Source organism: Natator depressus, chromosome 1, assembly GCF_965152275.1.
Source record: "Natator depressus isolate rNatDep1 chromosome 1, rNatDep2.hap1, whole genome shotgun sequence".
Lineage (NCBI taxonomy): Eukaryota > Metazoa > Chordata > Testudines > Cheloniidae > Natator > Natator depressus.
In genome coordinates, this window is record NC_134234.1 from 170,824,460 (window position 1) to 170,896,548 (window position 72,089).

Consider the following 72,089-nt stretch of genomic DNA (forward strand, 5'->3'; position numbering starts at 1 on the left):
TCCCACGTTGATGTCAGTGAAATGTCCCTTGCAGCACCACTGAAAAGTACCCCTTGCAGTTTATGTATGGGCTGCCCTGGTGGTCCAGTCCCAAGATAGGCACATGCATTCAGTCTATAGCCCCACCACAGTTCGGGAATCCCATGTCAGCAAAGCCATCTAGTATGACCTGCACTTTTCCCAGAGTCACTACCTTTGATAGCAAAAAGAAAAGGAGTATTTGTGGCACCTTAGAGACTAACCAATTTATTTGAGCATAAGCTTTCGTGAGCTACAGATGAAGTGAGCTGTAGCTTACGAAAGCTTATGCTCAAATAAATTGGTTAGTCTCTAAGGTGCCACAAGTACTCCTTTTCTTTTTGCGAATACAGGCTAACATGGCTGTTACTCTGATACCTTTGATAGCAGTGGCTCAAATCTACCCCCACAGTAGATTTGCCCACTCCAAATTGATTACCAACTGACCGGTAGCTGTCTGGCATTGCAAGCTACCACAGGGCTATTGCCACTCACTTGTGAACTGTGAGGGCTGCTCTCATCTTGATATTCTTGCGCTTCAGGGAAGGGGAAAGCAAGTCACAAAGTTCCATGAAAGTGCCCTTACGCATGTGAAAGTTTCAGAGCCCTGGGAATCATCCGAGAGCTGCAACACTATGCGGTCCCACCACTCTGTGCTTGTTTCCTGGGCCCAGAATCAGCATTCCACGGCATGAGCCTGACCCAGTAAGACCATGATCTCCAAATTGCTGGGGACCGCAGTTTTAGAGAAATCTGTGCTCCTGCTCATCACCGCGCTGCCGTTGCCTCCTCGCCTGGTTTTTCAGGTGCTGGTTCTGCATAAACTGCACGATAATGTGCAAGGTGTTTACATAACTGCTGTGGTGAGCTGAACGGGCTCCATGCTTGCCGTGCTATGGCATCTGCTCGGACAATCCGGGGAAAAGGGCGCAAAATGATTGTCTGCTGTTGCTTTCATGGAGGGAGGGAGGGTTGCCTGATGACATTTACCCATAACCACCCACGATAAATTTTTGGCCCCATCAGGCATTGGGAGCTCAGCCCAGAATTCCAAAGGGCAGCGGGGACTGCGGGAACTGTGGGATAGCTACCCACAGTGCACCACTTGGAATATTGATGCTTGCCACGGTACTGTGGACGCACACCGCCAAATTAATGTGCTTAGTGTGGATGCATGCATTCAACTTTATACAATCTGTTCCCAAAAATTGACTTCTCTAAAATCGGAGTACTTTCGTAGTGTAGACATGGCCTTAAACTGTTAAAATGTGACTTGAGGTACAAGGCTGGGAGCTGGGGAGATTTGGACTGGCACCTTTCTCTGTGTGATTCATGAGTGGCTCTGGGAGCATTCATGCAATCTAGCTATTTGGGGGCTCCACCTGCTATTGTGCTGAATGATCACAGCACCGGGAGGGGTATGCTGCTTGTCACTAGCAAAGTATTGTGAGAGACACCCTAGGCTGGAGAGTTAAGGGGGCACAGAGGTCCCACAATCCCAGGCTGCACCCCAGGGATCCTGTCACAGAGAGAACACTAGGAAATCAAGCTGTGAAATATAATAGATGAAGAAGAATTATAATGAAAAAGAGAACACTGAAGGGAATAAATTAGTGAAAGGGAAATAATTTTCTGGTGGTTTCCTGGTTTTTTTTAACTCTACTGCCAGGTCCATGTATGTTTCTCTTCCAAATTCCAGGCTATGCCTTTATCCCTCTTGTAGGCTCTTTTCTCTGCTTTATGTTCCCCCTCCTCTTCTGCAGCACTGTGCAATAGGCCGAAGCAAATCTGCTCCCAACCTGCCATTCTGCTTCCACCTGGCATCCTGAACTCTCCATTCCTCTTCAGCGGGAGTCCATGCTACTTTCCTGCATCCATAGCATATTTGATAGCTCACCTTTATTTAGTAACTGTCTTCCAGTTCTCCAAAGTTCCAACACTCCAGTCATCCACATCCAGGAACATAGTAAGTGACATAGCAAATCAGAGCAGTGGCCTATCTGTGATACTCAGAAGTCTGTATCTTTGTGACATTTCAGGGTGCAACCCAGACCAGTAAGGGGTGTGTCAACTTCTGCCCCATACCTCTGTGCATCTGTTGTAACAACCAGGCAAGGTACTAACAAACTTACAACAGGACTTTATTTTTAAAGTGGAAACCTCTTTACCAAGCTGCTGCTGCACCCTCGGTAGCTCTCACTCCGCCTCCTCAACTCCCCCACTCCTTTCTGTTTCATGTCCTTTCAGACTCCCAACAGCCAGTTCTCCCAGTTCTAATATTCACACAAGTTATTAAGTTTGCTGCTCCTGTCAGGAAACAGCAACTAATTAGTTTAACTGGGTTTTGACAAACACTCTTATTTCAATCAGAGCACTGTTTGTTTAATAAACTTTTAATATTAGCTAGCAGAATCACAGGTTTATATGATACCAAGCATAAGAAGTAAAGATAGAAAGGGTTACAAGCAAACAGAAGTAAAAAATATGCTTCTAAGATTAAAACCTGATTTAACATACTAGACTCTATTGTTCAAAGAAGTGTTTCTCACCATGTCTCTTTTCCAGCATGGCTGACCAGACTCTCTGGCTAGGACCCTTCACATGTCTCAAAGTGCTCAGTTCCGTTGTGTCTTCAGGTGAAGGATGCCAAAACGGCTTTCTGTCCTTGCTTCTATTTTCCAAAGATCAATGACCTTGCTTCAGGGGGCAGAAAGCCCTCATGGGTGCTTAGGTTGCTATATCTTTCAAGGAAGCTGATACCATATACATTTTTGCAATCTCCTTCCCCCATTGTGATAGTGAAGAGGGTATACCCCCCCCACTCATGAGGTTGATGGCTTTGGTTACTTTTTATGTTAGTGTACCTTCATTGTTTCTTCCTGATGACCAGGCTGGTCAGACAAGCAAATACATATTCCTTGGTTAGGGCAGACTGGGCTTATGCACTGCTTGCCATAAAATTATTAAAAACATAATTCTAGCACAGAGTTATAATTCTTTCTACCATGTAATTATTTTTGGGAGCAGTGTGTTACGAGTTTGTATATGATACCTTTCATGATGCATTTAGATACAGATTATGACAACACTATGTTAGGTGTTGTGAGCATGTCAGGCCTGACAAGAGTTGCTGGCTTAGAGCAGTGAATAAGCAATGGGTTTCTGTGTCACAATCTGGCAATAAGCACAGTCAATGCTTTAGAGAAAGGTGGAAGAATCCCCAAACTGGACAAAATTGGAATAAACAGCTCAAAAGAAAAAGTTTCTTAAAAAACTTTAGGCAGTTAGTGAAGGGCTTATGAGACATGAGGGATTTCTATCCTAGTTTTAATTTTAATTTTATTTTATTTTGCCTCATTCGTTTTTGCTGTTTCTTAAACTTTGAATGCCTCATCTTATTATAACTGCATTAGCGTTACTTTTTTTGCATTTGATATCTGTGTGTAAGCTGCCTGGACATGGACAGCCTACTTAGTGGGTGGAGAAGGACCTTCCCTAGTTGTTATGGTGGCAGTTTGGAGCAATGGTCAGTGTAGATCCAGGAATCAAGTACTGATCTGAAGCTGGAGTCAAGGTTGAGGAGCCAAGCCACAAGGTCAGAATCAGAGTCAGGATTGGGAACACCAGCCCGAAGAGTAAGCCAAAGTTAGGGTTGAGAAGTCAAGCCTAGGTCAGAGTCGGAGTTAGATTCAGGTCATGAAAGCAGGTGTGACTCAAGGCATGAGCTGGGCTGGTGCAGGAAGCAAGAGCAGGGCAAGTGCTTGTGCAGGCATAGTGCTCACTGAGCAGCTGCTATGCTGCTCCCACTGCATGACTCAAGCAGAAGGCTGCTGGCTCCCCTGCCCAATCAGGAGGTGCAATCATTTGGAGAAGGCTCCCTGGGCCCAGCTAAGCTTGCTGGGTTGTCCAGTGACCAGGCTGGGAGCCAGTTCATAGAATCATAGAAGATCAGGGTTGGAAGAGACCTCAGGATGTCATCTAGTACAACCCCCTGCTCAAAGCAGGACCAATCCCCAACTCCCAGATCCCTAAATGCCCCCCTCAGGGATTGAACTCAGAACCCTGGGTTTAGCAGACCAATGCTCAAACCACTGAGCTATCTCTCCCACCCCCCAAGGAGGGATAGCACTCCTGACACTGTGGGTTACATACAAAATTGAGAATGGGAAGTGAGAGCTTACTTGCAGCATGATTTCAATTTTTTTGTTTTGTTTTTACTAAATGTTTAATTTCCAGTTGGAAAACAGAATCACAGTGGGGGGAACCTACTATCTCACTGTTTCTCAATATTTTTCTAGTTCGACAACACTGAGGTGGTGTGAGGAAGTAAGAGAAATGTCACTTTTCACGTCTTCTTACTGTTTTCCAACTGGAAAAAGTTGGAAAATCTTCAAAGTATGATAGATTGTTTTTTCTTGCTTCCTTAGCTTTTTGAAACTTCCCACAGGAAAATCAGATATTTCTGAAAGGAGAACATTTTGAAAGGAAATTTTCCCCTGAACATTCCCACAGGAACAAATATACTTTACAACCAGTTGTATACAACTTAGAATAGAACCTACTTTGCACTCTTCTTGTATTTAAAAAGAGCTGAATTGTTTTATCTCAAACTTTTTCAAAATATTCATTTCTGAGCAGAGACTAAACGTAGAACATTTCAGTCCCTAAAGCAAGAATATCAGGGAATTATAGATGTCTGTAAATGGGACTAGAATGGACCTGCTTATACAACCTTAACTATAGCAGTCACTTGCACTCCCATTATTATAATCTAAATCAAGTAATGTATATGTTTCTGTTAAAAAGGTGGCAGTGCAAAATTTTACACTTTACCTCAGCACTAATACTAGTAGGTATTTTGGAAAAGTTAAATAGACTAAATGTAGGAGAAAGATAAATTAAGTGCAAACAAGCAATCTTCTTAAAGAAGAAAACTTTCACTTAGTCACTGGAAAGATAGAAATTAACTGCCATTCCATGGAGGTTTACAAAACAGTTATTTATTGTCACAGTTTTTGTAAACTGAGCTTTGGTTGGTTGGGGGTTTTTTGTTGGTTTTTGTTGGGTTTTTTTTTTTGTATGTCTTCTTTGTTTCAGAAGATAAGCATAATGATTTGCTCTTCTGGGACTGTAAAGACAAAAACCATAATATCTGGCAAAATGAAAAAGACATGTTTATCTCTTTCTCTCATTGTCTCTCTATTTGGATGTTTCCCTCTATGTCTGGTATTGAGTGGAGACATGCATAATGAGACATGCAGTGCTGATCCACTGTTACATAGCACCTATGTAGTTCTCTCAAGATTTTGACCCATACATTTTCAATCTCTATTCAGACTGTCTTTGAAAACTAATCCTGAGATGGTCGTCTAAATAGAGGTCCTGGATGTCTCCTTGCAGAGTGGTGGTGGAGGCTGTCTCTCTTGGCTGTCTTTCACTCATTCTCTGGTTACCTGGTGTCCACAAAGGGGAAGACAATCCAGTTTCAAGAACCTATAGTCTCTCTAGATTACTGTTCTTTTTCAAGTTTCTTGGTCTAGAGCTAGTGTTCTTGAGGCCTCCTGAAATCAGTCTTCCTTGACCAAAGCACTTGAACCGGCCATTTTGCTGTAAGGTGTACTTTGCTCTGGGACATCTAAAATGCTGATTTGCTCAACAGTGGAGTTTCCCTTTCATACTCCAGAATCCATGTAGAAAAGCATTAACGAGTGGTATCCCATGATTCAGCATCTGAGACAAATTTGGAATGTCTGTCTCCCCCAGTCAGCGAAGCAGCAGGATAGCAAACAGATGTACAAATATGTGGTTATGCAGTACTGCGTTCAAAAAATGGTGCTCTGTTGGTCATTTTAAGAGGTTTTGTGTGACAGATTTACCTGTTGACCAGGGAATGGAGGTACCTGATAATATATAAATCGATGAAAGTGAAAGTAGATAGCAAGCCTCGGAAGTCAGTCTTCAACTTTGGTACAACTTCAAGTAAGCCTCCTTAGTGCTATAACTTTATTCTCAATCCCTTTGTCAGTCTCTAGCTTCATCACACAAAACATGGCTCCAGCTCATAGGCATCTGACCTTAGAGTTCTAAAGAAGGAAGTAGATCCTGAAGTCTATGCTCTGTGTTGCTTATTATTTATTCTTAGGTTTTAAGGAGACCTACAGTTTATGCATCTATTCTTTGTACTTTAAATTCAAAATAAATATTACAGTTAATATTCTCACCCATCACATACATTCATACCCCAGTCATCAGGCTTCTGATTTTAAAATTGTGCCTGAATTACTACAAGCCCCTAGAAAGCATTACAAATAAGCTATTCTATTTGTGTTCTGGCTCAGTGATATAGATTTTTTCATCTTAATGGCTCTTTCTGCCATTATCTATCTCTGCGTACTCTATTGACCCACTGGAAATACAACTGAAATGTAAGGCTACCAAGCCCCTTCGTTCCCATGGGATATATCAGTCCACTGAAGTTGTCACTAGATAAGCTATACTAAAGATTAAGGGCATGGGTACATTGGCATGTTTCCTCTAGTTGCTTTTAATCCTAAATTTTGTTCTACCCAATAGTTGATGAAATGCTAAAAAATATTTTTGTAAAAACAAAGATAAAAGCAGACTTGCCAGATCTCTCCTGGAATGAGTTTTCTCTTTTAAAAGATTGTTTCTTATATATGGTACCTAGAGAATGTGAGTAATTGTGTAAAGCAATCAGGAGAAAGTGCTATAAAACAGATGAAGTGGATATTTATCTTATCTCAGCAGCATGTAGATTAAATAAAAAAATAATACAACATTAATTAATTAAAATCAATGCCATGATTTTATTTAATTATTATTTAATTACATGAAAGCCAGGAAAATCAAACCCTCATCAACCTTAACTCTGCTTCCTTGTGCACATGCATTACAATTGGAGACAAGTTGCCAAATTGATCCATGGACCACTGGTGGTCCATGAAGCATTTTCACATGGTATGCAGACCGCTTCTTTCACATGGGTGAAACATCAGTCTTGAAGCAGAGATGCTTCCTTCTCTTATTAGTCCAGACCAGGGCTTTTTTGGTAAGAATTTGGCTAACAAACTCAAAATAACACACACCACTTTACACATGATTATTGTGCCAAGTGTAAGGACAACCCTGAACTTGCCAAGGAATATCAAGATCAACTCCTTCCACAACTATATAGTTAGATGTCTCAGGGCATTTTTCTAAGTATTGAAAGTGTTCTTGACCTGTGGGGATTCTATTCCCTGCATCTCACAGGACTCACTTGGCCATATCACCTAAGAGCCATGGGCAGATCTAAAATACCTGTAGTTAGTTTTGCAGGGGAAGCCACTCACTACTTCCCAACTATCTGTATATTGTGACCTGCCAACCACTGTATTCCTACTATAGGAGTGATGAAATCAAAACCTTGCCTAGCTATCTGAAATGAAGAGACCATTGAGGCTGATTGCCTGGGGAAAGCAGCATCCGGCAGCCTGCAATACAGTGCCAGGAGAAAATGGAGTCTTAGAAGGTGTAATACAATTAAATGGAAAGTTTGAATAAGGGACCAGCAGCTGCCAGACAACCTGTTACTATTTTGAAGAGCTCGGCCAAGTTCTTGTGACCTGCCCAGACACAACTCCACTTGATCCTATGGACAGAAAGGAACCAGAACTGGATTTTACTACTTTCCATAATGCTTTCCTCCAAAGCGAATCAAATGCTTTTGAGAAGTTGATGAAAACAGCAAACATATTTAATTCCCATTTTCACTTTTTTTCGCCATTAACTGTCAGGCTGCGACTATCAGATATTGCAGCTCTGGCCTGGTCTGAAGTTGCACGGTTCCTCACCTACTACCCCTCTAATACTAGCATTAATCTGTTAAATATTACTTTCAGCTAAATTTTCTGGCATTTTTTGTCAGTTCACTGGTAATTATTCTTACTACTTTCATCATTGGCCTGATTGCATTTCCATACAACTTAACCTTTTATATATTGTTTTCATATCTTATTTTCTTGTTTATCTGTTGATAAAATCCGTCCTTTTCTTCCTCTTCTGATGCTTCTGTTGGTGTGTTACAGAAGCTCACAATTATGCATAGTTTACATTTGTTAGTCTCTAAGGTGCCACAAGTACTCCTTTTTGCGGATACTGACTAGCACGGCTGCTACTCTGAAACCTGAGGAATGTAAGTACAACTGCTGTTGTTCTATGTGAAACAGGTGAGGAGCAGAATCAGAGTCCTGAAAGCATTATAGAAGACAAAAGAACAGAAGACAGGTTTCAGAGTAGCAGCCGTGTTAGTCTGTATTCGCAAAAAGAAAAGGAGTACTTGTGGCACCTTAGAGACTAACAAATTTATTTGAGCATAAGATTTCGTGAGCGTCAGCTCACTTCATCAGATACATTCAGTGGAAAATACAGTGAGGAGATTTATATACACACAGAACATGAAAAAATGGGTGTTATAATACACACTGTAAGGAGAGTGATCACTTAAGATGAGCTATTACCAGCAGGAGAGCTGGGGGAAGAAAACCTTTTGTAGTGATAATCAAGGTGGGCCATTTCCAGCAGTTAACAGGAGCGTCCGAGGAGCAGTGCGGGGTGGGGGGAAATAAACATGGGGAAATAATTTTATTTTGTGTAATGACCCATCCACTCCCAGTCTCTATTCAAGCCTAAATTAATTGTATCCAGTTTGCAAATTAATTCCAGTTCAGCAGTCTCTCGTTGGAGTCTGTTTTTGAAGTCTTTTTGTTGTAATATTGCGACTTTTAGGTCTGAGATCGAGTGACCAGAGAGATTGAAGTGTTCTCCAACTGGTTTATGAATGTTATAATTCTTGACATCTGATTTGTGTCCATTTATTCTTTTATGTAGAGACTGTCCAGTTTGACCAATGTACATGGCAGAGGGGCATTGCTGGCACATGATGGCATATATCACATTGGTAGATGTGCAGGTGAACGAGCCTCTGATAGCGTGGCTGATGTGATTAGGCCCTATGATGGTGTCCCCTGAATAGATATGTGGACACAGTTGGCAACGGGCTTTGTTGCAAGGATAGGTTCCTGGGTTAGTGGTTCTGTTGTGTGGTGTGTGGTTGCTGGTGAGTATTTGCTTCAGGTTGGGGGGCTGTCTGTAGGCAAGGACTGGCCTGTCTCCCAACATTTGTGAGAGTGATGCGTCATCCTTCAGGATAGGTTGCAGATCCTTGATGATGCGTTGGAGAGGTTTTAGTTGGGGGCTGAAGATGATGGCTAGTGGCGTTCTGTTATTTTCTTTGTTGGGCCTGTCCTGTAGTAGGTGACTTCTGGGTACTCTTCTGGCTCTGTCAATTTGTTTCTTCACTTCAGCAGGTGGGTATTGTAGTTGTAAGTATGCTTGATAGATATCTTGTAGGTGTTTGTCTCTGTCTGAGGGGTTGGAACAAATGCATAGAGCTTGGCTGTAGACGATGGATCATGTGATGTGGTCTGGGTGAAAGCTGGAGGCATGTAGGTAGGAATAGCCGTCAGTGGGTTTCCGGTATAGGGTGGTGTTTATGTGACCATTGCTTATTAGCACTGTAGTGTCCAGGAAGTGGATCTCTTGTGTGGACTGGTCCAGGCTGAGATTGATGGTGGGATGGGAATTGTTGAAATCATGGTGGAATTCCTCAAGGGCTTCTTTTCCTTGGGTCCAGATGATGAAGATGTCATCAATGTAGCGCAAGTAGAGTAGGGGCATTAGGGAACGATAGCTGAGGAAGCGTTGTTCTAAGTCAGCCATAAAAATGTTGGCATACTGTGGGGCCATGCGGGTACCCATAGCAGTGCCGCTGATTTGAAGGTATACATTGTCCCCAAATGTGAAATAGTTATGGGTGAGGACAAAGTCACAAAGTTCAGCCACCAGGTTTGCCGTGACATTATTGGGGATACTGTTCCTGATGGCTTGTAGTCCATCTTTGTGTGGAATGTTGGTGTAGAGGGCTTCTACATCCATAGTGGCCAGGATGGTGTTTTCAGGAAGATCACCGATGGATTGTAGTTTCCTCAGGAAGTCAGTGGTGTCTCGAAGATAGCTGGGAGTGCTGGTAGCGTAGGGCCTGAGGACGGAGTCTACATAGCCAGACAATCCTGCTTTCAGGGTGTCAATGCCTGAGATGATGGGCGTCCAGGATTTCCAGGTTTATGGATCTTGGGTAGTAGATAGAATGTCCCAGGTCGGGGTTCCAGGGGTGTGTCTGTGCGGATTTGTTCTTGTGCTTTTTCAGGGAGTTTCTTGAGCAAATGCTGTAGTTTCTTTTGGTAACCCTCAGTGGGATCAGAGGGTAATGGCTTGTAGAAATTGGTGCTAGAGAGCTGCCGAGCAGCCTCTTGTTCATATTCCGACCTATTCATGATGACGACAGCACCTCCTTTATCAGCCTTTTTGATTATGGTGTCAGAGTTGTTTCTGAGGCTGTGGATGGCATTGTGTTCTGCACAGCTGAGGTTCTGGGGCAAGTGATGCTGCTTTTGTACAATTTCAGCCCATGCACGTCGGCGGAAGCACTCTATGTAGAAGTCCAGTCTGTTGTTTCGACCTTCAGGAGGAGTCCACCTAGAATCCTTCTGTTTGTAGTGTGGGTAGGAAGGTCTCTGTGGATTAGTATGCTGTTCAGAGGTGTGTTGGAAATATTCCTTGAGTCGGAGACGTTGAAAATAGGATTCTAGGTCACCACAGACCTGTATCATGTTCGTGGGGGTGGAGGGACAGAAGGAGAGGCCCCGAGATAGGACAGATTCTTCTGCTGGGCTAAGAGTATAGTTGGATAGATTGACAATATTGCTGGGTGGGTTGAGGGAACCATTGCTGTGGCCCCTTGTGGCATGTAGTAGTTTAGATAGTTTAGTGTCCTTTTTCTTTTGTAGAGAAGCAAAGTGTGTGTTGTAAATGGCTGGTCTAGTTTTTGTAAAGTCCAGCCACGAGGAAGTTTGTGTGGAAGGTTGTTTTTTTATGAGAGTATCCAGTTTTGAGAGCTCATTCTTAATCTTTCCCTGTTTGCTGTGGAGGATGTTGATCAGGTGGCTCCGCAGTTTCTTTGAGAGCATGTGGCACAAGCTGTCACCATAGTCTGTGTGGTATGTAGATTGTAATGGATTTTTTACCTTCAGTCCTTTTGGTACGATTTCCATCTGTTTGCATTTGGAAAGGAAGATGATGTCTGTCTGTCTGTATCTGTATGAGTTTTTTCATGAAGTTGATAGATTTCCACTCCATATGGCTAAATGAGAGAGAGTGAACATGAAGTTTTGAATTTCAGAAACAATAGAAGAATTCATACTGTATACAGGTGATGAGTTACTGTAATAAACTACATTTTTAATTACCAGAGCTAACAACAATCACATCAAACTGGGTCAAATGACCCTATTGTTTCCAGTAGGGGAGGAGCTCTCAGGCCTATGTACTACGCTGAAGATGACTTAACCTTTACGATTTCTACACTGCTATTTTGGGAACCCAACTAGAAAAATTAAATCATACTATTGTAAAGATGCATTGGGTGTATATAATGTGAATAATAATTCTGCAATATGGCATACTGTAGTCAACAAATGCTAACAAAGTCGTTCTTCAAAAGGACATGATTGCTTAATAATACAGTACATGGTAAGGCTTTTTTATGCTTTTATGCTTGAATAAATATAAATGAGATAACACTTTATTTTAATGATACACTGATTAATACTAAATTACAATGAAACTCCTATGTAAGTGCATATGACATTTCCATTAATAGCAATTTAATTTGTTATTATTACAGTTATTATAATGAACACCAAATCAAATTAGTAGTGATAGAACACTTAATTTATATTGCTTGCTGTACCAAGAAATATATATATATATGTATACACACACTAAAATATAAAAAATGAAATGGTTGTATGATCATATATTTTAACACTTTATATTTAAGGGGTCACTTACAATTTTATGAACAAGTTTTCATTTTAGGAGCTGGTAAATATACAGTATTATGTGAAAATCTGGTATGATTATGCTAAAATCTAAGTTTATGATAAACTTGGATTAGTTTAGAAATATAAGAACTTGTCTGAATCTTTTGTAGAAACCTCATGCTGAGGATATGCCTAGAGTAGAAATATAAGTCGACCTATCTATTACTGTGATTTTGCATGTCCACACTACCCTCTTTGGGTCAGTGGTGTGCATCCTTACCACTCATGCATCCACTGACATAAGAGGGACAGTATGGGGAGCTGAGAGCAAGGTCTCTCATCTCTGCTGGGAGCTCCCTGCCAGGAGTCTGGCTGCCCACAAGTTCCTGGGCTTCTAGTGGACTGACCCCCCACTGCACTCTCCGTTCCCTGCAGGGAGCTGGGGGAAGTAGCCAGGGGCTTCTTGCCCCGGGGAACGGGATGCAGCTGGCCCAGCTTCTTGGCCCTACGCACCCTCGGATTGGGGAGGGGGGCCGCCCGCACTTCTCAACCTGGCTCCCAGCTGGGAATGTGGTCTGAAGCTGCCTGGACTTCTTGCCCTGGCTCCCAGCTGGGAGTAGGGTCCAGCTGCCCAGCTCTCCAGGTGAGCAGGGGGCAGCTGGGCTCTAGCTGCCTAGCTTTCTTGTTAATTTCATGGCTCCTGCCATGAAATTGACAAGACAACTGATGTAAGGGACACAGAATCTACACAGAGGGCTGGTCTCCACTAGGTTGTTAGATCGACATTCCCCACATTGGTTTGAATTTATAATGTGCTTGTCTACACTATGGAGCCCTTCCCGCTAACCTAAAGGGCTTTTAAAATAGAGGCTTGTACTCCACCTCAAGGAGAGGAGTAGTGCTACATTTGACCTTCACAGGTCGAATTAGGGATAGTGTAGACACAGCACAGTGTATTTCAACTTGTTTGGCTTTTGGAAGGTGTCCCCAAAGTGCTCCGCTCTGGACAGCACTTTCCACTCCACTGCACTTCAACCAGGTACACAGGAAAAGCCCTGGGAACTTTTGAATTTCATTTGCTTTTTGATCAGCCTGGAGAGCTCACCACCGCAGCTGCCCATGGCTGCCCAGGTATGCAAACGTACTCCAGCACGGAGAATATAGGAGACACTGGATCTGATTGCTGTGTAGGGAGAAGAGTCTGTGCAGGCAGAGCTCCAAACCAGCAATACTATGGCATCTGCACAAGTAACCCAGGCTTAGGCGTGAAAATGATTGTTTGCCATTGCTTTCAGGGTGGGAGGGAGGGATGTGCCAAGTGCATCATGGGAGGCTGACAATATGTACCCAAAACACCTCACAAAAATGGTTTGTCCCATCAGGCATTGGGATAGTAACCCAGAATTCCAGTAGGGAGCAGGAACTGTGGGATGTGATGTCCACAGTGCATCACTCCGTGAGTTGATGCTACCTATGGTAGTGTGGATGTGCTCTGCCGACGGAATGGACATAGTGGGGACATACACCATCAATTTTGTAAAATTGGAGGCTATAGGTCGACTTTAATAAATTCAAACTAATTTTGTCGTGTAGACAAGCCCAGACACTGTCTCTCTAACTACACCAACATAAGTCTTATGCCTCTCATGGATGTAGGATTATTATGTCGGTGTAAGAGAGCACTTACATCGACAGGAGGATGGCTGTAATGTAGACACCGACATAATTAGTTTGACATAAGCTGCCTTATGTTCATCTGTGTAGTGTCAACCAGCCCTAAATAGAAACAAAATCTGTTTTAAGTAGTTAAAAAGGAACAATTTTTACTATTATTTGCCATGTTGTATAGTTATCCATTACCTAGTGACTAATGGGACCAGGCGCAGAAGTGGCTGATTAATGTAAGAGAGCCTGCTCTTCTAGAATTCTGAGACCCATCTGGATGAAACAATTTGGAAACTACCTGAAGTAAGCATTCACTCTGGGATATCTATCCAAATCAAGCAGAGTCTCCAAACCTTTGACAGTTTACTCATTACTAATGTAAATGAGTATTAATAACTGGACCTTTGCTACTAGTGATCTGCTGCCAATATGTGAAAAAGGGACTTTCACCCAAATTTTCACCATTTGCCTGAAATAAATCCTGAATGCCGAGGTACGTGTGCTTGTAGAGAGGAAGGGTGGCTCTTTGTGTTTGTTTCCCCTCCTGGTGAATCTGTTGTTTTCCTATTTATGGGCCAGTTCGTGCTTCACAGGCACTGGAGCCCAATGGAGGAAGTGCAGAGCTGTATCGACCCAGGAGGAGGCACTAAAGAGGAAAAATTGCTTCAGGGGTTCTCTCATTGTGCCACCCCCATGGAAGGGTGCCTCATGCTCTCCACCAGCATGTTCCCTTTAGCAATAGTTTGCTTAGCATCCTCCAAATGTTAAATTGTAAGAAGGAAAGTAACTATAACTATGTCCATACAGCATAATTTTCAAAATAATTTTACAACTATATTAAAATGTCCTTGATTCAAAACAGACTACACATGACGTGCTTCTGGGCATGCTACTAACATGTTAATTAAAGAGGCTGAGTTAATTCATTATGGGTTTTTTTTTGGTAATTATATATTTTACTAGTAGGTAGTTTTCACTTGTGACTTTAAATGAATTATTAGGACACCAAGAGCTTTATTTATAGGCATCTGTAATTGCTATTTACATCCACATAAACGAATGACCATTTACAAACGTGTCTTGGGGAGACTTTCAAAGATGGTTCTGCTGAACATGGTTTCAGTTAAACCCTACTTACATTTGAAATTTTACAGTATTTGAGCAGCATGCAAAATGTATGATTGCTTTGACTATGTAGTAATGTTGTTAAGTCATGTGTAAGGGGAAAAGACAAAACAATGTTTAGCCATGTTACAGAACTGTAATATACTACACTCCTTCTCCCACATGGTAATATTAAAATTGACAATGGGGCCTTAATTGTAAGGTTCCTAGGGGTTTTAGGCAGAACTATGAGGTTTTAGGTGGAACTATTGTTCCTGGAGCAACCCCATTGTTGCAGCACTTGCTTTTAGCCTGAGAAGTAAATACAGGAAGGTCTGGTAAGTGTGCACATCAAATTAATTCAGTTACATTTGTCTGAATGTTCACTACGCCACTTTTATTTGTAGTTCTCAGTTGAGGATTCCAAAAATGGAAGGTTCATATATTTGGAAGATTTGGATTTGTTTGGCAGTAATGAACCCTCATTCAAATAAACAATTCACGGGTACCTGAATTATTGCATATACAGACATGTGGGTCTGCATTTGAATGTACCCTCATTGTTTGTTAAATCATTGTAAATCCAGAGCATTTCTGTTGACTTCAGTGGAGCTATTCTGACTGGACTTATATCCATGTGATAAACAGCAGAAGATTGGCCAATATTTCTCCCCATTTTGGGGATCATCCCCATGCTACAGTTCATAGTCAGTCTAATCATTTTCAAGAGGTGGAACTGATCACACCCAATGATTCCATTCTACACAATTTAGATCCCATTCTACACAAATCTGACCAGGTTTGCATTGGAGCATGTATGGGGGCATTGTGCAAACAGGTTAACTAAATATAGTTTAAATTGCATAAAACTGTAAAGTGAGAGGGTGTTTATTCTAAAGAAAAGGGGTAAATGTGGGCTACTGTGGGCTGGGCCTGAGAGAATACACATAGGTGCTGACTCCATGGGTGCTCCGGGGCTCAAGCACCCACTGAAGAAAAATAGGGGGTGCTCAGCACCCACAGCCCACCAGTAGGTGGCAGGAGCACATACTGGGCACACAGTGAAACTGGAAGGTGGAAAGCACCCACCAGCCAAAACAAAAGTCAGCCCTTGTGGTAGGAGACAACACGACACATTCACTAAGGGTAATATTCTGATTCTTTTATATTCTGGACCACCTTACTAAAGGACTTGTGGAGTAAACTATTTTGCAGGGGGGGAAATAGGATAAAATTCTGGCCCTAAAACTTTTAGAGAGAGAATGCACTATGAGCATGGAGCCTAGAATAAGGGACTATTAAAGTATCCATAATTGGGGGGTGTCATAAATATAAAGGGAAGGGTAAACACCTTTAAATCCCTCCTGGCCAGAGGAAAAACCCTTTCATCTGTAAAGGGTTAAGAAGCTAAGATAACCTCGCTGCCACCATGTCAAGGTTCCTTTCCCACTCTGAACTCTAGGGTACAGATGTGGGGACCTTCATGAAAGACTCCCTAAACTTATTCTTACCAGCTTAGGTTAAAACTTCCCCAAGGTACAAAATATTTTACCTTTTGTCCTTGAACCTTTATGCTGCCACCACCAAAGTGTCTAACAAAAATAACAGCGGAAGTGCCCACTTGGAAACGTCTCCCCCCAAAAAATATCCCCCCAAGCACTACACCTCCTTTTCTGGCGAAGGCTTGATAAAAATCCTCACCAATTTGCATCAGTGAACACAGACCCAAACCCTTGGATCTTAAGAACAAGGAAAAAACAATCAGGTTCTTAAAAGAGAATATTAATTAAAGAAAAAGTAAAAGAAAAACCTCTGTAAAATCAGGATGGTAAATACCTTACAGGGTAATCAGATTCAAAACATAGAGAATCCCTCTAGGCAAAACCTTAAATTACAAAAAGACACAAAAACAGGAATATACATCCCATTCAGTACAACTTATTTTATCAGTTTTAAATAAAACAGAATCTAACTAGATTGCTTACTAAATCTTTACAGGAGTTCTGACCTGCATTCTTGCTCTAGTCCCGGCAAAAGCGTCCCACAGACAGAGAGGACCCTTCGTTTCCCCCCCCTCGAGCTTTGAAAGTATCTTGTCTCCTCATTGGTCATTTTGGTCAGGTGCCAGTGAGGTTATCTTAGCTTCTTAATCTTTTGCAGGTGAAAGGGTTTTTCCTCTGGCCAGGAGGGATTTAAAGGTGTTTACCCTTCCCTTTATGACAGGGGGCTTTTGTACACTTGAGGGCTTTGTGATGGTGCCATTTGTTACACGTTCCCCAAATGGTATTTTACCCTGTTGGAAATTATTTTCCTAATAAGTTTATTAAGGTTTACCATAACTCAGTTTCCACATAAACATTCCTTTATTAATTCAAAGGCCAGGTGGTGATCATTACACTCAATGCACAAACATAAAGCTATACACCTATATTGTATACCCAACAACAATTCAATTATAAGTACTGGCCAAAACATTCACAACCGACTCAGGCCTGGGTGGTACCTTGCCATCACAGTGTTCTCCAGAGGGATAAGGAAAGGCTCTAACAAAGAATCACTGAAAAACCTTGGTTTTTTTAAACACTATTACAAATGGGTGATGTCAGTTATTGGACCTTAGCTAAGGCCAGATGAAAGAGCTAAGGTTGAACTGGGCCTCTTTCTTCAACATTTTCTTGTTTCCTTGCCGTATTTCTCATTAACTACCAAATACATGTCTCCTTATATTAAGCTAAATAAACCAATTATTTACTGTACTTGGTGCTCAAGTAACTACATTTTCTTTAAAAAAAGAAAAGGAGGACTTGTGGCACCTTAGAGACTAACCAATTTATTTGAGCATGAGCTTTCGTGAGCTACAGCTCACTTCATCGGATGCATACTGTAGAAACTGCAGAAGACATTATGTACACACAGAGACCATGAAACAATACCTCCTCCCACCCCACTCTCCTGCTGGTAATAGCTTATCTAAAGTGATCATCAAGTTGGGCCAAATACAGTACAGTACAAATACAGGTGTACTGGAAATGGCCCACCTTGATTTTCATACACATTGTAAGGAGAGTGGTCACTTTGGATAGGCTATTACCAGCAGGAGAGTGAGTTTGTGTGTGTGGTTTTTGGAGGGGGGTGAGGGGGTGAGAGAACCTGGATTTGTGCAGGAAATGGCCCACCTTGATTATCATACACATTGTGAAGAGAGGGGTCACTTTGGATGGGCTATTACCAGCAGGAGAGTGAGTTTGTGTGTGAGGGGGCGGAGGGTGAGAAAACCTGGATTTGTGCTGGAGATGGCCCAACTTGATGATCACTTTAGATAAGCTATTACCAGCAGGAGAGTGAGGTGGGAGGAGGTATTGTTTCATGGTCTCTGTGTGTATATAATGTCTTCTGCAGTTTCCACAGTATGCATCCGATGAAGTGAGCTGTAGCTCACGAAAGCTCATGCTCAAATAAATTGGTTAGTCTCTAAGGTGCCACAAGTCCTCCTTTTCTTTTTGTGAATACAGACTAACACGGCTGTTACTCTGAAACCTACATTTTCTTTGTTTCTATTACCACTATCTTATTCAAGGTGTGGGTTGAGGTATTTTTTAGGGTTATTACAAGTTTAACACAAAACTTTTGTTTCTCTTGATCTCATGCTTTGGACCTACCACTCCTGCCAAAATCCTAATTCAATTTAAAACCGTAGCCTGCTTAGGCCTAATGTGGGGCTATATTCCTGCACATCCTCTTATCCTGAATGTGAAACTTGGGCTATTAAAGCAGATGAGTGTCTGCCACTCATTTCTAACTTAAAAGAAGTTAAAACATCATGTAAAGGATTAGCCAGTAGGCAATGCTCAGCAGCTTGCACCTTACCTGAAAAGGGATGTTTCTTTTGTGAATCACTCAGTTGGCACCGTTTCTGATTTTAAAATACTCTAAAAAGCTTCAGTCAAAAGATATCAAACATCAGTTGCACTATCTGTAATCATTTCGGATTCTGTGAAGCAGTGGGAAAACGTGTTCATCTCACCTTCCTACAATCTGCAGAGATTTTGATTGGACGGATTCCAATTGAAGCGATATACAGTGGGGTTTCTTTTGTTTTGTTTCGTTTCGTTTTTAAAGCTCAGCTAGCCAGTAAAAGCAGTGTCTGTTCAGCACTAGACCATCAACTAAAGGCAGGTCTGATCTGGAGGGTCAGAGTTCCCAGAGGAAGGTGGTACTCAATTGATCATATCTCTAGTTAAACATCCTTCCGTTCAAGCAGCGTATCCTAGTGAATTTTCTGCCTTAGTTTGCTTGCTTCAGTATTACCAATAGAAAATATATTGATTCATCTACAACTTATGTAGACTTTGGAGAATGCACTTAAATAATATTATTGAGAACTTACAAAACAGAGTTCTCAGGCAGAAGAAAATTATTTACAATAAGAATATAAGAACACATTTTTACAATACCAAGACAAGTACCGGTATCCCACCATAACCAGTTTCAGTTGGAATAACACAGCTGACTCATCTGTCTCCTCCAAAAGAAGGACTGGCCCATAGTTATGGAGTACTTCCCATGCTTATTGTCAAATTGTACCCAGCCACTGGGGTGGGCTTGCAAAAGGATGACTTGGCCCAGCTGGAGTTGAAACACATAAAGCAAGAACTCTTATTAAAAACAAGTGCTTATTAATGGAGATGTGGATTCTATTCCTAGTTTGCGACTATCCTGTTTTGTAATGTGGGCAAGTCATTTCACCTCCTCTGTCTCAGTTTCTTCATCTGTAAAATAGGGATAATAATGCTTTCCCCCTTGTAAATTGCTTTGAGATCTACTGATGAAAAGGACTGGACAAGAGCTATGTATTAATTCATTATTAATGATTGTTAACAACAACTGAAAACCAAAACCAAAATGGTCCCAGCATGGGGAACACATAAAGTGAGAGGTTGTGTGTGCAGTCAGCTTTAAGGAACTTTCAGTTCCCACCACAATGAGTTTAATCCTTTTTTTTGTTCATATGAGCAGTCTTTCATCACCAGACTACCACCGCCTGCATTATGAAAGGAATCTATAACAGCAACCTGCCTCATCTTTAATTGTTGTACATATAATGACAATATTGGTGGCAACTCCTTTCTATGCACAAAGTTGATACAGTTTGGGCTTTCCGAATGAAAATCTATTGCTTCTCTGAATGGCGATATTATCTATGTATTGCTAGATTATGAGAAAAGTGGTAGTGGAGTTCAAGGCACAAGTTATTTCGAACTCACACCACTCAGCTGAGTTCAAAGTGATCAAATACATCTAACCTGGGTTTTATACTTGCTGATGCTCTCTTATATGTAAACAGTAAAGGAGTGCTATGTGATGTTGACACAGTCACAAGATACACCCTTTATACTACAGGGAACTTTTCCAATGTGGACAATACTTCCTGGATTCCTGTTAAATATGTCTGAGAATTTTGGACTGATTTCCTCTTCCTAGTATGATAGATACCTCCAGAAAAGGCACCTCTACAACAGAATACCAAATCTTTGTAAGGAAGCCAAGCCTTGGGATGGAAGCCTGCTTACTCAAAAATTAAATAGGACAGCTGACAAGTGTAATCACTAAATATAGGTTAAGTGTAGCGCTGCTCTGTTTTGATTTATCTAACCAAAACAATGAAACCAGACAGCATAATACACATTCGAATGGTCTCTCTAGTAAACTTACAAAATGTCAATATACATGGTGCTTTTACTATGTACAAATGTCTAGCAGAAGAGACAGCAAATGCCCCTCTCCCCCAAATCTACAGAACAAATCATTACTTAATTTCTCCAGAGAAAGTGCACAAAAACAAAGAACATGAACACAATAGTTCAATGGATCACCAAAATAATCTGAAAGAGCACTAAATAAAATAAAGTAAATTGAAGCTACACTTTACAAACCTCATAATAAAGCAACAACTTGAAGTCAAGACTGGCATCTTTATCTCACATCCCTATTCAGCAGCCTCTATTTAAAACTTATAGCAATATAAAAACACTAAAACGAAACAACAATTAGTTGCCAGCATAAGCTGTGGAAACACCTTTTAGGGGCTTATTAGACTCAAAGCTGGTTGAATTAGGAGTGGGCAATAATTTATCTGACACATTTTATCAGTAAATATTTTCCTGATTTTACCACATCTGCGGACAGTCAAATAACATTCTCTGAATAAATTATTATATTTCTTCAATGAAGTGGATAATTTATTGTTTCCATTTTCATTATCAACACATAAGCATCACTTACTTTGATTCTGGAACAATTTCTTTAAAAGTTAGTTTGCTGCTGTGTACCGTAAGCTCCGCTTTGATGCACTGTGGAAAATAATGTTGTTTCATATAGTATCCCAAATTGTATTACAAAGTAATGAATCTTACTCCTGATACTGTATTGATCATGTAAACAGACAAAGCAGCCATGTTCTCACACAACTCTGAACATTATTGGTCAGATCTTCAGTTGTTATAATCAGTGCATGGCCAACAAAGTTAATAAAGCTGAGGCATTTTACACCATCTGAGCATTGCCATAGATCTTGTTGGGTTGTAATGTTGGCCAGATCACTAGGATCAACCATGACACTTTTTAGAAAACCCTCTGAGGGTCTTCACTTCCATTTGAAACAGAATCTTGCTTCAATTTCTTTTTCAGTGCCTGCCAAATCCCACTGAATTCAATGGGAATCTTAACAATGACTTCAGTAGCCACTTGATCAGACCCCCAAACAATGGCCCATGTAGCAATGCAACTCCCTTCCTCTCTCTTACTACTAAAAAGAAAAGGAGGACTAGTGGCACCTTAGAGACTAACCAATTTATTTGAGCATAAGCTTTCGTGAGCTACAGCTCACTTCACATCCGATGAAGTGAGCTGTAGCTCACGAAAGCTTATGCTCAAATAAATTGGTTAGTCTCTAAGGTGCCACAAGTACTCCTTTTCTTTTTGCGAATACAGACTAACACGGCTGTTACTCTGAAACCTCTCTTACTACTGCAATGCCAGCCTCGTAAGGTGAATCCAGGTGATGCACTAGAATATATTAACTTGGCTGTGAAGTGAGTGTACTCAGAGGTCAGATTGGGGTGGGGATGGGAAGAGATGTTGATTCTCAAACAAGCGCTGTCCATGTGAGACACCAATTTTAGATAAAAAGAAAAGGAGTACTTGTGGCACCTTAGAGACTAACCAATTTATTTGAGCATAAGCTTTCGTGAGCTACAGCTCACTTCATCGGATGCATACTGTGGAAAGTATAGAAGATCTTATTATATACACAAAAAACGCATGAAAAAATACCTCCTCCCACCCCACTCTTCTGCTGGTAATAGCTTATCTAAAGTGATCACTCTCCTTACAATGTGTATGATAATCAAGTTGGGCCATTTCCAGCACAAATCCAGGTTTGGGAGTGGCTTAGTCATTATGCAAGATAGCCTATTTCCCCTTGTTTTTTCCTACCCCCCGCCCAGACGTTCTTGTTAAACCCTGGATTTGTGCTGGAAATGGCCCACCTTGATTATCATGCACAATGTGGGGAGAGTGGTCACTTTGGTTGGGCTATTACCAGCAGGAGAGTGAGTTGAATACTGAAACACTGAAACTGCCTAATATTAAACATTATTAAACAAGGTTTGTTATATAGAGAGCTCAACCTGCTTAGTGCCATGGCAAACACACTATTGTAAATCTTTTAAACCTTTTATTAAAGATACAGAATAGACAGGGTGGGGGGAAGGTTAACGCATTTGAAATATGAAATATTAAATTAGGCTTTCATTTTAACATTCCATGGTCCCTTTCCCCTGAGAAAGCAGAACCTCTCCCCCCTTGTCTGATCCCTTTTAAGATGGCGTTAAAGATAGGAATACCTGTGCTTTTTGAGGGAAAAGAGAAGAAGTTAGCTGAGATGGGATGGAGTTGCCATGGTTGATGTTGTTAAAATGCAGTCTTGTTTCCTAGAAGCTAAAACAAGACAAACACACACAAATGGGGAAAAGAAAAGTACACCAAAGATAAAAAATGCAGCTTCTGTCTCTGGTGTTGCCTTTTACTTGCAGCATCACTGCTGGAAAAACACAGGCTTATCAGCTACTCTGAGACCCGGCAAACTTGTACCAGCATTGTGCTGTTTGGGCATTGCATTTAGCTGCCTTTCTGGTCACAGGCTTACAACAGTGTCGCAAAATATACAATCTTGGCTGGCTAAGCCAGACTCTTATTAGACAGAAGGAAAAAGGAAAGATAAGAGAAAAAATAAGGTAGGGAAGGAAAAGGACACATGGGGGTTGGGAGAGAGATGAATTCTCACATCCCAAGCTGTGTTTGGGATTTAGCCAAACGGAGTGTATGTGGCAGTGTCATCTATGTCCCTCTCTTGTGGCCTGGTCTGGTCAGGACATCTCTCAAGATTTAGATGAAAAAAGAGTGGAGTTGCAGGAGATAATGAGGATGGCATCCATGATGGCAAAACTCACACCTTCTCTGCCTTTCAGTCAGCCAGCATTGTGGTAGACAGATTTTCCCTCCAAAGTCCCTTCTTGAGGACCCCAAAATGAAGTGATGGGCAGAATATCCCATTCTCTCATTATTTTCTTCACCAATTAGGCCTTATTTCTGACACACAGTTTTGGTCCATGATCCCCCATTTCTCTTGTTTACCAGCCCTGACCTTAATGCAGTCCTTGAATTATATCAGTAGACCTTTTTTTGTTTGGATTAACCTATATTTATTTTTGTTTCCCTTTTGCACCTTTTCCCATCAACATTTATTGTTATAGATTATTGTGACATTTTATGAATGTATCCTTGCTTTTTACAATTGAACTCACAATTAGGGTAAATTCGTAGGTCAAATTATCACAACAGTACCCTCAGAAGACCAATAGCCATAATGAATTCTGTAAAAAACACACAAACAAACAAAAAAAAACACCTTGGCATTCATACCTTAGAAAAGGTAATTGACAGTGAGATACTTTGCATGCAGTTGTGGTATGAATAATGTTCTATGCTTTCCATTCTTACAAAAAGGTGCATATATCAAACTTGCCTACTCATGGTAAGATAATATAGACTATTTTGAGTGCCCATCTTTATATATAATGTATTGTATCTACTGTTGTTTCCATGCTCTTGTTTCAGGTGCTTTTTGGACCACTACTTTCAAGGATGTTTTGCGCTATTTTCTTAACCCTCAGATAGATGGCTCTAAGCTATGTGGAGAATTTTAGATGACAAAAATCTGTTACACTTGAGAAGCCTGATTGTACTGCTGGACGAAAGTAGAAAGAAAAAGAATGAGACCAAATGAATTTCAGGTAGTGAACATTATTGTACAATTCACTTAAGTTAAATGTGGCTATTTCTGATTAATGATGTTCTTACCATTTTCTGTACAACACAGTCAGTCTCTGTTTAACTCTACTGACCTGTAAAACAGCTTTTCTCCCAGGTCTGTTTGTGTCTGAAAACTTTCTATCCTTCTTGCCGATTCCTTTTTAGCAACAGGGAGTGGAAAGGAGGGAATGATGGAAGCGAAAACATTAAAAGATGAAAAGAAGGAATACAAGAAAGGAGCTTGTGATTTTTTTTTAATTAATGCATCTATTTAACACATTTATGAGTCGCTTGTGGATAGGCATCTAAGCATCATTCATTAAACTCAACACATAGCGTTAGTATCCAAATAAGGAATCATTCAGCCAAAATAAACGGCCACTGTGAACCAAAATGATTTGGAAAATGCCAGCATGATTGACTACTAGCAAGCTGCTCCACAATATGAAAGGGACCAAGTCCCAGATTAAGTGAATAATACGTGGAAAATAGAGTAACAGATAAGGACAGTAAGATACCAGTGAAAGTGCCCTCAACATTTTCAAAGATAATCCTGCCAATAAATGGAATTTGAATCATGTCATAAAGACCACTAGAGAGGGGCTGTGGTTGAAGAAAGCCCTTCCTCCATACATCACCAAAAATGACAAAGATAATGGATAGAGGATGATGGCTGGCCATATGGCAAAAAAGGAAATACTTGTTTCTTCAAGCTGTAGTTGTAGGCTGTTGGGGGCATTCAATCCCATGCTTTAGCTGTGTTGGCTACAGGGGCCATATGATAGGGATAAAGGGAGTCACCACATTTTCAACAGACAATGTTTGGATCATGAACAAGCAAACGTGTAGGACACACAGAGAATATGTGCATTAGGTTGAGTTGACCAATTTGTTCATGACAAAATAATTTGGATATAAATATCTAAAAGTTTGTAAATGTGCTCTGTACATTTATATTTTACACAAGATGTAATAAAATCAGGATGATGTTTGAGGGAAGGCGTACAAGTTTGACTATGGTGGACCCTCTGGACCTTGATTAACCTGTCCATGCCACTCTTGAAGCAGTGATCCTCTTTTGATTATTAGCTGTATATGGGGTTTGGGGCAAAGAGCAGTAAGGCAATTATCTGCAATCATTGGCTTTGTCTTCCAGTATTACAATGCCATGTATCTGTACCAAAAATATTGCAATGTAACAGTCAGTATGTACCAATTCTTCTCTCTTATCTTTTATTTTGAGGAGTTGCTCACCCCTACTTTCATCATGCTAGAGACAGGCAAAATTGAGATGATTTGGGAGGTTTTGGTCTCTGATTTTGGAAATAATAAGTCAAAACCAGGGATGGTCCGGCTATGAGTCTCAAAAGGTCTTTTGGAATACATGAACATCAAACAGGCTAATTTAGGTGTAGAATTAATTTCAGGCACCATTTTATGGTCTTCATTCTAAGGTAGGAAACCTTCAGAGGCAGGAGAATAAAAGAAGTCACCACTTTCTAAACAGATATTGTTTGGACCTTGAACACGCAAACATGTGCATTCTGTTGGAAGGCCAGGAAAATAGAAATGGTGGAAAACATGATTTTGAGGGATGCAGAAAACAATCGGGAAGGAAAGAGGAGAATGGTCCAGAAGTAGGCGGTATAGTCCATGCGCCCTACATGAAACTCAATCAAAATGTTCCATTCCAGTGCCAGAGTTTATGATATCAGAGTGGGTTCAAATTTGGGCAAAATGAGTTCCCTCACCTTTGACTGAAAATTATTTTTTCATAAATTTTATGTTGTTTTTTCCACTGCTTATAATGTTTTAAAAGCTTGAAAGCTGTTTCCTTACTAGGAACCTAGAAACTGCCATTCTCACTCACACATATAAACTGACATGTACATGTGTTCTTTTATGCTAGTGAATGCAAAAACTGATAAGTGATCAGCCTTGTAGATTCACCTGCAGCATGGGTATCACCAGGAAATTTTTTCCGCATACTATCCTCCTAATGTGCCACAGCTGTGACACAGTCACAGGCCAGTCACCTCTTTGGCTGAACTACCCTTTGAGAGCTAGTTGGGGAGTGGGAGAGACTTCAGGAGCAAACTGTATTTACATGAACACACCTACTCTGCCAAGATATCCAGCAGATAGAGCTGTGTTGCTCAAAGTGATCAACTTTGGCTGGTGTTGGGTTACAAATTACTTTAGTACTGAATGCAGGGGTAGTGAAATGTTATCAATGTTGTTTTTATTGTATGAATAAAGGGGAGCGGAACTGTGCTTAACATGTCCCAGATTAGGGGGTCACCCTCAGCTGAAAGGACCTTGTTAAGCCAGGGTATCGAATGGCAGACCCCTGTGAAAGTAAGTGGAATGGGGACAGGTGTCCTAGCCAGGAGATGTGGACTCTTCCCAAGGGTCCTTAGGCTGGTTTAACTTGGTCTTCACCACTGTTCAAAGATAGAGCTAAATAGGCTTCATTAGGAGCCTTTTGTTACTTCAAATACTCAATAAGAGCTGAAATCACTTATAGTAGAGTTTCTGCCCAGCCTGCTGAGAGCCAAAAATCACTAAGAGACTGACTTACAGTGGTCACAGCAGCAGAAGGTAACTGATGGATGGGTGGCGAAAGTGGTAAGCAATTGCCTGGCAAAGTGAGCAGAAGGCAAGGAACCACGGCTGGCAGGGCAGCGAGGCAGCAAGGAACCATGGCTGGCAGGGCAGCCACCAGAGAGGAGCTGCAGCTGGTGGGGAAGCCAGCCAGAGCAAGTGCTCTAATGGCGGAGCAAGCAAGGTGCTTCTTTCCCATGTGGGAGGTGAACTTACACAGATGCACCTCTGAACCCTGGGTCCTCACTGATAAAGGACAACAACTGTGATTGTGATATGGTGAGGGAGCAGAGGAAGGCACAGTAAAGGAACTTTTGGTTGTAGAACTCAAGAACTTAAGGCAGAAGACTCTGCCCCACACACTTGGGGGTTGGTGTCCTGCTCACAGTTTTATGTTTATGAATCCTGCTTGTGGCATTTCCCCTAACTAATGTCAGGTGACTTCCCTCCTTTCATGAAGTTTCTTTCCTACACTCAGACTCTGTGCTTGCAAGTGGGGAAGTATTGGCTCTCAGAGGCACCAAGGGGTGGTGTGTAATTTTCTTGGGTTATTTTTTATATAATATGATTATATGCACTCTAGAGAGATGGAGTGAGGTCATTAACTTCTACCTAAATCATGGAATACCCAATGGATGATGATAAACATCCATTTGTTATTGTCGGGTTGTTCATTTGAACAGTACTTCTAGATTTTATTTAATATAAAAAGAGCATTCAATTATTTTTTAAAAAAAGAAAAGCATAAAACTTTAAATACACTTTGCAAAGTCTAAAGGAAAAGAGTACTGCTAAGTGGTGGAGCTACTTATGCTCAGTGTCACTTATTATTCTGCCCTAAATATAGCTAAAGTGGGTGGGTGAGATTCTGTGGCCTGCATTGTGCAGGAGGTCAGACTAGATGATCATAATGGTCCCTTCTGACCATAATATCTATGAATCTATGAATCTAAACACACTTGAATGCTACATGTTATATACCATATGTGTAAAAATGTTTTACAATAACAGACTTCATATTTCTAATTCACAGGGACTTCAACAGAGGATATAATTCAGATCCAATGGATACTGCACTATATTTTGGCTGAGTTAAAGGGGAAGCTAATGGTTAAAACTTCATTGCTTTGCATATGATAGCTGAAAATGCTGCCACTGGGTCAGATTTGCTCCGAAATGTCTATGCACAATTTCTTTAGTATACATTTTTATTATTTATGCATCGCATAACAGGGAAGCATTTTTTTTTCTTTATGAAGAGTTAGGGGAAGGCTCAAGTAGGAACAAGTCTTTGGGATGGTCACACGGTATCCACTCAGTCACTCTGATCTATTTTTATTCCCTTTGTTTTTAACCTTCTAATATACTGGTGACCTCATACCTCTAATGGAGAGGAAAGAGATTAACAGAGCTCTCTAGGGCAAATCTGTGCATTGGCTACTGATGGAAAAGCCAGGGGAAGTTCATGTAGCATAGGCCTTTCCTTTGAAAGTGACCCAGGGAATGTGAACAAAGAACACTCCAGAATTCAATTCTCTCACCTCAATGAGCAGACAGCTGCTGCCACACCACATTGAACGGGCCAGCGTTTTTTTTAATTACTCAGGCCTTTCAAGATGAAACACTTTAGTAATGATAAAATAGCATATTTTCCAGTGAGAGTCCACCCCACCCCACCCCCACAGGATTTACAGTAGGTGTTTTGTCATCATTAGATTTTATATATTAAATATATTTTTTTCTTTTGTATTCATATTAAGCCATTAAAAACTCATTGTGTTCCAGTCATAGAATCATAGGTTTTTGGGACTGGAGTGGACCTCGAGAGGTCATCTAATTCAGTTCCCTGCCCTCATGGCAGGACCAAGTATCATCTAAACTAATGGTTCTCTATCTATTTACCATTGTGGGCTGCATATGCAGCCCAAAATGTGCTACCTGGCTGCAGGTTGAGAACCACAGTGCACCCCACCTAACTCACCCACTATGACCATTGCCCGCCACCCAGAGACCCCAACACAAAGTAAGGCCAGGAGCAGAAAGCAGGTCGTGCAATGGGGACCCAGACCCTGGACCTCACAGTATGAGGCCAGGGGGCAGCCAGGTCTCAGACTCCAGGCCCCAACGCAACCTTGGACCCTAATGTGTGCTGGGACGGGTGTCAGCCGGCAGCCAGGACCCTGGACACTGCTGTGTTAAGGTGAGGAGCAGCCCACCAGCTGCCTGGAACCCAGAGCCCACTGGCTGCCTGGCCCCTGCCAGCTGCCCGGACCCTGGAGACCACTTCCTTGTAACAAACTTGTATGTACTTGAAAACTGCTTTCATGTCCCCTTTTAGTCTTTTCTTCACACTAAACTAACACAATTTTTTCAATCTTCCCTCATAGGTCATGTTTTCTAGACCTTTAATAATTTTTGTTGCTCTTCTCTTTCTCCAATGTGTCCACATCTTTCCTGAAATGTGATGCTCACCACTGGACACAATACTCCAGTTGAGGCCTAATCAGTGTGGAGTAGAGCGGAAGAATTACTTCTCATGTTTTACTTGCTTATACATCCCAGAATGATGTTTTCTTTTTTTGCAACAGTGTTACACTGTTGACTCATATTTAGCTTGTGATCCACTGTGATCCCCAGATCCCTTTCCACAGTTCTCCTTCCTAGGCAGTCATTTCCAATTTTGTATGTGTGCAACCGATTGCTCCTTACTAAGTGGAGAACTTTGAATTTGTCCTTATTGAAGTTCACCCTATTTACTTCAAACCATTTCTCCAGTTTGTCCAGATCATTTTGAATTTTAATCCTATCTGCCAAAGCACTTTGAACCCCTCCCAGCTTGGTATCATCCACAAACTTTATAAGTGTACTCTCTTTGACATTATCTAAATCTTTGATGAAGATATTGAATAGTACCGGACCCAGAACTAATCCCTGCAGGACCCTGATTAATATGCCCTTCCAGCTTGACTGTGAACCACTGATAACTACTGGCCTGGAACATTTTTCCAACCAGTCATGCACCCATCTTATAGTTGCTCCATCTAGATTGCATTTCCCTAGTTTGTTTATTAGAAGGTCATGCGAGACAGTATCATCTCACAATTACCATAGATATTTCCTATTTTAAGTATAGGAAACCACTGAGGTAATCTCTTCCATCCCTACTCCTGCAGAGGTCTCTAATACAGCTGGCCACTGAGGCAGCTCATGTACACAGGGCTGCATGCTCAGGAAGTAAATTGCTAGTCCAGGTTTGTGTCTTTGCTCAGACAACTCTGCTGTAGCAGCATATACCCTAGCTCAGCAGTACCAACACAGGATGCTCTAAACTCTGAGTAGCATATAACTTTTCATGCAGAAATGAGAGGCTGGACAGAGGGAGCACCAAAAAAAGCAAACAACCAAAGAGAATGAGTAAATTTGGGCTGTATTTGAACCAAGGCTATTTTGTGTAGTCTGGCAGCCTGGGCTGAATATTTCACAGAGATTCAAATAGCTGCATCACCGTACAAGTTATTCTTCAATACCAACAAGTAAATCACTTTATACAAACCAATATGCAACAAAGAACATCACAGTATGTAATTCCCACTTGATTCAACAGGTTTTTACAGTATTACCACCACATTATTCCCAACTTCGGCTTGTCTGGGGTATGGAAGCCAGTGTATTTATCACAATTATTTTTAACACTAAACACCATAGTATATAGGTTCTAGGAATGATATTTTGCACTTCTAAAGTGCCTTTCATTACAGGATTGTAAAGCACCTGACCTAACAAACATTACTGACCTAAGACTCACACCACACTCTTTTGAGGTGGATATCTGCGGAAGTGCCAGGTCTGGAATCTAGATCTCCTGGATGAATCCCAAGACAATCCTTCATTATATGCTGAAGTCAAAACTAAGCTTATTTGGGCCCAACACCTCAAGATATTTGGGTGCCTAACTCCAATTGAGCCTTTGGGTCTGCACAATCCTTTAGCTTGCTGAGCTGCTGGAATCAATATTTTATTTGTGGACATAGATCGCTTGAAATACTTCAGACTGAATGTTCTATAAGATGTGATGATAATCTGTATCATATTTTGGATTTTTGTTTTTTGTTTTCTGTTTTTTGCAGAAAAAAACAACCATTCCACTGCATGGACTGGTAAAATGGAGAATCATCTTATCTGTGAAAATAAAAAAAAAAAACATGTTCTCAAGCCCTTACCTCTTATTTGAATAACTGACTTGCTTTCATTGTATAAACAATATTGACAAGAAAATTTAAAGCTATCTTAGCACCATATTCCTTCCTAGGGCTTGGCTACCTCAAGAAGCAAATTGTTTTAATTCTTGTTATTATTAACCATTTACTATTATATTATTACAGCTTAATTAATGTACATTTCATAGAGCTGTAACCAGCCTTGATTTTTTAACTTGTCTGAAAACTAGCAGGTCATCAATTGCTGATCATATCTGAATATACACTTACACTTTCTATGTTAAGGAGCCATTGTCCAAAAATATTGTACCGTGAGAGTATAATAAGTTACCTCTGTGGGAAAACTGCTATAACATTGTGTATAATTTACTGTCAGCTCTATAATAAGAAAAATGAAAGAGTACCAACTTGCTCCACAATTTGTGAAACAAAATAAGCCATGCAGAAACTGAATTATATAGATTGAATTTTGTTTCCTCTGTTACTGTTAAGAAATTGCCTGCTAGGAGTGAGTGAAACATTGTGAAGTGGGATTACATCACTTTGGATGAGAATATTTTACTATTGTTGTTATAAGTAGCTTTATTACTTTTTTGAGCAGCGGAGATGGTGTTGATTAATAAGGGAAAAGCCATATGCACAGTGAGTTAGGAGAAGGAAAAGTTAAAATATTGTACCAGTCTCTATAAAGAAGGGGTGGGGGATTCTGAATAATAGGATGGCTTAACTACCTTTGGTTTTATCTTTCAGGTTCTGCAGCATTTCTGTTTCACAGTAAGGATGTATTTCCTTGTGGAACCAAATGTAGTTACAATGAAATCATTCATAGTGCAGTGCTATTCTCCTTTGCTACCATGTATGTGGAGGCTAACTGTTGAAACTCTTTCATTCTCTGGTGGAAGACCATGCATCCTAGTTACTTTTTTGCTCCATTAATGAAGCCAACCTGACCACTTTGTCTGCACCTTCCTTCATTTATTGTCTGATTCACCCTTGTGTTATGCCATTGTTATGCCAGTGTAACACCACTGAACTCAGACTTGTTTTGTTTTGTTTTCAGTTGAGTTATTCTGATTACAGTGGAGTAACACAGTACGGAATCAGGCCATATATGGCACTCATCATCACATGTGGCTGTGAGCCTTATTCCTTGCCTACCTCTTCACTTGCACAAGGGATCTTCCTCAATCATTCAAATGCCTCTGCAAACTCACTGCTTCTCAACTGCTGACAAATATAAACCCACTTTAGTAGAAGCTGTGCAGGGGTGTGGTCTGCCTGGTTGCCTATAAGCAGGAAAGGCTCAACTCTCTCTTCTGCCTATGTTCTGTATGTGGTTGGTTAACCCCATTACATATGACCATAACAGTCTTTTTTTTTTAATATACCTAAAGTGTGTATATAAGTTAGGTCAAATTTATGATACATGTTGATAAATCATGTTGCAGTTCTATCCAGTTATTCTTTTGTACAAAGACACTTCTGCTAACTCCAAGTACTCTCTTTTAATTGATGGACTAAATTCAGAGATTTTCTGATGAATGGACAGTGTGAGAGCAATAGTATAATAATGAGCTGTCATCAGATATATTGATTTGGGTTTAATATGCTTGCTCACTGGTTTGCCAGTATGATTGCTTACTTATTATAAACTGCCTATTCTCCAAATGATGTTCTTTTGTTACTATTAATAGGAGATGAATAAGCCAAGCTCAATGAGAAAAACAACTATGATTCACTGAGCAATGAATAATATACAGAGTATTGCCCTTTTTTAGAAAAATCAAGGTATTTTCATGTGTCAAGACAAATATTAAACTCGGTGTTAATGACTTCATGACATGGTAACCTTTAACAGGAGCAGGATCAATAAATACAATGGCATAATATTTATTTTATTCAAATGCTGTAACAGTGGTGTTGATCATATTTTGCTGAGCCTTTGTTTTCATAGATTCCAAGTGCAGAAGGGACAATTGTGACCATCTAGTCCGACCTGTATAACAGAGGTCATAGAGTCCCCCCCCCCGCCAAAATGCCATTTGAACTAGAATATATTTTAAAAAAATCCAATCTTCATTTAAAACTTGCCAATGATAGCGAATCCACCACAATCCTTTGTAAGTTTTTGCAGAGGTTAATTACCTTCACTGTTAATTTTGTTTGTTTTTGGTTTAATGGTTTTGATGGGGTAGGCGTGGGAGGTTATAGAGATGATGAATTACATCTTTTTTTAAACCAGGGATAATCTGTTCTCTGCTTTCTCTTTTGTGGCATACCTGGGATGAGAAATCATTTCATTCTCCCTCACACCTTTGGGGGAACACTGCAGGAGCAGCCTGCTTACTACATTCCTGTTTGTGTCTTACAATATATATATTTTTGCATGCAATTGCATCTGTATATTTTAGAAAATTGGAAGGACCTCAGTGTTTCTATCTTTCTACCGAGATTTCAAGAAATCACAGAGATAATGTTAAAAAAGGCAACAACACTAGCATGGCTGACAGACCTCCTATCAGAGTCCATGGGCAAGGACTCCAGATAATATTGCTCTTAAGAGCCAATATGATCTGACCTACAACCCAGTGACCTAGTAACAGTTGCTAGAACTCAAAGCTCAACTCTGGAAGAAGACTCCATTCCTGGAATCTGATCAGTGAAAGCTGGGGTGGGGGGTGTCCATATTGGTGTAAATAGAAGCAAGGAACCAAACAGAGAATAGGAAGTTGTTGGTGCAACTGTTTTTTCCCCTACTTATGACTGCCTTCCCTACACTACCGGCTCTTGCTGCCTCCTGGTATCCTGACCCGGGCTGCCTCCTGACACCTAACTCTTGGTCTGCCCTCTAACCTGTGTCAGATTCCAGTCTCCTGTTATCCAGACCCAGCCTGACTCCTGCTCCAACTGCTGGGTCAGACTACCTCTTTAGTCATGACCAGGATGGGCAGGATATCCAGTGTGGCTTTCACACACAAAGTTGTTCAGAAGTGCCCACATTTTCTCAAGCCTGTTTTGTGCCATCCTTGCTTGTTTCATTTCAAATCCTATGCCCTAGAATTAAAAATCACCTTTGAAATCAATAGTTGTTCCATTGTGTGAAGGTAGAATTTTGCCTGTGTCCAGAGGAGCTACAAAATGCTCTCCTTACAAAGACATTGATAAAATGGATAGTCAGTTACAGGTGACAAAAAAGATGTTTCTCAGACATTATCAAATAGAATTTAATGTCTTTGGTTGAAACAGGCAAAATTCCATTTGCGTGGAAACATGCAAATTGAATCCTACTTACAATGGACAGTCACTTGCAGGGGGACACACAAATATTTTCCATCCCCTTTGTGATACATTAAACATCAACAAGTTTTCCTTCACCCATTGTTCATATATTTATGGGCACTGTTAGTGCTTTAAAGAGGGAGGGGAAAACCTGGGCAAAGTCTGTAAGGAGATCTGCACTTCGAAGTAACTGTGAGATACAAGCAGTATGGAAAGTTTAGTTACTTTTTAAAAGCAAGTGTCTCAGACTTTGAACAACAAAGGGAATAGAGTGAGAGAAAGAACTGAGTCACAGAAGAACAATCAGTGAAACACTGACTTTCCCTGACTTCCACTTTCACCTTTTTCTAAAAAATAGTGCATAAAAAAGTAAAGCTACATCTTTAAAAATAAATGCTGAATTAATTTTTATTTTTAAAAGAAAAAAGGAGCTGCCTTTACTTTTCCTATTTTTGGTGTATCCCTGCAAGATAGTCATGAGTATGTTGGGTTTCATGGTGATAATTACACATTTTATAATTTACTGATGGAAAGGTGTATAAGCTACTTAAGGAAGCATATCTAAATGACATGTGAAATTGTGCTACTCATGCATTTAGAGTCTGATCCTGCAATTTCGCCATGTGCAGACCCACACACTGAGATCATTGGGGAATTCTGGTTGAAGAGTATCTGCAAAATCTTTGACATACAAAACAGATCTCTGATAGAGCAACAAGTGATGCTCCCAGAGTTTGTTTTTGTGCCAGATTCTCTTTCCCATCTGTGTTGCCCTGGTCATGCAAACAGGATGAAATCTGGAGTTGCCTCTCTGCTGAGCATGGGAGAATCTCTGGCATGCACAGAGCTGGGATAGCCAATTTCTCTGCTACCATCCCATATAATCTTCTCATTGGGCATGTCAGGAATCAGAATCAATGAGGTGTATGACCACAGCTCCATGTTACTGTAACCTGCGGTGAAAGAATCTGGGAGCTGGGTACTCTCAGCTACCCCAAGCAGAAACAAAGTTGGCAGAGAAATGAACCCTTAATTTCTTCAATACACCCTCGCTTAACTCCCACATTTCCTCCACTGGTTCTTTTTGTAGAAGACAAAAATAGAAAATAAGTACATAAAAACTGAGAGAATGTGATCTCTCTCAGACATATCTAAAGTACTTATCATTGTAGAGTTTAGGGCTAATGTGACTGTCTATACCACTTCGTGACTATCCTACATTATCTATTTAAGCTCTGACCCTGCACACTGCTCCACCTGGGTGGAATTATTTGGGGCCATGTGGAGCCCCATTGAAATCAATGGAGTCTACCTGCAAGGAGCAGCTTGTAGGATCAGCCCCTTCTGTTTTGTTAATGAATAACTGGGTTCCATCACATGAGAATGTGTCCGTTTTCCCTAAAATAGTCCAAGCACACCACACTATTACTGTTTTGTAATAAATTGGTGTCTTTTCCAGTGGTAACCTTTAGCCCAGATCCCAAGGAAGCACTTTCTGCACAAGTTGCAAGAAGCACATTGTTAATTTTCCAGATTACTTGCCATATGCAGGAAGCATATGGCATAGTTTTATAATTGCGTTAAGTAGCAGGAACCTTGCAAATTTCATAAAGAATTATGTGAGGCAGCTTAAATATTACATACAACTCCTTGTATAGTTTTTGTCTTCTCAATGAAATAAAATAGACATTTATATCCATTTTTATTAAAAAAATAGTAAAATGAAGCAAGTGTACTACCCTTGGCCCACTCTGGGACCAACACATTCCTGTGGTTTATGCTAGGTAAATCCTAGGGAATTCTGGACACTTTCCCATTTCCTAGCAGCGCATGTTGGTCTATTTTGTACAGATTCCACTTGTTTTGTTGAAGCAGTAAATTGTCTTAAAGGATGTAGCCATTTACCTACTTGCAGCCCTAAAAGTCAATTACAAAAATGAGACAAAACTAATGAATTATTATATATTATTATCTGTACTATGGCAGTGCTCAGAGGCCACAATCAACATCAGGGCCACATTGTTTTCGGCATTGTGTTGATACACATAGCAAGATACTGTGCCTGGTTCGAAGAGTGTACAATCTAATTTAATTTGGGGCTGGCTCACTAGAGGACTTGAGGGAAGAAAGCCTATGGGAAGGTTGCCCTCCATGTGAGTGCAGCTCTTAAACCGCACATATCCCAGGAGAACCAACGGCCAATTGGTCTTTCTAATTAGAGCAGTACCTGGGACATAATGGGAGCAGTACCCAGTGTTTCTGAAGTGTTTCGGCCCTTTTTTCTGCCTAGAAGGGCCAGAGGTGGGGAGGAAGATCCTTGCTCAGAAGTTCCTCTCTGTATTCAGAGCCAGGGGCCCAATCTGCATTTCACATTATTTAACCCAGAAATTGTGATTTGCTGCTCATTAGAGTGCAAGGGAATGAGATCCTCATTGTATGTAAGAAGGCTTTCAAAATAAAGATTTCATTCTGAAAGCTAAACTATTGTAACGTCACACCTCTTGAAATGTGATTTTTTAAAAAAAATAAAGTTCTTTTTCAGATCATTAAACAAGATTGCCTGTACTTGGTAAGCATCACCTAAGTGTAGTTTTCTGCCATTCAAACACAGGTTGCAAAATTATAGTGGTTTGCTCAATCATGGAAATGGTTCTTTCAGCCACCAAAATCTTACACACTGTGCAAGGCAAAAACTTTGTTTTTAGTTTGGTTATAAATATTACCTTAATAGTATATTGACCATTAGTTCCTGATCTGAACCAAACAGTTGTTTTAGCATTTTTACCATCTGAGAAGGTTGTTCAGTAGTAACAGAAAGTACTCTATAGTGGTAGTCTCAATTCTATGTAATTACAATCAACAGCAGCTATTCTGGCAGGGCAATTTGAACTCTTCTAGCTGAAGTTTTCACAAGACTCCTGTTTCATTGCTTTTTACTCTTTAAATTCCAGATCCTTGTTCTGTTGCTTTTACAGGATGGTAATTGTGTGTTTCAGCAGTTTCTGTGGGATCTTACTTCTAATCCTATCTTCTCCTACTCAAGCACTCTTTTTGATTAAAAAGTTTTCACAGGATTTAAAGCATTCTGCTGGAATTGTTTGAACTTCACAAAAGGCCAGACTGGTATCTTCACAGCTGTTTCCTCTCAAAGGATTTTAAAACATGAGGTGATTTCAAATCACCATTGCACAACAAAGGGATTGGAAGTATAAGGACTTTGAAATGAACTGGCATATAATAGTTAATCTGTGAGTGACAGAAACAAAGAAAGTGTCTTGTATGCCAACTAGGAGAACACAATTCTTTCTTTCCTGGAATATATCGAAGCACTGCTCTTCTGAACAGAACTGAAGGTGCTGTAATAAATGGTTCTGGTGAATCAGAGAGTGACAGCCTTCCTCTTGAGTTGGTGTTGTCCTAGTGTGCCAGCATGCTGTTTAAAGCATTGTGCTGTTGGAAGTGCCATCTTTTGGCAAAAACAAAGGTTGACATACTGGTCCCTTTGAAGTAAATGGCAAAATTCTCATTGATTTCAGCAGAGGCAAGATTTCACCCAAGAACTGCAGTTCCAACTACCTGTGATAATTAATAGCCGATTGCACTTTTTGCACCATTACCCCATCGTGTCTAAAATTCAGTTTAGGTAAGTACATTTTACCTGCCTACACTCACCCTGTAATTTCAGTTGGTAGGTTGGTAAAACAATTCTACACTCAATTACATCAGCGTAAACCTGAAACAACTCCTTCAGCTCAGGGAAATTACTCAAATTTACATCAATGGTACAAGATCAGAATTGGTTCAGGTACTCTTCTTCACTTGTGCTAAATTTAGTGTAGTATACATACATGCATATAGAAATATGCATGGTAGATAACAGGGTATGGCTAAATACAATACGCTAATTGTATACTCCCCTGTGAAATTATATGCATTTGTGAAACACACTGATTCTTTTCCAGAAAGATGTTATTTAAGGACAAGATATAATTATTATTACCACCACTAGAAGACATGCATTTATTTTTAATTATCCACTCCATACTAAATGTGACTAAGGTGAATCTATACATTTGTAAAAAAAACACTTAGAATCACACATTTATGAGTGAATGTGATTTATAGTCACATTTTTGTTAAGATAAATGGATTGGTAATTTAGCTTTTGACAAAATACAACAAAGCTATAATTTTACTTGTTCCAAGTTGGCATATATATTTTGTGATGTGATTCTGGCACAAGTTTTGCCTGGTAAGGACTAATATAAATTCAGCATTTAGTACTCCAGTTGTCAGAGTGCCAACTATTGTGTGATAACTCCATAAATTAGGACCTCAGATAAACAGTAATAACAAATACTCCAAAATGTCAATACATTAATTTATAATATAGGCTTCAGAAGTTAAATTTCATCATAATTATTAATAACATTTGCAGTCTCAATACATTTTTTTGTTTAATCCCATACTTGGAAAGCCATAATTTCTAAAGCAGATGCTTGTATACATTGCAGAAGGAGAGAATTTAAGCCCACATCTCCAAAAGGACTTGGGTGCCCAACTCTCACTTCAAGCACAAAGTTCTTAGTCACCACAGAGCTCCTCAAAATCCCTGTTCATCTGTCTGCTGCCTACCTCTGGAGGTACCTAAAAATCCTACGGTGCCTAAATTTTCACTGCAGAAGTGCCCTGGGAGCCTAAGTTTCTGCCACTGGGCATGTGTATAATGCCTCAGTGTAAATATCTGGGCACCAGTCTCATGGCAAAGCCCCAGTGGGAGCCTCATACCAGAAGATACAGGTAGCCCTGCCTGCCTCACCTTCAGGCTCAGTCCAGCAGGTGTTCTCAGAGAATGCCTACTGTGCACAAAGCAGAAGAATAGGAGTGGGCTCTCCCTTATAAACTTCAGCCCAGTGGTTTGGGAGCTCACCCAGTATGTGGAAGACCCACTTCAATTTCCCTCTCTGTTGGATGATGGAGAAAGGGCTGAGCTAGCTTAGGTACCTTACACAAGGAGAGGGTTCATGGCTTTGAATCTGAAGCAGGGATATACTCCCTGCTCCAAGTTATGCTTAGGCATCAAGTCCCTCTAAAGGTTTGGCCCAAGGCTGCACCTCTCTCATTGGCATTTCTTATTGGTTAGCTTCCCATTCTCAGCAGTCTGACTCTGCCAACAGATTTGATAAGGCGCCTGGTGCCTAACTTGGGGCTGTGGATTCCACTGGGTAGCCGGGAGTCTAAGTTAGGCACTGCAGTGCTAAGCCTACATCTCCTTTGTGAATCTAGAGCCAAGTGTCTGGCAGCTGCTAGGCCTCCATCCATGAGAGGGGTCTGAGAACATTCTAGTGAATTTTAGGTTATTTTCTGCCTTTTTTTCCCTTCAAGTTATTTAATTTTGGATCCAAAGAACCAGCAATATTAGCACAACATGTGTACTTCAAATTCCATCTCTTGGCCCCAAACTTACAAAAATATAGAACATATCCAGGTTAGTATGATACAGTAAAGAGGCATTAATAAATTGAACAAAATTAACCAGTCTGACATTTCTCTTGTTTTGTTGCTTATTGTATTCTTCCATTTCTTCTGCTTCTTTCCCCCGCTTTCAATCTCAGACCCATTCTGTCCATTTTGAACCAATTTCTCTCTCTTATTTTTGTATAGCACTTTATCTTTTTCATTTCTCTTTCTCTTTCCCTCTCTCTCCCTTCACTTTTCCTTTTTCTTTGGCAAGTTGTTTCTCCTCCATGTAAAACTCCATCCTCAGTTTTCCAGCTGCTAGCTTTCTCTTATGTTTTCCCACTGGTCTCTTCTCATGTTTTATCCATTTTATCCCTGATTGTAATATCTCTGTCCCTCTTGCTCCCACCTCCAAAAATCCTTCTTGTCTGTCTCAATAGTGAGCACAGAAAAAGTGCTCCACAAAGAATAATTAATAATCACAACAACATTGTGGTCTAGATATTATCCTCCCCATTTAGTAAATTGAGACAGAAAGATCAAGTCCTTGATCCAGCAAAGCACTTAAGCATATGTTTAACATTAAGGACTTGAGCTGTCACACTGAAGCCAATGGGACTATTTGTGCTTTAAATTCAGCTGATGCTTAAGTGATTTTCTGGATTGGGGCACACATGACATGGCCAAGTCCACGTATAACTGACATACTTTATGCTGCAACATTTGACTTTGTTTCTCCATGGGAGGGGGAGAGAAGCAGTGGAGGAGGAAATATCTATCATAGTTGGATACTCTGTGTCTCTGCACACCTTCTGAGAGCAGGGCAAGGAAACTAATTTAGAAGGGTCCAGAAACATCCAGAACAGGGTGTGGCAGTTACTAAAAGTGCTCAGTAGCCATTCATTGTGGGCAACCCACGTGGCAGATGATACCCTAGTCATTGTCTGAGAGCTGAGCCAGAGTTTCTGTGCGGGGTGAGGGGAGGCTACAAATACAGGCTTTAAGGAAAGCTCTGTGGATTCAGTGGCTGATTGACATATGACCAGGAGATGTGTCTGCTGTGAGATCTGGGTCCCAGTCTCTGTACCACTTTGGGTACAGGTCAGCGCTATTCCAGCTTTATTTACTAGGGAAGTCCTCTGTTAGAATAATGTTTGGTCAACTTCGGTGTGTTTTGTGGACCAAGAAGGAGAGCTAGCAGGAAAGCGTTTGTTCCCCTAGAAGCCACAGAGCCTGCAGAACTTCCATTTAGATATCAGCTAACTGTGCTGAACTGGGACACTGCAATCAGTTGAAGAGAGAGAATGGGGAAGCACTTTGTGAGGTGAAGGTTTGTGAATTCTTGCCTGATTTAGCTAAGCTTATGGGAGAAGATGGTGCCTTCTTGGGTGACAGCCTCCCAGAGACCCAGGGAATTGATATTTTACTTGCTGATCTGAGTCCCTGTAACACTTTGGATACAGGCTACAGACTTCTATTTCACCAGAAACTGAGGTCAGCCAGCTATTAATGCCAGAGTCTGGAATGATGCTATCTGAACAGGGATCTGAAAGGACTGAGATGCTGCCATTTCCCAAGCTCTGAAGAGTCTACACTGTATATTACGGTTACACTACAAAACCTGAGAAATCATCTCAGAGGGGATCAGAAAAGATTGAATTTTGATGTGAATGCTAAAGTATGGAAAATGTTATGTTGAAACCTTGTGTCTGAATATTTGTCTCAGAAAAAAAAGGGGGAAAGTCTGTAAAAGGAACACCTGTAAATTTACTGTCTAATAGCTTTTGTTTCAATGAGATTCATAGTATTCCAAACATTTACAATATTTTATACTATTTAAATTCATTTTTTTTGTTTTACTAAGACCATGTATGATGCCCTCTCTTTGATACTGATTGGGAATTATTACCATCCATTTTATCAGGGTTTTACATGAATAGCACTGAGTTTTAACTCTGTGTAAGGCTTTTTGAAAAAGTCCTGAAAAGACTTTGTGGTTCAGCAAACCATTAAGCTGAGGTGCAGGAAGAAGGGGAGTGTATAGTTATACAGAATATTGCCTGAGCTTCCCCTACCCCTCTTGTGAACAGAGGAATTAGAACACAGAATATCCTTTCCTTCACACCCATGGTTAGCCCACTGGACCACGCTACATATGCTCCAGCCACACAGGCTGCTCTTTGGGACCCTGATTCAAAGCCCATTGGAAGCTTTTACATTAACTTCATGGTGCCTTGGCTCAAACCCCAAAGAAACAGTGTAGTCTGGGTTCTTCCCCAAAAATCCAAGGAACCTTGGCTATGGGTTTCACTAGCCAGAAAGGCCTGGGGTTTGTTTGAGACCATAAAAAATGGAATGTTGTGGAAAAATCAGAGACAAACTTTCCAAAGCAATAATCTGTTTATATCTCCAAGGTTATTTTAAGAAGGAAAAGGACCAGAAACTGACTCTTTTTCAATAGAAACTGAGGGAAGCCTTGCTGTAGGATTAGCAGAGCCCCAAAGATGAACTGGGCTATTACTACCTTCACAAACTTCTCTTAATTTAATCTGGAGGTGTCTGTAGATATTCATGAGGGCCAGGATTTCACTCCAAGTGTCTTTGGGCCAGATTTTTCAAGGTATTTTGAATGGGTTTTTCAGAAGTATCTAGGTCCCTAACTGCCATTGATGTGCATGTATATTAGGCACTTAGGTACTTTTGAAATCCCATTGAGTGCCTAAATACCTTTAACAATCTGGTCTATAGGGCAACTTTTATTTTGCTACAAATGTCTTATACAGACGGTGACTTTGTTTAGTGTATAAATGTCTCTTTGAACCTTTGCAATACCACTACAAATTGCTTATAGAAAAGAACTGGCAATTAGTATGCATGATAACAACCCACTCACAGCATCTGTCAAAACAACAGTGGACAGGTGCTTAGCAGAGAAGAGCAGTAAAATTTCTTTCCAAGACATGCTACTGGCAAACAGAACAATACTGGCTAAGAAATCCAGCGAAAGTGAATAGGTGCTCAAAAGGAATATGGTATAAATTTATAAGCAATACATTCAACCTAAAATATCATTGTGACTGAAATAGTTATTGGAAGTTCTGATGTACCTGACTTCCAAATGGATGACTTGCTGAATAGATGCTGTGGGATACCTCCATGACCCAACAAGGTTGCTAAAGATTCCAGAAAGACCACATATGAAAATAGAACATAGCCGAAAGAGTGGGACGTGCCCAGATGGCTCTCCTTCAAGTTCAGCCTTGTAATGCCCACAGGCATAATGTTGCCTGGACCAAAATTAATCTTTATGCAGTGAAAATGAAAAATAAAAATTTGGTACAAATTCCATAAATGTTGCACGTGCGCGCACACACATACACGCACACACACAGATACACAAAGGAACGGTGTCTCTTCAATCTACTAGAACTCTCTGCATTTGGTAACCAAGTAGTAAATAAATGAGAACTGGCTTATATAATGTGTTTGCACCATCCAAAAGGCTTTGACAAAGTTCCTCACACCAGGCTATTATGGAAACTTTGGAAAAGTCACAGAGTGGCAAAAGGAAAAAGTGGAGTCTCTCCCCTCCCTGCCCCCACTGACACAAAAAAATGCAAACCTAAACCACAACACCCTTAGACATCACTAATTCTATTGTATTAAGTGGCCCAAAAGGAAAGAAGAAAAAATTGGAGATGGGGGTGGGGACAGGAAACAAAAAAGACAGTGTTTTGAACTTTTTATTTATTTTTGACAACCAAATTTAAATGAAAATTTTGATCCAATTCATATCAAGAAGAAGACAATTTGATTTCAAAGGTTTCAGAGTAGCAGCCACGTTAGTCTGTATCCACAAAAAGAAAAGGAGTACTTGTCTCTAAGGTGCCACAAGTACTCCTTTTCTTTTTGATTTCAAAGATTTTTGGTTCACAATATTTTGTTTAAAAGTGTTTTTCTTTTTTACCATCTCTACTAGAAGTATTATAAAGCCATTATATAAGTCAAGGACCACCTTCACCTGGAATACTTTCTTTATTACTTGTCAACCTATCGAAGAATTTATAGCAAAAATGGACGGGGTACAGGGACGGACAACTATACTATTTAGAGGCATGGAGATACATATGCATGAGGAAAGAATGAAAAGAATGGATCTATTTTGTTTAAAGGAAAGAATAATAAGATGAAACATGCTAAAGCTATACAAAATAATAAATGCTATGGAGAAAGTAGATCAGCTTCTATTTATGGTTTTTATTAATAAAAGAATGAGGGCACAGTCAATGAAATTGAAAGGCAGCAAATTTTGCAGTATTCTCTAGTGACAGCCCAAAGTATCACACTAGGTTTATTGTAAATAACATTTAAAAGCATTAAAATAATGTGGTTTTTTTCTTTTTGAGGGTGTAAAGTACAAAATAATACAGATTACAGTGGAGGGGGAAAATCAATGAAGCTCAGAACAATCACACAATAGGAAGAATGATAAAAGATTGACTTCTGCCCTCATAAACTTTTATGTGACTCTGATTGAATGTAGCACTAAATGGGAGAGGAACAGTCTCACAGTACTTAGGGAGTTTTAGGAGAAGATTAAGTGGAATGATTAGAAAGGAAATTTGAACAATATAGGAAGTAGCACATACAATCTGAGAAGAAATACCATCTAAGAAGACAATCATTTGAACTTAACAAAATAGGTGGTCGTGGTGGGGACCTGTCTTCTCCTTCCTTCTTCTATTTTCAGATTTAGTCTGGGTTACAGATCTATGGAAAGCAACAACCTTCTGAACACATCTCCCTTCTGTCTGATATCACCCCCCCATTGTCCATTCTGGCTTGAACAGAAGTCCTTAGGGGAAGTAAAGTCCCTCATGCCTCTACTCTCTCCAGATAGGTATTCTGGTTCTGGTGGTGAAACAGCTTTCTTCGCTTAGAGAGCACTTTCCTTTTAAAACTCCTCTGATACCAGTTTTGCCCTTGCTCTCCCACTAATAATTTCCAGGCTCCAACCCTGCTGCACTGGCTTCTGGGCAGAGAGTTATTTAAAGTCAATGGCCTTGCAAGTAGCAGCCCATTGTTCCCCTGGAGAAAAGAGAGACACCTAATGTTGATAGCTCCTGACAGTCACAGTTTCTTAGGCATGACTCTTAGTGGGGAAACTAAGTTCCTGCTATCAGACTGAATGTTCCAGGCCACAATAAAGGTTACATTCAAACCAGAAGTTGTACAACAGGCATTCACAAAACAAAAATGGAATTCAAACACAGACAGATCCTCACATCTGTTCCAACATGCATCCCACCTCCACTGCCTGCCCTCCCCCACAGAGCAATTTCTAGACACTGACATGGAGGGGGATAATCACCCTTCCAGTGTGTTTGGGACAGATCGACACATAGAAGGTTCCTTTTTCCATATGGCTATTTAAGGTTCAGTCAGGCTTAGTTTGGTTCTGGGGCTCACACAAATATAAAATTTTGCATGACTCAGAAATCAAGCTGTAAACATGGCCCAAGAGAAATACTACAGTTTCTGAAGGGAGAAATTAATATTACAGTAGCTGGCAGGTCACACGCAAAGTGTCAGTGTGCTACAGTATTTCATTAGATCTCACTTTATCTTTCCATTGGGCTTCCTGTTGCAAGTGTGAACTTGTTAGAAAATAATTCTGCTAAAATTCAAAACTTCTCCACATATAAAAGAACTAGTAGATCTGGTCTACTATCATCACTTCAGGGACTTTTTCTCCTCCAAAAACTATTGGAGTGTTTGGAAAAAAATAGAGAACCTAACAACATAGTTTGCAATAATTATAACTAAAACGAAGGCAGAGGTTAAAAAAATGCTCTCAATTACTCAGAAAGAGGCAGTCCTATAGGGACAGCTTCTAACTCTACTAGTCCACCCCCCCCCCGCCCCCCCTGGCAGTGGAGCTCTCATTGGAGCTTTATTGCCATTGGTGGGTCCCTGTAGCTGCTTCATAGGAACCATATAGGGGACCTGGGAGAAAGTAAGAGCCAGATTTCTGCACAGAAATTTGAGTTGATAGCAGACACCACTGTGATGAAGAACAGCAACCTTTCCTCCACTCTCTTTCCTTCCCTGCCTGTCCCCCTCCCCCTACAAATCTGCAGCATGGAGACCTCAGGAAAGCTAAAAGGCAAATTCAGAGTGTCAGATGCAGAATTTCTTTGATTTAAGCTGAGCCAAAGCAATTTCTTGGGGGGCAGGGAGGGAGAAACAAGCTACAAAGGTGGATGAAAAAATCATTTAAAAACTCTTGGATTAATGTTCAGAGGAGAAAAGACCACTACAAGAGTGAAAAAAGTGGCACAAATCTGATATTCATAAATAAGGTAAACTCAGAAATAACTATCAATGATTGAATTAATTCACCCAAACTATTCATCAAATATACGCTTTATCATCACAAAGAATTTGCATGGGGGAAAGATTGAGACTTTCCTAATCATATGTTACTAGAGAAAGAGAGACAGAGAGAGAAGCCAGTGAACTATTAAAGGAAACTGGTCTGTGATCCAGGAAAGAACTTGGAGGATATTTGGAAATCAATCTCTGAATAATGGAAGGGAAAGGTCTCTGTAACATTGTTATGCTAATCAATGCATTTAGAATTCTCTCCTAGACTCCATAACAAAGCTATAGGAGGACATACTGAGGAATGAAATTGGATGCTTGCTCACCAAATGCAGATAATTTTGTTTTCAGTATATTCTTGGTTAGCAGAAAAATAATCTCACTCAAAAGAAACAAATTTAAAATGAGAGAAATGTCTTGAGTCCTCAGGCCTGCCCAATGTTTGATGAGGTGGCTGATACCACTGATCCACTGGCAAAGAGTACATCACTGTGTTTGGATAAAGAATGTCTGTCAGAGACACTTACATTTTTTACCTCAGTAAAAAAAGTTGTGGATTACAGTAGCCTTCAAAGCTGCTCGGTTGCTTGTACAATTGTCTGGTCGAATCCAATTCCTGATTTATGTCAGTGTAGGCAAACTTCTCTCCATTGTGTAACATAGATGAAGTTGTTTGAGAGCCTGTAGACTGTCCTAATCCCCATAGAATAGTTTTGCTATGATCTTCTATACTGAAGATTAAGAAGCAGTGGAGAGATATCACAATCAAGACCTTGGATTTTTGGACTCCATGACAAAGATGTAAGAAAACTATAGGATGTCAGAAAAAAGAGGGTTTTCTAGAAGTTTTATGTTCTACAAAGTCTTCATTCTCCCTGACAAAGAGGTTAAGAGATGAGCTTCACAGACTTCAAGAGGTGAGCACTATTTTGAATCAACCAGTAAAATTTCTAAAGATTGTATGTTTGATCAGTCCTTTTGTTTCAATCACTTTGCTGTCAGTAAGTCAAATACTAAATGCACCTCTCAACTTAGAAACTGAAGTGACCTGAGAGAATTCGTTACTGTCTAGATATTTGGAAACATCTAAATCCTCCTATTTCAGTGATAAATAAGGTTGCAGAAGCACTAAAATGTCCATTTATCAAAAATTCTATTCAGAGAGTAATCCCAAAACAGTTACAGTTGGATATGGATTCAATAAAACACTACATTTTGAAATGATGGAGGTGCAGAGATCAAATGCAAGGGAAAGTGTTCCTCTTTTAAAAGTATTAAAAGACTTGGTTAAGTTGTTTATTTACACACACATAAACAAACAAACAAACAAACAAACAAAATGCTTTAGGAGACTTATATCTTGTTGTAAATTTTACAGTGTTAAATACATTCACAGATGGCCCAGTGAAGTTCCATAAATATGTTACAGATTTATTGAAAAACAAGATCCCCACAGAAAATCAAAGTAATTGCAAAGTAGTTTTATTTTAATTTGCAGGGGAAAAAAAACCCAGTAAAAAAGTTTTAGATTTAACCTAGGTACACCTAATGGTTCCCTTTAGCTCAAATGTACTGACATGCAGGCCAGGATAATATTTTTTGTAATAGAAACCCAGGACATTTCCCCCCTCTATTACACCAGTGGAAATCTGAGGTAACTCTGTTCATTCCAGTGACTAAGTCAATGAAGTTACTCCAGAGTAACTGAAAACAAAATTGGAGTATCAGAATCTCTCTCTTTGCTTGGCAGGACATAAAACTCAGGTCAAGGCCCTGACTTTGGTCAAGCTTGCCTGCAGGCCGTAAACTGAGATCCTGCTTGCTTATGTGTGTCAAGGGGTAGGAGAAGTCACAGTGGAAAGTCCCCAAAATGGAACAGTGGTTTTCTGTGCATAAAGGCATGAAGGGGCAGGATGGAAAGGTCCCCAGACAGAACAAATTTGCAATAGTCAAGCTTATGAAATATATAACTGCAACATTTGTGTTAGAAAGGTCGCTGACCGCAAAAGAACAGACAGTGAATAAAAGGAAGGGCCGAGTGGGGGAGACGCTTGTTTTTGCTTTTGACCAGTGTTAATTTTGCAATGTATTCCAAAAAAGGTAATTAATACGGAAGTATATGTAATCTGTCTGTGGTTTTAAGCTTTAAAAAGCTGGGTGTGATTTGCATTGGGGGACAGCTACTTAGAGCTGTTACCCCCCAGCGCTTGTAATCAATAAAAGAGCCTCAGGCTTGTTCTGATCCAAACACAGCGTGTGGTTAATTTTCCATGACAATCTAGTCTTACACTGTCCTGTTGGCCCCAATTCACCAAAGCATTAAAGCACATGCTTAAAGTTAAGTACGCGCTTACATCCAATTAAAGTCAATGTGCTAAAGTGCTTCGCTGTATAGGGGTGATTTGCTTAATGAATGCCGTTGTTACTAGCCACGTTTCTGACTCCCACCCTCCAATTTACCAGCTAGCTCTGTCTCCAGACTACATTTAAGTTAGCAAATAAAATCATATCATCTGATTTACATTAGATCTCATCTGATGTTTTTTGAATTAAAGATGAAGGTCTGTATCCTGAAAGGTGCCCTCAACTTCCATTGAAGTCTGTCCAATTTATATAAATTATTAAAAATTAACTAACTTAATTGGGAGTTCAAGTGTTCAGTACCTGGCAGGATTTAGCCTTAAGAGAGAATCAATTATTTTATATTGTGGTAGCCTCCACTTCTATTGATTTCAAGGACTTCCAACCAAATAACTTTTAGTATACCTCAATTGGTTCTGATAACAGCCCATTTTTTCAAACACTTCCATATCCCATTTGTCATTTACCTCCAGGGTTCCAGCCAAGTCTCCCTCCCTCCTTGGTGCCAGGCCTGCTTTGTCCTGCAGGCCTTCATTTCTCTTTGGTTGAGTCAACTACTTCTGAAATTGCTCCACCTAGCCTCTTCCCAAAACTCAAACAGCACTGACTCAGCATGAAACAAAACATGAAACCAAAAATATTTACTTCAGTCTGGAAGTTTTAAACACACGGGGTGAGCTCCCAAACCCATAAAGAACAATGGTGATTTTGACATTGACTTCAACAGGGCCAGGATTTTATCCATGACCTTGTTGTGTTCCATTTCTGCAATACATGTCCTTATTCCCCAGTATTTTTCCAAGCAATTACCATGACCTATATAAGCATACGGTGTATAGATATATACAGAACCAGATTCTGGCCTTCCCGCCTAGCTGCTTTGCACTTCGTAGTAAAGGGGTATTTGATTAATAGCAATAGAGATAGCTGGGCTTCTGATGACCGGGAGAACTGCATGATGAACTGCCTGCTGGGTGTGAAGGTTACACAGCGCTGAAGACATCTTATGTGAGGTGCTGGGGAGAAGTCAGTGGTACCAATGACAGAGGGAAAGGTAGGAGAGAGAGGACCTGGAAGAGAAGTTAAGGTCACTAAGTAAGAGATTAAAGTCCGGGACCTCCATGGTAGCATTCTCTGAAATGCTTCCAGATTCATGCCCAGGGCCATTTGGACAGATGGAACTGCAGGGTCTCAATGTGTGGATGAGAAGATGGTGTTTGGAGGAGGAATTTAGGTTTATTAGGAACATGGGAAACTTTGTAAAGGAGGACCCTGTAAAGGAAGAACCACCTAAACCACCTAAACCAAAACAGAATCAGACTGCTGGCATATCAAATTAAAAATGTCATAGAGGAGTTGTTAAACTAATGGCTGGGGGAAAGACAACAGATGTGGAGGAGCACATAGTTTGGACAGAGACATCCCTTAGAAGAGGATTCATTAAAGGGGATGCTCTACAACTTTGTAAAGAAGACATTATACAAGTTGATGAAGTACAGGTAGGAAATGAAGAGAAAAGGTCAAATGAAAAAGCTTTTTCTTTCACTTACATACTCAGATTTGTCACCAAAAAGAATGGCTCAGGTGTGTGATTCTCCTTCACGTCTTCTGCAGAGAAAACCCCTTTTTAACAGAGTAGCCTGTGGAAAGTAGGCATGATGGTCAATGTATAAAAAATAAAATAGAATTTAGGTTCATGAGTGTATATGCTTGGGAAAATAAAGTTGGATGTCTCTGTGTGTGTTGTTACTATGTATACCATTTATGTTTAATTAAACTTGCTGTCCGCATCCTACATGTGACTGATCACTTCATGTAGAACATAATCACTTAAGCCACCTCCAACTGTATGACACTACACTATTGGGTAGTTTAATATGTATGTTTATGCTAATAGAATTTGTGTTTATGTTCTTGATTTATAATTTTAAGCTCTATTGTATTAAGGCAGTGGTTCCCAGACTTGTTCCACCACTTGTGCAGAGAAAGCCCCTGGTGGGCCAGGCCCGTTTGTTTACCTGCTGCGTCCGCAGGTTCGGCCGATTGCGGCTCCCAGTGGCGGCGGTTCGCTGCTCCAGGCCAATGGGAGCTGCTGGAAGCAGCAGCCAGTACGTCCCTTGGCCCGCGCTGCTCCCAGCAGCTCCCATTGGCCTGGAGCAGTGAACCGCGGCCACTGGGAGCCGCGATCGGCTGAACCTGCGGACGTGGCAGGTAAACCAGCCCGGCCTGGCAGGGGCTTTCCCTGCACAAGCGGCGCAACAAGTTTGGGAACCGCTGTATTAAGGAATATCAGTACAATATTATTTTGTTTTCAAAACAAGAATATTTTGTTTTCAAAGATTACTGCCTGAGTGTCAATTATTTGAGCGGAAGGCTGTATCCGTATTCTCCCAAGGGTGAACAGAGTTAGTCTGTTCTGAAGAGATTCCTGAAGGGCATAGGGGAACCTCTGGTAATACCCTGGAAATTCCTCCAGGGAGGGCCAACACCTTTCACCTACCAAAAGAGACAACTGAGTTACTGAAATAGGCAAGCCATTCTAAGGGTGCTTTGCGTCTGTTTTGGGGAGTAAAAAGGGTCAACAGCTTCCATATGAGGAGAGATTAAAAAGTTTGGGACTGTTCAGACTCGAAAAGAGATGACTAATGGGGGATATGACAGAGCTCTATAAAATCATGAATGGTGTGGAGAAAGTGAATAGGGAAGTGCATTTACCACTTCACACAACAGAAGAACTAGGGGTCTCCCAATGAAATTAATAGGCAGAAGGTTTAAAACAAACCAACTTCTTCACATAACACACAGTCAACCTGTGGAACTGATTGCCAGGGATGTTGTGAAGGCCAAAACTATAACAGGGTTCAAAAAAAGAATTAGATACATACATGGAGGATAGGTCCATCAGTGGACTTATTGAAGATAGGCCCAGTGAGTCAAGGATAACTCAGGAAATCCTTTGGAGTAGAGGGCAACCTAGAAAGACAGGGAAGTCCCTGGGAGTCAGGGAACTCCCCTGACATAGAAAGGGGAAGTTTTACAGGGCTTCCAGGCTCCAGTGGAGTGGGGAGCCTGGAAGCCTTGGGAACGCTGCCTTGAGGTGGGGATTCCAAGGCTTCCAAGTTCCCTGCTGCAGAGCCAGGAGCCTAGACCCTGAAAGTCCCTGCCAGAGCCAAGGTTCCCAAGGCTTCCGGTCACCTTCCTCTGGGCGGGAAGCCTTAGCGCCACGGACTCTGAGGTAGTCAGCATAGCAGGACTGACCCAGAACTGCAGACCCTGGAAGATCTGGGATCCCAAGCAGTCAGCCAGTTGATCTGGCAGGAAAGCTGCTTTTGTTTTGGTGGAAGTTCTCTGAAATTGAACTATTTATTCACAAAACACTTTGGTTTCAATGCATCCGAATTTTCTGATGAAACCCAGTTTCATCAGAAAATTGCTAACCTGCTCTTCTTTGAGTGTCGGGGATGGATACCAGCAAGTCGGCCTAAGGGCTGATCTATTTCCTGTAATGAGTCTATGTCCCTCTCATTGTGCACATTCACTCAAAGTAAGGTGCTGGTGACATGTTAATTCTCTATAGTTCCATAATTTTATAAGCCAAATATTTAAGATATTCCAATGCTACTATACTCTACTCTGGAGTGACTATAAAATCCTGTGCTTGGGAACTTCTCTATCCTCCTTACTTTTCCACTGAAAATAGTTTGATAGTGAAGATTACTTCTGGTAATGTAATTTCATCAAACACTTGAAAGTACCTTTCGGGCTAAGCTTATTAACTTTTATATAAGTTTTGGTTTGATGTTTAGTTTTATTGCAACTATGTCCATAGATGCTACAATGTTTAGGTATGCTTTAGGCTAGTGTTCTATACTTTAAAACATCTAACAAACTGATTTTATATCCCTGAGACACTCCAAAAGCTGAAACGAGCTTCTGCAATGTACACGTCAAGAAATATGGACAGATTTCAGGAATGGCCTTCAAGCAAATCTAAATCTGTCTGAAAGCTTCATCTGTGCATTTACATTTCTACAGCTATGTACAGCCTATCAAGACGGGGTTTTCTGTTATCTATCCTCACAAGCAAAATAATTTTTACTTTAAGTAGAGAGTTATCTTAAAAGGCAAGGGAAATACTGTGTACTGTTGACCTTTGTAAAACTGGGTAGCATTAAATTTTGGAAGCAATACATATGCTTCTGAAGAATTTCACTGAGGTTAATCACTAGGACCCTTTATCAGTCCCTGTGTCCTTCATGCCCAAATTGCCAGGGGACAAACAACAAAACACTTTTTATACATCATCTTCATCCAAAGGTCATGGGTTGTTCTATACTAACAATATTTTTTTCCAAACAACCAAAAGCAGCATTAAATATAGGTTTCTGTAGTTTTAAATACTGAGACAAATTGAGCAATTCAAACAACAATTGGAATGCAGTTCCACAATCACAAAGCTTAGTCGCTAAAAGACATAGCACCAAGTGGCTTAAGGTTATATCTCAGGCAGACTAAATAACCCTACTAGATATGACCTCAAGAACAACCGGGAACATATGGATTTAAAAGATCTGACAGATATATTAGGCCACAGCCACTGCTGAGTGTCTTAAAAGTAGGCAATAAAACCTTGAAATTGATATAGAATTTTACAGGAAGCCAGTGTAAAGACTGTAAAACCAGGAGTGCTCTTTTTGAACAGCTAAGGATCTGTAAGAATGGGAGCAGATGCATTCCGCACGACCTGCATCTTGGACATATTGTCATCGGGAACTTCTAGTGAGACAGAATTACAAAAATCAAGCCTGGAGAAAACAGAAAGTTGTGTCCCTGCTTCAAGTCCCTTTCGCTAAACAAAGGTATTAGGCTGCTGATATTCAATAGGAGCCAAATCTTTGTCTCAGAGCAAAGGCCTAATAGGCCTCAAAAGGTCTATGAGCAGGGAACTGTTCAAGGAGTGTAAGCTGTGTCAGAATTCCCTTCGTCAGCTTGTCAGCAGAACCCATCCATGCAGCCACTCTATAGCTGTTAATGCATACTCTGGCCTTCCACAGTCTCTGTGTTTTGCTGTTCCGCCCCTTTGTCCGGGGTAAAATGATAAGAGAGGGAGACAAACTCTACCCAGTCCTTCTCTGGTCTGCCCCACCGCCCCACCCTCTGAATTTTCCCTCCAGGAGGCTTAATACAGAGCTCAGTCAGCTCCAGGCCAAACAAAGGTCAAGGAGGCTTCCAGTAAGATCTCTTCACACATACCCATCTCTGCAAAGCAGAGCTACATTGGGTCTTCTGCATTCCTGGCTTTCTCTAGTTATTCCTGGGATGGGGTACTTAGTCCTTAGCATGGTACAAAGAAATTCTGGCCACAGAAAAGAGGTACAACTCCACAGATAAATCAGATGAGAATATAACTCAGCTTCTGTACACACAGAGACTGGATTAAAAGAAAATCAAATACAATTGCTAGGGTGTAAACCTTGCTCAGCAAGTTCTTAGAACCAATTAACAAGATTTCCATTTTATTTGGATTAAGTTTAATTAAATGATGCAACACCCACCACTAGCTGTCTCAGGGAATTAACAGATCATTTTACTTGTTTTTTTTTTCTGAATGAGTTTAGCGTTATCCTCAAATGCACATGTAGTACTGCAATGCAATCTAAGTTACTTTGTACAAAATGAATATTACTTTTCCACGTAAGGCTCATAAATCACTGGGATGCTGTGGATAGCTCCGCCTACCGTACTAAATGTTTTGCAGTGAAAATTAATTAAAGCCATCTATTTTAAATGTTTAATTGTTTTGATACAAATTACAAGTTGTGTTTTCTGTCTGTTGTAAATCCTATACCCTTCTGTTCTTTCCTCTGTGGTATTTACATAATATTGGAAATATGTTGAAACACAATTATTCAAATAAACACCTGTTTTACAGCACTAGAGACATATTCTTCAAATATTTTCCCAGTTCTCAATAATATGACATGTGGACTGGGATTGAAATAGTTAACTTTCACGTGGGTGAAGGAGCTAGATGGACTCAGATAATCAGGCTCAGTTCCTGGCTTTGCAATAGACTTCCAGAGCAAATCACTGAATCTCTTGGAGCCTCAGTTCCCCATATGGAGAGAATAAGATATCTCCTTATCTTCTGCCCTTTCTCTGTCTTGAATATTTAAACTATAAATGCTTTGTGGCAGTGTCTGTCTCTATATGTTTGTACTTATTTAGCACACTGAGGCCCGATCCTTCTTGGGGACTCTATGTACTCGTGTAGTAATAAAATAATACTTATAGATCATGGGGGCAAGAAAAGAACCTCTATTCAGTAATGCTCTTAAAGTTAATACCATTCCAAAATATGGATTCAGTTTAGCTTGGTACATCAATTACATGACTATATAGCCAGATAATAAATTAAATAATAAATGTCGCAATCAGATCACTGAGACAGGCAAAAGTATAGGTGTTTTTTGCAAAACCTTGTCTATCACCTTTTGTTCAAAACCAAAACGAGGGGTGGTTTCAAAATGGTTCATTTGATCCAGACTCCTGAAGTCTGGAGATGTGTGTGGGGGCTGAAAATACAGATCTACAATCAGAAAATGTTGTTACCAATCCCCCCACCTACCCCCCCCAAAACCCAAACCCAACAACATAGCACCCAATGACTTAATGTTATGTCTCAGACATACTCACTCAATAATAATACCAGTACTGACCTCAAAGGTGCTTAGATGAACACTTCTAGATTTGGCTAATCTCTATGAGAGAGACAAAAATGGGAATGGCTTTACAAAACTTCACCACTCTGGAGACTGTTTTACAGAATCATAATCTTACCAGAATTGTCTAGATCTGGGTCCAGTGTGAGGGTGCAGGATTCAGATATATGGTTCAGCTCTTGGCTAGTATCTATGTAATAACCTTTGTGCCTCAAATCTGTTCTATGTGTTATATTTATTCATTTTGTTTACCATTTGGTGTTCACCATTTATCTAGGATGGGATTTCAGCACTTTTGAAAGCCCATACTTAATGTAAATATAACATTCTTAGGTTTGAAATTTCAGAGGAGCATTAGATATTTGGGCATTTAACTTCTTTACAGAGCTGGTCAAAAAAAATCTGACTAAACTTTTTTCATTTGAAAAATGTCATTTTGTTTCAACTAAACTGTTTCACAGACATGTATTGGTTTCAATAAATACTTCTTCAGAAAGGCCTCTCTCTCTCTCTCAATTTTTTTTTTTTGAAAGGTCTCAGGTTTGTTCCAATACAGAATGGAAATAAATTTCAAAACCTTATTTTTTTTCATGAAATCTAATTGTTGTTTTCCAGCCAGCCCTACTTCTTAAGGTTTCTTTGAAAATTCCATCTTTAATTTATTTTAGTATATATATATGAATATTAATTTAGACTATTAATATCAGAAGGACTGGATAGTTCAGCTCACTAGTTCAGTTCTTGCCCAGGTCAGTAGTTAATAAAAATTATAATCTGAATGACAGTTGTTCAGAGTCCTATATAATATTAAATGTTCTGTGGGGGGGGGGGAAGGGAAATAGGTGATTTTATAATTAAATAATAGATCATAATGCATGCACACAAGGAGTCAGCATTAAGGTTACATGGGCAATATAAATTCTAATGTTTCCTAACTTTCAAATGTTTGACTTTGCAACCTAAATAATGTTCGTTTAGTGTAGATCTTTAATGTAATTTCCTAGTGGTTTTTGTAAAGGAAAAAGGTAAAAAAAAAATGTATTCAACACAACTGAACCAATGCTACATCATGCATCCTCAGCAGGCTTTGAAACCTCAACATTCAGTATTGTGGAACAGTTTGAACTCTGTATTAGCTAGGGCTGAAAGAAAATTAGCTAGGAGGCCACCCTGGAGCTGCAGATTTTGCGGCAGTCCACAAGGTGGGCTGCCCAGAGGCTGGGCACCCTTGAAGCCTTAGGTACCCAGGCTACTGAGGAACCACAATCCTAGAAACTGGGGCTCCCGGGCTCTTGGCTCCCCATCAGTCCACTAGTCTGCCAAGGAGCCAAAAGGCTTGGGTTCCCCAGCAGTCTGCCAGGCAGGCGGCTGAGGAGTCAAGCAGGGTTCTGTTGGATGAAATTTGTCAAAATAGAAGTGTGTCTATGAAGTGTTTCAATTTCCATGGACTGGCAAATTCCAAAGGTGGGGGGAAGTTTCATTTTTTTTTCCCAACCAGCTCTAATGCCCACTGGCATTCTCTATGCTTACTATTGAGACTATAACAAAATAAGCAGTGGCGGGCAGAGGTTGGGGTGGGGCAGGTTTATCTTTTTATGCCAAACTGCTGTTGCTGTTGTGGGATATGTTAACTGATGAGTTTTGATGTAATGGTAGAGATAGGATGGAGAGTCTGGGGCTAGACCATTCCTGACTACAAGATGAGCCTTACCTGAGAGCAATCAGGTGACTCCAACATAAGAGGCAAGGGGGGTGGTTAAGGGGAGGGAGATGGAAAAGGAAGAAGAAAAGAAAAGGGGAGGGGGGAAAAAAAGATGAGCAGCTGCAACTGCAGCTGAGAGATTGACGGAGGAAGGAAACTTGGCAGTAAGCTGGGGAAAACTCAGAAAATGTGTGAAAAGTTCCTGCACGGAAGACCTTGTGAAACAAGGGAGCTGTGATAGGAGTCGTAGGGAACAGAAAGCTCCTGTTAGAGACCCTGACTGAGAGAAGGATCTGGTCCTGGAAGCCAGGGCCAGAGGGCTGAGGAAGGCTGAGCTTCAGGCAGGTAATGCCAAGGCGTATTGGTCCCAGCTCCCACTAGAAACCCTGACTGAGAGAAGAGTTTGGGAGCCTGGAAGCCAGAGGGCTGAAGAAACCTGCGGTCCAGCCAGGCAAAGCCTTACAGATTTTACATTGGGACTTAGCTCTGGGAAGAAGGGCTGGGGACTCCCTCCCTTAAGGGAGAGAGTGACTGAAGTAGAGTTAGGACCTCGTGGGCCTGTATGTAAGGACTAAATACATGGGATCCCAAGAGGGGAGTGTTGTAACTACCTGTGGACTGTGAGTTATTAAGGGGCCCTGAAGAGGGGAGAAACTGGAAGCAGTGCATTGCAATGTGACCTCTGGCCATCAGGGGGTGTTGCGAAGGCACTAAGAAGCCATAGAGCTACAGTGGGATTAGATTCAGTTGAGGACAGACATTTTTCTTTTTTATTACCTGACACCACTTCTGCTTCCTCACCTTCTCCCCTAACATGTGCTCCAAGATGAACTCAAGGGCGGGAGGAACACAGCAGGGGCATGGCATGGTATGGTGGGGTGGGGTGCAGTTGAGACCAAAACGAGGTGTGAGCACTCTGTGATCTATGATTGCTTCCTCCCAGGGCAGAGTGGTGGAGAGACATAAAATCCAGGAGGCTTTGGAAAAAGAAGGGCAGGTGATATTTCCAACATGGGCTCTCAGTTAAGCTTTGTTTTGTTTTTTTTTCAGACTAATCTAAGGACCCTTAAATACTGTATTGCAGTTGACTAATAAATGATGGCTTGTCATGAAAAGGCTTTCCTGTGTCACTGGATTTTAGCAACAGCAGCTCCAGTCCATATCAGCTAACTTCTCTTTTCCCCAAAAGGACAAATGAGTTATTAACATCTTTAATGCCAGCTAAAAGAGTCTCAGATGAGGGTTTCCTTGTAAAAACTCTCTACAGCTTAAAAGCAAGGGAAAATGGGATTTTGTTAAATTGAAAGCCTTAATTAATACTTTACATTTCAAATGCTGTAACTGTTGTCCTTTCTTGTATCTTTAAGACCACTCTCTGAACATCCTGAAAGAATTTGTGCTTCTGGATAGAGAAATATTTTCTTTCATAGAGACAATAATTTGTCTGTATTTCTGCTGTCTTTTAGGATAAAGTATTTGTCTTGTAAACATAGTATTTTACTTTTTATGGCTCAGGGACATCCAGATCATATTGTTTAGTGTATAGTATGTAATATATGCATCTTAATCAAAATTCTCTTAAATTCACTGTCTTTTTTGTTATCCTGATGTTGGAACTACTGCAATTTTCCATGTTTTTTGTCTTAGCTAATAGATAATCAGTGGCTTTCCTCCAATGCTGCATTTCCTCCCTTGTCTCATTTAAACTTTTATGAGCCTGATTCAACTCCCACTAAAGTTACTGGAAAGATTCTCATTGACTTCATAGAATTGGATCTGCCTTTATATCACTAATTTGATGTTCAGCTCTATTAATATTTTTCCCTTGTGGATCAGCATGGAAACCATTTAAGACACAAACACTTTAAAGTCCCCACTGTACCATAGAAGCACTCTTTTGAATCTCCCTCAGGACTGAGGATAATGTTACATTGTCATTTTCTCCAGAAGCAGCTACTATGTTTTCCTCATTGTCTAGTGATTCCTGAGAGACCATTAAAGTTCCTATGAGACTTTTCTATGCAAAAAGGTGTTTAGCAGAACTTATTGGAGACAGCTGGACACGTCTTTATCATCTCCTGTCACTCAGAGCAGCTTGATTTAATGAGGCTTTAGCGGCTTGCTTTTGTAAATAAAGTTAGGCTTGGGATAAATTAGACGAAGTGTTGTTACACTTTCAACATAAGGTGAAATTCACCTTACCAGTACCAGGTCTTTGTATCACTTAAATGAGGTCTACACTGGCCCTCTGCCCTCCCCAGCTTGTTTTCACGCCCTCCATTTGATTCATCAGAAGAGATTTAAACTCAATAGCCTACCCTGTGCTGTAGTTCATAGGAATTGAGTAGTATCCTTTTATCAGTTTGAGAGCCCTCTCATGTGCTTCCCCATCTTCTTTTGCAGAAGCCACCAGATCCTAACAGATGAGCAATGTATATATGCAGCTGGGTCTTATATGTTGTGTTTGGTTAGTAAACCCAGTTATTTGTAATCCAACTTTGGCCGTATGGTTTCCCCAGATTCTTAATGGTGTGTAGAGAGCAAAGATGCAACACTTACATTTTTAATTTTGTGCACCACAATCACTGCCACTTCTATTCTCTTTTGCTTTAATATTTTAAAGTCAAATTTTGTCCTAAGCACATGTTTCAAAACTCTCTCTAGTCTGGATGTGCCTGCAAAGCTGGGCACTTTAAAAAAAATCACTTTTGTTCTCAAAACATGCCGTAGAGCAGGGGTTCCCAAACTTGGTTGGCGGCTTGTTCAGGGTAAGCCCCTGGCGGGCCGTGAGACACTTTGTTTACCTGAGCATCCGCAGGTACAACCACTTACAGCTCCCAGTGGCCACGGTTCACCTTTCCCGGCCAATGGGAGCTGCAGGAAGTGGTGCGGTACCTGCGGACGCTCAGGTAAACAAAGCGTCAAGCTGAACAAGCCGCCAACCAAGTTTGGGAACCCCTGCTGTAGAGAAAGGAGGCATATATTGGGGTAAGGGGGAAGGAAAGTTTAAAGTGATGCCATTCCTTTGAAGGACGCATTGTCTGAACAATATTTTATCTGTTATGGTTACAAGTAACACATTTACTCTAATAACTGAAGTCTTCTTTTCAGTTTGGTTATTTTGTTCATTTTGCATCTATATGACTAGCCAATTAGGCCCAAACGTGCTTCACCGGTGGAGACTGTTGTGACCATACAGGGTTTAATTGACTTTACTAGGAGTCCATGTAGTTGAGCCTAGTGCTGAGGTAGGCTCTTATTTAGTTAGTGTGCCCTGTGGATGTCTTTCACAGATCACCACGAGGGAGAGAAAAATTTAGAAAAATAGAAAAACTAAATTGTAAAACCACAAGAATTGTCAAGGGGACTCAGAAGCAGGTGTAGAAATTGAAGCTATTTAACTCATTTTTAAAAACTGACTTGATTTCAAATTGATGGTGTCCTTTTAAGAGTAAGAGAGCTCATACAACTTCTCCTCCCTGCTTTAATAATGACTCTTTTAAAATATGTCCACATCTGAGATATTATACCACTTTTATCTAATCAAGCCAGCTACAAACTCTATGCATCTTGAGTATTTAATAGCTACACATTGATTTTGAGTTGTTTCTACAGTGGGAATATATATATCTTTATTGTTTTTCTTGATGATAATGGCTATATGGTATCTTTTCTCTTTTTGAATTTTGAAAAGGTTTAGTTTTCACTAAGTGCAGAAAGTGTACATTTGTGTTATGCCCAACACATTCAAATTCCCTTAATCATTAAATACATTAACCTCAAATTATATTTTGCTTTTAAGTTATGCAAGGGTGCTGAAAGACATAGAACAATTCAATAAATGCTTCCCCGCACACCCATGATATCAGTTTTCATTATGCTTCAATGTGAAATGATCTTGACATTGGTCTTTCTAGTTCCCATTTTAATCTTGCACTCTCCAACACTGTGGGCTTGACACAAAGTCCACTGACATCAATAGGAAGGGTCTTGGATCAGGCCCTATGTACTATGGTTATAGTTCATGTGACTTGCCAATAGTAGCTTTGGCCCTAATATGAGAGTGAGAAAAAAAAATTGTAGAGGATAGCCTGGTTTGTTTAATATTTCTGGGTTAGAAGAGGGGAAGGGTATTATTCAACCACTGTCACCTTTCACATTTAAAAAGTATATGTGTTAAACAGAACAGGTCATAAATGTTTCCAACAGAAGGTTTTTCTGTCAAAAAATGCCAATTCATCAAAATCAAAATGTTTTCTGCCTGGTTTCCTGCCAGCTTTCCAATCTTGCAGTCTGCTGCAGAGGCAGGGCCCTAGAAGTGCTGGCTCCAGATGGGGCTTTCATTCACCCTATTGTGTGGTAGAGAGCCTAGCAGCTCTGGCGGGAGACAGCTGTTAGGAGTTCCAGACCTCTGAATTATTGGTAGCCTTACAGGTGGACAGCTGGAGCTCTGTGTGGCTCTGAGATTTTCATCAATTTTGTTTAGAAAAAGATGAAACAGAATGTTGTTTCAATTTTGCAAAACAACAACAAAATCAGACTCTGCCTGTTCCGCAGGAAATTTCAAAAACACAAATTTTTGTTCCAGTACAAAACCATATTTTGTTAATTTTTGAAAATCCCTCAGAATAGGAATTCTGGGCTCTGATCAGCCCTATCTTTCAACACATTATGCAAGATACGCATGTCTGTCCTGCAATGTACATGACAACACTATTTTCTTCTCATAAAAAGTTGTTACTTTTGGAAAGCCAAAAAGATACAGGAGAATATATCTTCATTAAACACATAAGACTCAAACAAAAAGGCACTTGCTAGATCCCCATTAGGACTCATGGGCCAAATATTATTTAAATCAATGCTCTAACTGCATTTGTAGTGACTTCAGCAAGAAGAAATGAAGTCATACATGACAATGCTCATGTTTTTATGTAAACATGAAAAGAAAGTAAACACAAAGAACACAGAGCACATTTGTTCCTAATCATCCACACTTTTCTTTACGTATATTATTGCCTTTTCTTTCCTTTTTTAAAACATTAATTTTATTTGCTTTTTTATATTGCAATTTTGTGAAGCTTTATTATAAACATGTCTATTAAAGCTGAGAAGTCAGCAACTTGAGCTATTAAATATAAATCAGTGGTTACATTTTTCAGTAGCTCACAGCCCCAGTTATTTTTATGGATACTTCATCTTTTTGCACAGTAAAAATAATTACATTAAAGAAAAGTTAGCCAGCCACAGCTTGTTAAAGTGCTATTTGGGGCATGTGGTGCTACAAATAAAGAATGAGAAGAAACAAGCCATGACTTTTTCAGTGTGTAGTAGTATTAATAGGAACTTAAACAACAGGGGTTCCATTATTTTCTTTTTAAGATTAACTCCAAAGTTTTGAATAAAGCTTAAAAGAAACAGTGATTGTACCTGTCTCTAAAGGAGGAAAATCAGGCAAGACAACATTATGATCAACAAATGGCGCACACAGTGATGCTATAAGGAGGGCTTTGGGATGTTTTACCACCAGGAGGCATTCATGGACCAAGAACTGTTCTCATGGGATGGACACCACCTTAGTGGGGAGAGAAATGGACTTCTGGGATGGAGGTTGGCACAACTCATTAAAAGAGCTTTAAACTAGGAACTTGGAGGACATAGTTGTGAAATGCTCATGTAATCTCCATGCCTGATTCTAATATGGACAGGGAGGAAAATCAAAAAGGAGAGAGAGACTAATGGAGAAAGGAACAGCAATGGGTAGGAGAATGGACATTAAGAGGAAAGACCGTATCAATATCCATGAAGCTGACGGTCAGGTAGGAGATACTGGAGGAACTAGAGCTACTGGTGCAGGAAGGGAAACCAGCTATTCTAGGGATAGCAGAAACATGGTGGAATGGTGGTCATGACTGGGGTACAGGTATTGAAGGGTATGTGCTGTTCAGGAAAGACAGAAATACAAGTAAAGGTGGTTGAGTAGCACTGTATATTAATGAGATAGATTATAAAGAAATTAGAAGTGATGGAATGATAAGACAGAGTCTCTTCGGGTCAAAATCACTTTGGGGAAGAAAGCTACCAGAAGTTCCCCTACAATAATCCTGGGCTATGCTACAGACCCCCACGATATGAGTTGAATATGGATAGAGACATTAATGTTTATAATGAAATAAACACTACTGGGAATTGTGTGATCATGGGAGATAAAGATTGGAGGAAAAGTGCTACTAATAATGGTAGGGGTCAGATTTTCCTGGATGTGATAGCTGACAGATTTCTTCACCAAATAGTCACTGAACCAACAAGAGGTGATGCCATTTCAGATTTGGTATTGGTGAGTAGTGAGGACCTCATAGAAGAACTGATTGTAGGGGACAACGTTGGTTTGAGTGATCATGAGCTAATTCAGTTTAAACTAAATGGAAGGATAAACAAAAATAGATCTGCAACTAGGGTCCTTCATTTCAAAAGGACAAACTTTAAACTATTAAGGAAATTATTTAGGAAAGTGGACTGGATGGAAGAACTCAAGGATCTGAATGTGGAGGAGGCTTGGAATTAATTTGTGCAACTTTGACTTAAAGTATCCGATGCCTGCATCCCAAACAAGGGCGGGAAATGAAGGGAAGGGTTGTAGATGAAGCTGGATGAGCAAGCATCTCAAACAGGTGATTAAGAGAAAGAAGAAAGCCTATGAGGAATGGAAGATGGGATGGATCAGCAAGGAAAGCTACCTCTTGGAGGTCAGAAAGTGTAGAGATAAAGTGAGAACTGCCAAAAGTCAAGCAGAGTGGGACCTTGCAAAGGAAATTAAAACCAAGAGTAAAAGGTTCTAAGCATTGAGTATGCAGTGGAGAGTAAAGAGACTCTAGGCCTGGCCCAACATCTAAACAAATACTTTTCCTCAGCTTTTAATAAGGGTAATGAGGAGCTTAGGGGTAGAGGCAGGGTGACTAATGGAAATGAGGCTATGGAAGTAGAAATTACCACATCCGAGGTAGAAGTCAAACACAAACAGGTCATTTGGACTAAATTAGGTGACCAGAATCATCTTCACCCAAGAATGTTAGAGGAACTGGCACATGAAATTGCAAGCCCAACAGCAAGGATTTGTAATGAGTCTATAAACTCGGGGGTCATACCCTATGACTGGAGAATTGCTAATATAGTTCCTATTTTTAAGAAAAGGGGAAAAAGTGATCCAGGAAACTACAGACCTGTTAGTTTGACCACAATTCTATGCAAAGTCTTGGAGAACAAATTTTGAAAGAGAAAGTACTTAAGGACAAAGATGTAAATGGTAATTGGGATAAAAACACACGTTTTTACAAAATGTAGATCATGCCAGACCAATCTGATCTTCTTTGAGAATATAACTAACTTTTTAGATAAAGGAAATGCAGTACATTTAATCTACCTGGATTTTAATAAGGCAACTGATTACAGTTCTGCCGGGGAAATTACTAGCTAAATTGGAGAAGATGGGGATTAATATGAGAACTGAAATGTGGATAAGGAGCTGGTTAAAGGGAAGACTACAATGGGTCACACTGAAAGATGAACTGTCGGACTGGAGGGACGTTACTAGTGGAGTTTCTCAGGGATCGGTCTCGGAACCAACCTTATTTAACATTTTTTAATGACTTTGGCATAAAAAGTGGGACTGTGCTAATAAAATCTGTGAATGACAGAAAGTTGGAAGGTATTGCCAATACAGAGGAGGACTGGAATATCATACAAGAAGATCTGGATTACCTTGAATACTGGAGTAATAGAAATTGGATGAAATTTAATAGTGCAAAGTGCAAGGTCTTGTATTTAGGGACTAACAACAAGATTTTTTGCTATAAACTGGGGAATTATCAGTTGGAAGCTGCAGAGGAGGAGAAAAACCTGGGTGTATTGATGGATCACAGGATGACTATGAGCCACCAATGTGATGTGGCCAGGAAAAAAGACTAATGTAGTGCTAGGATGCATCAGGTGAGGTGTTTCCAGTAGAAGTAATGTGCACACAGTGGCACCAGCAGCCATGCATACATTACACACAGTACATACCATTGGCAGCAGTAAGGAGGAACAGCATTGGCTGCCCCACTGCCCACTCGGGTTTGGCCTTGCTGGCCCTCTGTCATGACACGGGGGGCACGGGGAACACCACGTCACTCAGGGAGGGGCTGTGGGGCCAAACCTGAGTGGACAGTATGGAGGCCAGCACTGCTGCTCTTCACCACTGTTGTGGGGCCTGCTCCTGCACCAGGGCCCCCCTGCCGGGGGATGCCTGACCTTGCGCCACTTTCAGCAGCCCACGTCCCCTCTCAGGGATGCAGAGTGACATTGTACCTGGGCATGTTGGGCTGGAAAGTGGGGGCTGAGCATGGCAAGAACTTGGTGGGCAAGGTGCTGGTGCCAGTGGCTGAAGGGGGAATGGATTCCTAGGGATTGATGATGCATAGCATGGAAAAAAATTCTGGGGGCATCTCTGCACACATGCACACCTGCTATAGGCTGTTGTCTCTCCCATGTTGGAAAGGTCCCTGAATCAGGAAATAATTATGGGAGGAAGTACAGAGGTGTACCTGCTTTTTGTGTGGGAGAAGCCATGTAACAGCAACACCATCAGCAGAACGAGAACTACTTCTGTGTCTTCTTCCAGCAATAAATAGACAAGTTAATTCAAAGAATCATGTCTGTTGTCCTTATTCCAGGGATTGTGCCTGTTTGTACTAAAATAAATAAACCATGTGGTCATGCTGCAGTAGTATAAAGGTATCTGGTTTCTTTATTGAGTCTCAAGCACACACACACACACATATGCAATAGCAATAGTTTTAGAGCACCCAACATAATTACCCAAAGTCTGAGATGGTTTTGAGTGATCAACAGCCAGGCTTCCAGGGGCCCTCCTTCTGTCCAGTTGTTGGGGAGATGTTAGACTCTGCTGGAAGAAAAGCTCCCCTGAACTGCTCCAAGGTGTATTCTTTTACTTAACCTTTTATAGCTAACTTAAACAAAGCACATAACTCATAGTGACTCCTAATGGATCACCAATTTATCTAGCTTCAGAAAATTGCTCATTATCCCTTATCAACAAAGCATTTCTAGTATTTCTAGTCATAACAACAATAAAACGTATAAGTCGGGCACTCAGAACCAAGGCCGGCTATTCACACACCCCTTCCCTTCTCCTGGTCCATTAACTCTCTGTCCATCCTCCCATTCTAATGAGCAAAACTGCAGTCATGCAGCTGTTTGGTCTTGCCTATGAGAGTCCTAACAATTATTCTTAACTATGTGGTATTTGGTTTTCAGCTAATGGTAGCTGGACACACAAAATGGCTGCAGTTATGCCAAGTTGTATTCTCTCATTACACAGGTATATATTATTTAATATTACAAGGATTCTGCCATGAAAATATGATTCTTTGGAAGCCATTAAGAAAGTCTGAAAAAGTGCAGCCTTTTTAAGTGTTGGAACTACCACTCAAGTGTGAATAACTGGTTTGTGATGAGGACACAGGAAATAAGCCAAAAGATGACAGGAGAGCAGACCAGCAAAAAAAAAGAGAAAGTGTTGGTTGGGAACTTGATTAATAGGATCCTTCCTAGTTTCTCTCTGTCCAATTCAGAGGGTACTGTAGCATTACACCCTGAATACCCCGTCTGGCTGCTCAGCATGAGATTCTATAATAGCAGGACATGAGTCACTTCACAAGGGAGAAGTTGGAAGGCCAGCCATGTCTGGCAGACTTCCCCCTGTACTTATCACCTAAAACATGCAAGAGAGTCACTATGTATAGTCTACACAGCAATACTCTAAGAGTTAGGGTATCAGTCTTCTTGTGGCGAGCTCAGTTTTAGGTTTTGAATGTCTCAGCCACTATAATAACTGTAGGGAGTTAAGTTGTAATACATGTTTTCAGTCCAGCTGCTACTTTACTTCTTTAAAGCATACACAAAAAATCAACCAAAAGATAATTATGCATCAGCAACATTAGCAATGTCAGAAGCTTACTTGGTTAAATTAAGTACATGAATCACTTGGGATACTCAGCAGATGCTGCAAAGAGATTCTGAATGGGGGTAACGTGGGCTAAATATTTTATATATATAATGTTTTCAAAAATCAAGGATGAATCAACAACACTCTCAAAGAAATACTGGAGTCAAAGTGAGTTAATGTATTTGAGGCCAGAATTGCACTCCTTGATTCTTGCACCTTGAACTTGAGGGTGGCTGTCAACTGATATTTTTGCAAAAAATTGCCATAGATTCTGACATTTTCAAAGTTATTTAGAAACAGGTGCAAGAGACATTCTTTTAAGAAGCTCATTTTTGCACCACAAACCTACGTGCTCTTAAGGAGAAATGTAATACACTGCATCTGAAGAACATAGCCTCAGGTGTCTCCTATTCACTCCATTAACCATAAGGGGTAGAGGGGAGAATCATAACAAATGTACATTTCAGAGTTTAAAAGTGAGAGTCCCATCTATTTTTATGTCATTCTTTCAGTTGAGGTACCAAGTATTCCCTCTTCTTCAGCTTGCTTCTTTCTTCCTTTATCCCCTATCTTACCCATCTAATTGTATAAAGTTGGAGTACAAGCTCCGCAGTGACAATTTGTGGATTTGAAATTATACTTAGTACATCTGAATTTACCCCCAGCTCCTTGAACCCTTTTAGTTTGAATTTGCAACTCCATTTTATTTGTAAAGGATTTTTAAGAGCATTCATGTTACTCACATATGGAAGAATGAAATGATTAGTTTAGGATCTCACTCTTCAGTCCTTACACAGGCAAGACTTACCAAGAGTTCCATCGAAGTTTACACTGCATGCAAGCTCTGATCCACAAAGACTTAGCTACGTGCATAACTTTAAACAAGTGTCAAGCTGCCTGCAGTGATTCAAGAGCTTGAGTATTAACCTGAGGGCAAAGTGTTTAGAACCAGGACACAAACCCCAAATTGGTTGTGAATTCTATACTTAGATTTCCCCAACCAATCAATTGTAAACTCCTTAGGCATTGTAACAGCCTAAACATGTAGTCAAAGATGGTCCCTTTGGGTAATGCAATCAATCTTGCCATCCCGGCGAGTATACTTTTGTGATAGATAGATGATCCCCTACACCAAAGATCACAGCAACTTTCATTCCCAAAAGGCCAGTCACTTACTCTAAGTCAATTGCATGTTAGCTCTCACACCAAAGCCAAAGCTTGTAGCCAATCCTATAATAAATTATATACATATTTATTAAATAGGAAAAGGAAATGAGTTATTTATTTACAAGATTAAAGTACATAGATATGGATACAGAAATTAATTAAAATCTTAAAGTTCAAAAGATGATAGAAGCTTCTTTAATAATAAAAGCTTTATGTGTCCTTTACAGCTAACCCAGGCTATGTACTGAGGATCTCTTGGTATGCCTAGTGAACCTTGTTCCCAGAGTCCAAAGAGTACAGAGACAATCAGTTCCTTTAGCCTGTTTTTATAATCACTCTCCTGCCATGTGCTCTGAGCTGCAAACTCAGCTGTTGGGAGTTCACTTGCATGACTCATTTTCAGGGTGAGTGGAGTGCAGGACAACTGAGTATTTTGTCCTTTTTAATGCCCCACAATAGTCTGGCTGGTGTTAATGGACCTTACACATTGGGCAGGATATAACACCTTCTGTAGGAGATCAGCACTTCACACTAGTTTATGTCTCTCTCATCTTTGGTGATTTACAGTCATAGAGGTTTACAATACAACCACTCAGATATTACCAGATATTTGGGAGAGAGATTGTTATAAATGAGATTAATGCATACAGCAACTCGTAGGCATTCAATAAGGTCTAAACACTTAACATATTCTTATAATTCTAATACCCATTTTCATAACACTAACACACAGGTGAGCCAGACTGATTCCAGCTATGGATTTGGCAGGGTTCTCTTGAGGAATGGGAACCTTGGCATGAGGTAGCTCCTGGTCTGCCAGAATCACAATATGAGTAGTCTCATCAAAAGAAGTGTGATTTTTCAGTTCTATATAGCTACACAGATAGAATAACACAAATCATATGCTTAAGTCTTTGTAGGATAGAAGCCAAAGACAGCAGAAGCAGGCTTTCAAATATCCAGTCCTTCAAGACCTCTGTATGTGCATCTCCCATTGACTTCAATGGGAGTCCTGTTTGTGAAAGGCTTGCAGGTTCTGATCCTGAGATGCCTGTTATCTATAACTCAAAGTGAAGCCAATAAGAGTTGTTGATGCTCAGCCTGCACCAATTTGGATCCGGCTCTTAGTATACACTGATCACTAATAATAAAGTTAGGCTTAATCCTACGACTCCTGTTCACTGCAGTAGCTTCATGGACTTCAAACCAACTACTCTCACATGAGTAAGATGAGCAGGATTTGTCCCTTAGTTCGTCATTTCTTACCTTGAAAGAGCAGGTAGCATTGTGCCCTCCCAAGCAAATGTTTGTAGTGTGTCTGTTGATTAATTCTGGAGAAGGCTTTGCTCAAGTATTAGTCATTTTTAACTTTTATTTCTTCTCTTGGAAAATCGGCATAGAAAAATAATACAATTACTCTTTCCCACTACTTTCCAACGACCAAATTGTGCTCCACCCCAAACAAGTGCACAGGAAGATGGGAAATGCACAAAGAATTTTCCTACTAACACCATTTGTGTGGGGCATAGGACAGTCGGTCTTTCCCTGTGCATTAGGATATCATGAGGCAAGGACTGTTAGGAAGAGAGCTCAACCTTCTGAAGGAATGTAGCATGGGGTGTACTGCCCATGTGAGCTAGGGAGTTCCAGCAGGCATTGTGCCTGCAATAGGCAGAATGCCTTCCAGATTTTCCCTTAGATCTATACAACTCTGTTCAACCTCCCCACCCACCCCCCAAAAAACAATAGACTTGTGCCTATAAGGCACAGTTGAACCCTAAATTTTTGAAAGCACTGGAGTCTGATACTTTTGTAAAACTCTAGAAGAAAAAAGTTAACAATCCAAACAATTAATGTATGTTGTTTTAAAACATCAGAGGAACTTTGGAAAGTAACTACAGAAGAGGTGGTTGCTTTTCAATTTTAACTGTTGATACTGTAGATTGACTGTTTCCAACTCAGCAGCATCATTAAGATGTCCGTGGAGCATCCCATAAACTTTCAGTGACAATATGTCTCCAAGAGCTATGTCATCAATGGGAATCTCTCACATAGACCCTGATTAATGAATTGACATACAGTTCCATTGAAAGAGCTGACAATATCGGTTGCAGTGCTTCATGCATTTGCCATGGAGATTAGAAAATTAACTCCATTATGTTACTTCTGGTGACATTCTAACTGCTCCAAAAGAGATACATACAGAGCTCTTTCAATATCCATGGGAGCATTCTGTAGCTTTACAAATTAATGGAAGTAGCACAGGTTTTACGCTGCCACTATAGCTGTTATAATACCAAGAGAATTTAAAAAAAAAATTCCTCCACCACCCAAAAACTATTACAATTAAACCCACAACTCACCTTATTATATATAAGTAGTATAGCACACACATTAAGATGTTAAGATCACTTGCTACTGAGAGACTTTGCAATAAATAACCACACGAGTTGGCATACATGGGTCTGATCCTGAAAGCACCCTGTGGTCCTGATCCAGCTCCCATTGACCTCAATGAGCTTTGGGTCAGAGCTTGTGACCAGAATTTCGAGCAGAATTTCTACGCGCTAAGGACTTGAAGAAATGAGCCCTTTATTGCATTCTATTTATTGATATAGTAATTTTACTAACTACTAGACATTAATATTGATGAATGATTAAGGTATAGATTGTACTATCCTTGCTTACATTGATGAGCATGTGCATGAGTAATTCCACTGAAGCCAATGTAGAAATACCCATGTAAGTGCTCACCATGCACGAATGAAGGTTGCACTATCTAGCCATAGTGGCAGCCTTAATTCTGAGTTTTCTTCTGGGGAATCTAGATTACACTCAGCAATGTTGAATTTCATCTATATAAAGGTCTCCACTCCACATTTGGAAATAACAGGGGGAGCCTGAGAATAGCAACAGCACCACAGGTGGGGTCAGGAAGGAATTTTCCCTCAGGTCAGACTAGCAGTGACCTTAGGGTTTTTTCTCCTTCTGCAGCAGCATGTGGGTGTGGGCCTTTTGCCAGGATTATCCGGGTATATCTCACTTAATCATTTCTCTGCCGTTGCAGGAGCCTCAGGTTTCCTCTTTCCCCTCTGTCACGTTTTTCAGTGAAAATGGGGTGGGGGAGGAGGGAAGAAAATAGGGTGACCAGACAGCAAGTGTGAAAAATCAGGACAGGAGGTGGGAGGTAACAGATGCCTATGTAAGAAAAAGCCCCAAATATCAGGACTGGCATCTGGTCACCCTAGAAGAAAGGGAGAGAAAATGGAACAGCAATTAATTGAAAACTACCTCATTTTCTATAAAAAAATAGATTTTTAAAAAATGTATGTGCCATGAACCCCTAAGCACTAGATACAGGCTGCTCCAAGTTCTGTGGTTGTGTGCAAAATTTGATTTTACTTCTGTATTTTTTCTACCCCTTTCTCCCTTTCAAAGGAATTGTCCAACATGGGGGTATATTTTCTTTGGACTGAATATTCATCCATTCTCCCTAACAAGCTGTTTATTCCTGCAATATTACACTATTAATATAATATTACAATGCAGGTCTTGTTCTTAGCTGTTAAAATTGGGAGCTGAGGTGAGGTGTTACTGTTTATGAACATAATCCAAAATACAATTTGAGCTCCCTTCAATTATTACACAAATAAATACCAGGCTGTTTAACCTTCAACCATCTTCCACCTACATCTTATCCTCTGAACAGACAAAGGGGTATGCAAAGGAATATTAGGTTGCAGAGGTGTACTTGATGGACTAAAAAAAAGCATTCAGTGCTTAGGAACTATCCTAGCTCTAACCCAAGAAAGGATATCATGAAATATTTGTTGGTACCCCCTTTATGTATTATTGAATTGTTTTTTATTTACCCAGGAATCTCTCAGGCATGCAGTAAGTGGAACATGAATGAGCTGAAACATTCTGCTGTGGATACTCTGACACCTAATGGATAGCAATGCAGTCCCTTTGCACCTGGCTAACTAATTATCAGACCATTCGTTACAGGAATAGCCTGCATATCCACTTCTGCTGGCAGATAAACACTGCAAGACAAATAAGATATTAGAGTGAGGCGAAAAAGACTAC